Source organism: Nicotiana sylvestris, chromosome 1 (genome assembly GCF_000393655.2).
Source record: "Nicotiana sylvestris chromosome 1, ASM39365v2, whole genome shotgun sequence".
NCBI classification, from domain to species: domain Eukaryota; kingdom Viridiplantae; phylum Streptophyta; class Magnoliopsida; order Solanales; family Solanaceae; genus Nicotiana; species Nicotiana sylvestris.
Window position 1 is genome coordinate 144,285,053 of NC_091057.1, and position 71,498 is coordinate 144,356,550.

Below are 71,498 nucleotides of genomic sequence, written 5' to 3' on the forward strand. Positions count from 1 at the left end.
AGTTCTTCTTCAAATTCGACTTTTGGCTCTTCATTTTCAATTTCAGAATCAGTTATAATCCTTCTAGCCACTTCATTTTCTGAGATTTCTTCTAACTCAACTATTTCGGATATCTGTTTGCTGGTGCTGGTTGGTTCTACTTCAAGCTTGTCCTTGTACATCACATTTAATCGTGACATTCCTGTGTCTTAGGATCTTTCTATTCTGATCATCCCAAAACCGATAACCAAAATTATCATCACCATAGCCAATAAAGAAACATTTCTTGGCTTTAGGATCAAGCTTATCTCTATCATTAGAGTTTACATGCACATAAGCAACACAAACAAAAAAAATTAGATGTGAGAGAGTTACCTCCTTTCCTGTCCATACCTCCTCAAGAATTTCAAAATTCAGCGGTAAAGAGGGTCCCCTATTTATGAGGTAAGCTACCGTGTTAACAGCCTTGGCCCAAAATACTTCAGCAATCCAGAATGTATTCTCATACTTCTGGCTCGTTCATTCATGGTTATGTTCATCCTCTCAGCAATACCATTTTGTTCCGGTGTTCCAGGAACTGTCTTGATCATTCTGATCCCATTCTCCGAGCAAAATGCTTTGAACTCTTGGCTATCATACTCTCCTCTATTGTCAAACTTTAGACATTTTAGCTTTAGACTTGTCTGATTTTCAACTTCAACTTCCATCTTTTAAAGGTAACAAACATATCAGATTTATTTTTCAGAAAATAAACCCATACCTTTCTTGTGGAATCATCAATGAAGGTGACATAATAGCGTGACCCTCCTAGAGAAGTTACAAGAGCTAGTCCCCACACATCTGTATGCACTAGTTCCAGCTTCTCTTTCTTTGGCGTCCTTCCCACCTTTGAGAAACGAACTCTCTTTTGTTTCCCATAAATGCAATCTTCGCACAAACTTAATTCAATATGTTTTAGGTTTGGCAACCTTTTTTGGATACCAAAAGCTTCATTCCCTTCTCACTCATATGCCTGAGCCTCTAGTGCCACAATGTCGTATCACGACCATGATCAACTGTTGCTATAGTATCTCTTTGTATTGCAGTTGCATGCAGTGTTCCCCTTTTGAAGCCTCGTGCCACAACCAAATTCCCTTTGGTTATCTTCCACGATCCATTGTTGAATGTTGTTGTATATCCTTCACCGTCAATCTGACCCATAGATATCAAATTTTTCTTGAGGCCAGGAACATGTCATACATTTTGCAATTTCCATAGCGTGCCTTGTGAAGTCTTTATATGAACTTCACTTTTTCCGGCAATGTCGAGAGGTTCGCCGTCTGCTAAATAAACTTTCCCAAATTTTCCAGCAATATAATTATGCAATAATTCTTTGCATGATGTAGAGTGAAAGGATGCACCTGAGTCCAGAATCCAAGGTCCAACTGGACTGTCTGCATAAGAAATTAGTGCATCACCAACTTGTTCAGCAATTACATTTGCTGAATTTTCTTACTTCTTCTTCTTTGGTTCTCTACACTGGCTACTGTAGTGACTTTTATCGCAATTCCAACAAGTAATGTCCTTGCAATTTTGGATTGACCTTTTCTCCTTGACTTTGATCTGCCACGACCATAACTCTGTCCTCTTTGGTTGATTCTCCCCCTGCTTTCAGTACTAAAAGCAGATCCTGGGGAATCACTTGATTCTCTTCGGCGAATATTTTCACTTAGAACCAAGTCTCTAATATCATTCAATTTGAGTTTGGTACTTCCTGATGAACTGCTAACTGCAGTTACTGTTGCAGACCAACTCTCCGGTAGAGATGATAGTAGAATCAACGCCCTGATTTCATCATCAATTGTTATATTAACAGAACTCAACTAAGTTAATATTATATTAAACTCATTGATATGTTCCGTGACTGATCCACCTTCTGTCATCTTTAAGTTAAACAATCGATGCATCAAATAGACTTTATTTGAAGCAAATGGCTTCTCGTACATATTTGATAACGTCTTCATCAGGCCTGCAGTGGTCTTCTCGTTAATGATGTTAAACGCCACATTTCGTGTTAGCGTCAAACGAATCACACCAAGAGCTTGGCGATCTAATAGATCTCAATCCGCTTTGGCCATAGTCTCCAGTTTCACCTCGGTCAGAGGTAAGTGTAATTTTTTTTGGTACAAATATTCTCTATTTGTATTTTCCAGAATCCAAAATCTTTGCCATTGAACTTGTCAATCTTAACCTTCCCTTCTTCCGATGCCATTTTTCACAAAAAGAATTTATGTGAATAGTGCTTGTGATAGTAACGATGATCAATAGTGTCGCATTATTCTTGTGAATAGTACCTGCACCAATACTGTACTTTTTTACTAGAAATACACTGTCAGTGCTCTGATACCAGTTGTTAGGAAGCTTGTCAAGCTAATAGAAGGAAAAAAAAATATTTAAGAGAGAAAAACAATAAATTGCACAAGACAAGACAAGGCAAGATTTACGTGGTTCGACAATTTTTGTCTACTCCACGGCCACACAAAGAATAGCTCTTTCTTATTTGAAGAGAGAAAGAAGAAGTTTTGGGATGATCTACAAATAAAAATGTAGACCCCTATTTATAGGCATTTGAATGCCCTGCCGAGGTAAGCACTTACATCATAAGAATGCCGATGTAAGCACTTACATCATAAGAATGCCGAGGTTAGCGCTTACATCACAAGAATGTCGATGCAATAAGCGCTTACATCATATTTTCATCTCTTTTTGATTTTTCTTTCTTTTGTTTTGTCTATTTTCACATATAATAATAGGTTTGCTCCTATCAGAGGGGTCACTTGACCCAGCCGCAAAAAATTTTATATTTAAGTTTATATATGTTAAAAATAATCATATATTTTGCTTGGAAGCTTTAAGAACAAAAGTTGGATGGGGTAGTTTGCTTATGTGCCCCACCACTTTCAAAACCTAGTTCTGCCTATGCTTTCAGTCAATGTGATCTACGTCCGGCCTCCTTTTACACTAGATCAATTTTGTTTTTCTCGAGCACAAACAATATCACCAATGTGTGATTTTTTTTGGTTCGATCACCACCACTAAGCCATACTGGAGCCGTGTATGGTCCAATTATGTATATCACATGCTGCCAAGAAAGTAGCTTTTTTGACTTGTCTTATCCTCTTTGTCATGCTCCCTTAAATTAAACTATGTCCTTACGTTTTTAACAATACTAAGTTACTCTTTTGTTATATAATGCGAGTAGAACCAAGTTTTTCAGATAACAGCAATCTAGTAGAAATTAGCAGCAGCTACAGTCTTATATGGAATCATCAAGAATCACTCTCCGTCCATATAGATCATCAGATGTTGATGATCTACTATTATGGGGAGGAGATGATCGAGTAACCAAGTCAATCCATTTCACTACTTTGACTTCACAAGAAGATGCATTGACCTTCATTGAAAAATCTACCATTCCTTGGCGTCGATCCATATGCATCGATGACCGTTCGATTGGAATCGTGGTGGCGCGCCCTGGATCTGGTGATGACAGATGTCGAGCCGAGATAGGATATGCTTTGGCAGCTGAGTATTGGGGACAAGGGATCACTCCTAAGGCTGTGAAGATGGCAATCCCTCTGATTTTCAATGACTTTCCTGAAATAGTAAGGTTGCAAGCATTATCTGATGCTAACAATAAAGCATCCCATAGGGTGTTGGAGAAGGCTGGATTTGTTAAGGAGGGCATGTTCAGAAAATATTTTTACTTTAAAGGGGAAATTAAGGATGTTGTACTTTACAGTTTACTTTCCACTGATCCTATACCTTCAGATCCATAAAATTGCAAGATCATCTTCTTGAACCCCTTGTGGTCCGGCTTTTTCCAGAACTCTATGCATAACAGAAGCTTAATGCATCGGGCTGATCTTCTTGAGCCCCTTTCTTTTGTTCTCTTCATGAACAAGTCTGTTGTAATTTTTTCTTATTTTTTTTTATACAAGACTTTGAATAGTGTAATAGTGACTATAGGTGCCAATGAAAAAGAAAAGATGAAAATTAAATGGAAAGACCCCTATCAAATGTTATCTGTGATTATCTTGAAATGAAATTATTGTGTTGATGTGGTATTAATGTGATCTTCTCCTGTTGCATTGATTTATATTATTTTATTTTTTTTGAGAAACTGGAAATTTTATTTGAAGTATGCTAAATTTGTTCCATACTATTACATGCCACTGATGCCTCCTAAAGCATATTATGATTGACAAGCTCGACTAACTTCCTACGAGCATAGTGTACAACGAGCTTTAAAGAAGAGGCTCATCTTTGTCCGCCAGCATCCTGGTCTCAACAAGAGGAGGAGGAACTGCCAGATAGACTGGTTGATTCATGTTGAACTGGTTGATTGCTTTCCTAGCCAAAAAGTGCACCTATATGAATTAGTTTGGATCAACGATACCCTATACTATACGACCAGGAGCATATTTGCTCTCGTACATGTGAAATAGGGGGTATGGTAAAAGAGGGGGGTGGGGGAGTGGTGGGGTATGAAGAAAGATTTTTTTCCTTTTCCAAAACCAATCAACCCTTAGTTTCAAAGTATCACATCAAATATCTAAAAGCATAACCAGCCGAGTAAGGTGGATTAATAAGAATGAGGGTACTGGGTATTAACAATATATAGTTTTAAACATTAGATTACAAAATTAATTCTCGCAATAGTAAATATATCTTTTTAAGGTAAATAAATATTTATAAATACACTGTATACTTATTTTTAATACATCCAACCAAGCATCCAATAAAATATAATAATCAATACATTACACAATTTGCATTATGAATACATACATATTAATTTATTACTAATCCCTATGTTAACTTATCTCTAAACCAAAAGACAGAGACTCTAATGTTGAGCCACGTGAAAGAGACAGAATGCAGCGTCTAATAAGGACTTTGTAAAATACTTTTCATATAGAGATTCCTCTTGGGAGGCATCTTTTCTGTTTACTTCCTTTTTGCTCTTTATATGTAATAATATATCATCCAGAATAGGATATACATTGAAGATTGAAGATGAAGACACAACCAAAATTTGTTACCGAGAGAAAATTGAAGATGTGGAATTTTGCCAAGGTGGAGATTTGTTGAATTATGTCAAATTTCCATCCCACATCGGTGGGTTAAGGAGTTGGTGGGAAACTTTTCCCCTATAAAAGAAGGCTTAATGTTTAGGATTTAAATACACCTCTCATTTGCCTTCTCATCTGTTTAAGGCATTTGTATCTTCTCTCTTTAGTATTATTTCACTTGTATTTTTGGAGTGAAATAAAATATTGGTTGTGTCCGAGGAGTAGGCAAAATTAGCCGAACCTCGTAAATTCTGGTGTTCCCTTTATTGTTGTTTTATTGTCTTATTTATTATTTGGTGGCTGTCATAATTTTTGGTATAGTAGTTGTGACTTATTCACACTATATACATTTGGCTTCCGCAACAATTGGTATCAGAGCCAAGGTACTGTCTAAGTATGCTCTGTGGTTGCAGCATAGTCTGATCTTCCACATCAGAAAAGATTTATCTTGGTAACTGAGTCAAGGTTCTGTCTGAGTATGCTCTGTAGTTGCAGCTTAGTCTGATCTTCTACATCAGAAAGGAAATAATCTTGATTTGTGTCGTCAGCTATTAAATAATATTTGTGTCAAATATGGGAGACAATAAACAAGAAGAATCTACATCAAGTGTCAACAATACGTCATCATTGGCATCTTCGCTTATGACAAGAATTGTGTCAAATGCGAAATTTGCGGTAGAAATTTTTGACGGGTCCGGACATTTTGGGATGTGGCAAGGCGAGGTTCTAGATGTCCTTTTTCAACAAGGGCTAGATCTGGCCATTGAAGAAAAGAAACCAGATGTTATTGGAGAAGAAGATTGGAGAATTATCAACCGTGTTGCTTGCGGTACCATTCGATCCTACCTTGCTAGAGAGCAGAAATATCCATACACAAAGGAAACTTCTGCAAGTAAATTATGGAAAGCACTGGAGGATAAATTTTTGAAGAAAAATAGTCAAAATAAATTGTACATGAAGAAGAGACTGTTTCACTTCACCTATGTTCCTGGTACCACGATGAATGAACATATCACCAGTTTCAATAAGTTGGTCACAGATTTGCAAAATATGGATACAACTTATGATGATGGTGACTTGGCCTTGATGTTGTTGGCGTCACTTCCTGATGAGTACGAGCACCTTGAAACTACTCTACTCCATGGAAATGACGAAGTTTCTCTTAGAGAAGTTTGTTCGGCTTTGTACAGCTATGAACAAAGAAAGCGAGAAAAACAGAAGGGCGGAGAAGGAGAAGCACTATTTGTGAGGGGTCGTCCTCAAAGTCAAACGAGGACAAAGAAGGGAAGATCCAAGTCAAGATCCAGACCCAGCAAAGATGAATGTGCCTTTTGTCGAGAAAAAGGGCACTGGAAGAAAGACTGTCCGAAGTTGAAGAATAAGGCCAAACATAACAATGGAAAGGCCATTATGGATTCAAATGTAGCTGATTGTGATGATTCAGATTTCTCATTAGTTACAACAGAGTCATCAACATCATCAGACATATGGTTGATGGACTCGGCTTGTAGCTATCATATGTGTCCCAACAGGGACTGGTTCGTGGAATTTCAAGAAGGAGAATATGGAGTCGTCCACACAGCGGATAACAGCCCTCTTACCTCATATGGCATTGGTTCAATACGATTAAGGAACCATGATGGAATGATCAGAACATTAACAGATGTTCGATATGTACCGGATTTGAAGAAGAATCTCATCTCTGTGGGAGCCCTGGAATCAAAAGGGTTTAAAATCATTGCAGAAAATGGAGTGATGAGAGTATGTTCCGGTGCACTAGTGGTAATGAAGGCTAATCGGAAGAATAATAATATGTACCGCTATTGTGGCAGTACAGTTATTGGGACAGCGACAGTAACATCCAGTGACGACAAAGAGGCAGAAGCAACCAAGCTATGGCACATGCGCTTGGGACATGCTGGAGGAAAATCCTTGAAAACTCTATCAGATCAAGGATTGTTAAAAGGAGTCAAGGCTTGCAACTTGGAGTTTTGTGAGCATTGTGTTAAAGGGAAACAGACAAGGGTTAAATTTGGTACAGCGATCCATAATACTAAAGGCATTTTGGATTATGTACACTCTGATGTTTGGGGTCCTTCCAAAACACCTTCATTGGGTGGGAAGCACTATTTTGTAACCTTTGTTGATGATTTTTCCCGAAGAGTATGGGTGTATACAATGAAGAGCAAAGATGAAGTGTTGGGAATTTTTCTCAAATGGAAGACGATGGTGGAGAATCAGACAGGCAGGAGAATCAAGTGTATTCGCACAGACAATGGAGGTGAATACAAAAATGATCATTTCAATAAGGTCTGTGAAAATGATGGCATCGTCCGACACTTCACTGTTAGACATACACCACAACAGAATGGAGTGGCAGAACGTATGAACCGGACCTTGCTGGAGAAGGTACGGTGTATGTTGTCCAATGCTGGCTTGGGCAAAGAATTTTGGGCTGAGGCAATTACATATGCATGCCACCTCATTAATCGTCTACCATCTGCTGCTATTGATGGCAAGACACCATTTGAAAAATGGTACGGAAAACCTGCTGTAGATTATAACTCTTTGCACGTGTTTGGCTCAACTGCATATTATCATGTGACGGAGTCAAAATTGGATCCAAGGGCAAAGAAGGCTATTTTTATGGGAATTACTTCTGGAGTCAAAGGATATCGCTTATGGTGTCCTATGACAAAGAAAGTAATATTCAGCAGAGATGTTACCTTTGATGAATCTGCTATGGTAAATAAGGTAACAAAAGACACCAAACAAAATAAAGGTGCTTCTAAGCAGGTGGAGTTTGAGGGAAAATTTATTTTTCCTACACAAGAAGCAGATGAGGAAACAAATGAAGATTACCCTCTGGAAGGAGAGCCAGTAGAGGAGATTCCAACTCAGGAACCTCAACAACAACTTGAATCAATAGCAACCAGCAGGCCAAAAAGAACAATAACGAAACCTGTTCGTCTCATAGAGACGGTTGCTTGTGCAACCTCAATTGTAGCTGATGATGTTCCTACTACTTATAAAGACGCTGTCCAAAGTTCAGAAGAAGATAAGTGGAGGATTGCCATGAATGATGAAATACAGTCCCTTCATCAGAATCATACATGGAGATTGGCCAATCTCCCGAAGGGAAAGAAAGCAATTGGGTGCAAATGGGTATTTGCAAAGAAGGAAGGATTTCCTAACCAAGTAGATGTTCGCTACAAAGCAAGATTGGTGGCCAAAGGATATGCTCAAAAGGAGGGAATTGATTACAATGAAGTGTTTTCTCCAGTTGTAAAACATTCCTCCATTAGAATTATGTTGGCTTTGGTAGCACAATTGGATTTGGAACTAGTTCAGATGGATGTAAAAACTGCGTTTTTACATGGAAACTTGGAGGAGGAAATCTACATGACTCAGCCAGAAGGATTCAAAGTTGCTGGAAAAGAAAATATGGTGTGCAAACTTGAAAAATCGTTGTACGGATTGAAACAATCTTCTAGACAATGGTACAAGCGATTTGACGAGTTTATGTTGCGGCAAGGGTACAAGAGAAGCAAATACGATCATTGTGTGTATTTGCACAAGCTTAAAGATGGTTCCTTTGTATATCTTCTCCTATATGTTGATGATATGTTGATAGCTTCCAAGAATTTGGAAGAAATTGATAAGTTGAAGATTCAACTGAAGAAGGAGTTCGAGATGAAGGATTTGGGTGAGGCAAAGAAAATTCTTGGCATGGAGATAATTAGAGATAGACGTTCAAAGAAACTCTGTTTATCTCAAAAGGAATATTTGAAGAGAGTACTTCAACGTTTTGGCATAGATGACAAGACTAAGCCAGTTAGTACTCCACTTGCTTCCCATTTTAAGCTAAGTACTACTATGTCGCCAATGGATGAAGTTGAACGAAAGTATATGTCAAAGGTACCATACGCAAATGCTGTTGGTAGCTTGATGTATGCAATGGTTTGCACAAGGCCTGACATTTCACAAGCTGTTGGAGTTATTAGCAGATATATGCACAATCCAGGGAAGGAGCATTGGCAAGCTGTGAAGTGGATTCTACGGTATATTCATAATACTGTAGATGTCGGGTTAGTTTTTGAGCAGGAAGACAATCAGTCTGTAGTTGGATATTGTGACTCAGATTTTGCGGGTGATCTGGACAAACGAAGATCAACTACTGGTTATGTGTTTACTTTTGCAAAGGCACCAGTTAGTTGGAAGTCTACTTTGCAGTCAACAGTTGCTTTGTCTACAACAGAGGCAGAGTACATGGCTATTACAGAGGCTGTGAAGGAGGCAATTTGGCTTCAAGGATTGCTAAAGGAGCTTGGTGTTGAACAAAAAGGTATCACAATTTTTTGTGATAGTCAAAGTGCTATTCAATTAGCGAAGAACCAAGTTTATCATGCAAGGACGAAGCACATTGATGTTCGGTATCATTTTGTACGAGAAATCATAGAAGAAGGTGGAGTCACGATGAAGAAAATTCATACTACGGAGAATCCTGCTGATATGCTGACAAAGGTGGTGACTGCGGTCAAGTTTCAACATTGTTTGGATTTGATCAACATTGTTGAACACTGAAGATTGAAGATGAAGACACAACCAAAATTTGTTACCGAGAGAAAATTGAAGATGTGGAATTTTGCCAAGGTGGAGATTTGTTGAATTATGTCAAATTTCCATCCCACATCGGTGGGTTAAGGAGTTGGTGGGAAACTTTTCCCCTATAAAAGAAGGCTTAATGTTTAGGATTTAAATACACCTCTCATTTGCCTTCTCATCTGTTTAAGGCATTTGTATCTTCTCTCTTTAGTATTATTTCACTTGTATTTTTGGAGTGAAATAAAATATTGGTTGTGTCCGAGGAGTAGGCAAAATTAGCCGAACCTCGTAAATTCTGGTGTTCCCTTTATTGTTGTTTTATTGTCTTATTTATTATTTGGTGGCTGTCATAATTTTTGGTATAGTAGTTGTGACTTATTCACACTATATACATTTGGCTTCCGCAACAGTTGCTTACTAACACAGTCCCGAAAACAAGGATCTCTCCATTTATATATGCCTAGTTACATTTATTAGTGCACTAAAGCTCCAAATTAAGCTTTTTAATTAGGAATATATAGTTGAAGCATCATGTCAATGAAATGTTGCTACTTGCCTCTTTTTGTATCGTAAACCGTCTCCCTACATTCACAAAATAGAGGTAAGGTCTGCGTACATACTATCCTCCTCAGATCTTACTTGTGGAATTACACTAGGTTTGTTGTCGTTGTCGTATCATGTCAATGGAGTACTCTTCAAGAATTAGTTTGCGTCCATTCAGCGCGACGGATGTTGATGATGTGATGATATGGGGTAGTGATGATCGAGTAACTCGTACCACTCGATGGAAGACTTTGACCTCAAAAGAAGAAGCCTTGAGTTTCATTAAGGAAGTGTGTATCCCTTACCCTTGGCGTGTATCGATATGTATAGATGATCGATCGATTGGATTCTTATGGGTGATAAATCCAGGAAGATCAGGTGTCGATGGCAACAAGAATGAAGGTGTTGCAGATATAGGATATGCTATAGCAGCTGAGTATTGGGGAAAGGGGATTGCGACAAAGGCACTCAAAATGGCAATACCTCAAGTGTTCAATCACTTTCCTGAAATAGTAAAGCTTCAAGCATTTGTTCTTTTGGAAAACAAGGCTTCTCATAGGGTATTGGAGAAGGCTGGATTTGTCTACCAAGGATCAATAACACATCAAGTCCAGATCAATGGAAATGAAATTGTGGTGGTTGATGCTGTTTACACTTTTTTATCCACAGATAACATCCCTCCAAGCCCATGAATTTCAAGTACTTTTTAACTCTATCTTCAGGTAGTGAAAACCGCCCCTTGCAGAAATGCAGGGTAAGGCTGCGTACGATAGAACCTTGTGGTCCGGCCCTTCCCCGGACCTCGCGTGCAATGGGAGCTTCGTGCACTGGTCTGCCCTTTCTTTCTTTTACTCTTGTATTTTTTAAACCTATTATGATAATATTTTTCCTGGGCTGAGTAGGGTCTATCTGAAACAACCTCTCTATCTCACACAAGGTACGAGTAAGGTATGCGTATGCCCCATCCTCCCCGGACGCTACATGTGTGATCGCACTGAGTATGTTATTGTTGTTGTTGTTGTTATTGTTGTTGATGCGCAAGTAAAGTGTTTCCTTCACTTTTTCATTTATCTTAGTCATGGTACATTGGTGCCGCTTGATCAAGACCCGAAGTTGTTTTTTTGGTGGAAAGTTCGAATTTTGAGACGTGAGTACATTCTTGTATTTTTCTAATCTTCTTAATTAGAATTCCTGGCTCTACCCCTACTTTTGAAGTTTTAGAATGCAGCTTTTGGATCACCCTTTCAATTATGCAACCTATGATTTTCTAGTAGAATTCACTGCGACTTGTTGGCTAACGAGTATAAGGTTCTAGGAATAGCAACAGATCAATCTTAAAAATGTCATTATTAGGTCGTCTTTTGACTTTCTCCCCTCTTACTCTTCTGCATTTAGATAAACCCAGAGAGGATAGCTATAGAGTAACTCTTAACTACTGTATATCCTGGGAAACATATACCATAAATTGGAATAATGTTGCTACGTTGTATTTATCAATTAAACTGAATATAAACAGACGAAAGTGCCCTTGAACTTCAAAAATACTGTTCCACCCAATTCATTTTATGTGAACCTATTTCACAAAACTTAAGAAGGAGAAAGATTTTTAAAATTTGTGGTATTAAATATCTCATGATAAGAATCTTTGAAAGTATCACCGCAAAAAATACATATTCCCTCCATTCACTTTTAGCTATCCACGTTGGACTTTTCACCCCCTTAAGAAACAATAAATAAAATATACATTTTACAATTTTACCTGTAATAATGATAGTAATTTCACAAGTCTTGAAAAATGATTTAGAGAATAAGTAATTAATGATAAGGATAAAATATATTTTTTCTTGATTTAGTACAATGGACAAGTAAAAGTGAAAATACATTTTTATATAGTGGATAAGTAAAAGTGAAAGGGCGCGGTAGATAGTGAAATAAGGCCCTTGATTTCACATGCAAAAACAAATGATGTCCCACTACCCATTGCCACATTTTAAAACCCCTACTCTTTGACTAACAATTCGTAAAGGTAGGTACTACTCCATTTATGTTGAGCAACCAAGAATCCATAAAAGCTCCAATTATTGTTACTGAGAGATCTGCTATACTGGAAAATAGATATGGACTCCTCAAGAATTAGTCTGCGTCCATTTAAGTTAACAGACGTTGATGATATGATGTTATGGGCAGGCGACGATCGAGTAACTCGGACCATCCGATGGAAGACTTTGACCTCGAAAGAAGAGGCATTGACCTTCATCAAGGAAGTGTGTATACCTCACCCCTGGCGTCGATCAATATGCATCGATGACCGCTCGATCGGGTTTGTATCAGTATTTCCTGGATCAGGTGAACTTATTTTTTCCTTCTTATTTATGCATTCAGTATCCGAAATTCACTGGCCCAACTAATTCCGATTCCCTGAATCAGGTGATGATAGAAGCCGAGGTGACATAGGATATGCTATTGCAGTTGAATATTGGGGGCAGGGGATTGCTACAAATGCTATCAAAATGACAATCCCTCAAGTGTACAATGACTTTCCTGAAATAGTAAGGCTTCAGGCATTAGCTGATGTTGAGAATAAGGCATCCCAAAGGGTGTTGGAGAAGGCTGGGTTCATAAAAGAGGGCATATTGAGAAAATATGGCTACCACAAGGGGAAAATAGTGGATCTGGTGATGTACAGTCTCTTATCCACTGAGTTTGACATGTAATTGTCTTGTTCTTGCTCTTACTATGTAGAAATCTTTGTGTTGACTAGAACTCAGCAGAGTTTTACTCTAGAAAAAGGTCATTCAGGTTTTATGTTTTACATAGTATCAACTAAGTCAAATGTGATCAGGTAATGTAGTTCAGAATGGGTACTGAATGTTTGTTTGATTTTATTTTTGACAAATAAATTTGACGCCACAGAATATGATAAAATTGTTTAACGCTCGGCAAAATACATAGTTTACCCATCAATCTTGCAGCGAAATTCCTGGTACACACCTCTCCTCTATGGGAACCTTCTACGCAATCAACCTTTCAAAAGTGTCTAAGACATACTACAACTTTTGGCCAGATATCACTTGCGTAAACACACACAAAAAAAAGCACATGAAACTCGTAAAAAATCTCATTTTTTGTCTCCCCTCCCCACAGGAACCCCTCTGCCTCCCTTTGGTCTTCTTCTTCAGATCACCCTCTCCCTTATCTTCTTTCCCAAATAGAATTTTTGAAAGAACATAAAATTTTAGATCTAAATTTGAGCGGGTTTTGTTGGTTTTATTGTCTAAATATTGTGAAAACTATTTATTTGTGGTAGATTTAAAAGCTTTAACAGTAGTATTGAAGGTTTGGTGAAAAAAATCTAGAATCCACCATTGTTGGAATAATGAAAAAAGTTTGAAAATTCAATTAAGTCTTGTTGATTATTGGGTTGTTGAACTCAATTTATTGCTCGATTATTTTCGGCTAGTTGTTTAGATAGTGTGGTTGAATTTTGATATTGTTGGAAACTTTCTCACAAACAACCATGGTGACAGCGACAATGATGCTTAAGATAGAAAATGGGAAGATGGGTTTTAATCGTAATTTCTAATAATTTTTTCCTTTTTAAAGTCAATGACACGTGTCACGAGCCTATTAGGGTGACTTTGAAAAATTGGTAATGCACAAAAGTGATGTTTTAGCCACACTTTTGAAAAGTTGAGTGTGTAAAAGATTTTCCGTGAACGAGACGTATGTAACAGGAATTTCGTTGCAAGGTCGATGGGTAAACTATGTATTTTGCTTTTAATGCTCTTAGCTAAATTCATTTAATTAGGTGTAATGAAACAGAAAATGCTGTGAAATATAAGGGATTAGGAAAAAAAACATTTGGGCCAGAAAAAGTTGTTTCATTGAATTAGGTGTAATGAAATAGATAAAGGAAATATTGAGTAAAGTACTCAACCTGTAAGTTTGAATACCTCTGTGAATCATAAAACATTTATAATGTCATGCATATGCATGTAAATGTGATATCATGCATAGGTATACGCGTACATAACATAATCAAGCCTCTGAGGGCATCCTATCATATCATCCCGGCCTCTGTGGGCAAAATCATCAATGTATACCAACTGATCGGGTGGTGGTGTGTATATAACGACATAACCTTTCCCTATACCCCATATACACATAATATACGCGTATATAACGTCATCTGGTCACGGGTCAATGTGCATGTATAAATGAATGCAATGCATACTGAAGTAAGTCAATAAGATCTCTCGGAATGTCATAAGATCATTATGCCTTCGATGAATATTATGATAAACTTTATCAACTTATATATTTCTGAGACACATGAATAAATAATATAATAATATGACACATGGGGAATCAAGAACATAGGCAACCCTAGTAATTCTATGAATAAAATCATTTATGAAAGTTGCACATTTGCTCGTTTCGCTTATATCATATAGATCATGACTAAAGGAAAGAAGGGATAGCCTTAACATACCTCAAGTCGTCAATGCAACACAATAACAAGCTTATGACAACTAGCGCACCAACCCTATAATAAAGAAATACATGTACAACTTAGATGGCACTAGTATATCACGTATCTCAAACAATAACTCGATTCTAAAATAAAACGGGCAGCATTTACCTAGTTTTATACATTCCAAAAACCACTAAGGGTCATCAACAACCCAACAACAATAACTATAACCAACAACAACAATATAATTCAATATGAGTTTCTTCGATTATTTTAACAATCATATTGAGAGGCAAGCTCGTTTTTACTCATAACAAGATATAAATTGAATCCAACTCTTATTCCATAAATTAGTTTACAACCTTCAAAATATCATATTTGTATGTACTATATTATTTCTAGTTCAAAACATCCACAAAATGCCTTTCAAAACAGCCTCATACGTCTAGCACTTTAATTTTTTTCGTCGATCACTTGTTTTTCATCTTTTCTTCTTCAATCAACTTAATTAGCACCTAGAAAAGTTTAACAATAGCAGCCAAAATATTATCAAACTATTTCTCACAAACTTCCAGCCACCACAAACTATATATTTTGCCACAAAACAGTCCAACCAAAAAGACAAATATATCCCATGTTCCTTCAAGTGTTGTCTTATGATTTTTCACTCAACCAACACAACCAACACTGATTAACCTTAGGCACAATCAAGAAGATATTATACATACCTTGGACAACAGCTACAACTCGAAACCCTATCTCAACTTAGCTCACAATAGCCCTCAATCACACCACAACATCATAGAAGCATTCTCTTGTACTCTTTAACACTTTTGATAGTGATTTGAGTTGATTTCCCTTGAGTTTGGTTCTTGGTATCTTGGGATATGTTAGGGAGGGTTTTGGAGATCTTGAGAGTGTTTTGGTGTAAGTAATCTCTGTATTTTTGACGAGATATAAGGGGATAAGACCACTTATAAGCCCACTGCCTCAATTCTCCAAGCAGGTGGATAAGCTGCCTGCTTGGCAGCTTGAGCAGTGCAACTTCGGACACTTGTATCTCTCTACTCTGATATCGTATTGATGAACGATTTTCAGTGTGAGAAACTATACAAATGGGTATTTAATTACATATAAAGATCTCCATGTAACTCTCAATAGATTGAGAGAAAACTACATCGCAACTTGGCCTATAAACCTACCAGTTTCTCCCAAGTGCGGTGACGTGACTTGGCGACCCTGCTTTAAAAATTCATATTTCTCTACCCCGATGTCATATGAATAAATAGTTTGGATCGTTGGAAATCAAGTTCCAAGACCTTCATTTTGGGTATAATATGTCCCAAAAAAAACCTCATATAACAAATGAAATATATTGCTCAAAACTTCGTTACAAGGCAAATACTTAGTCGATTTTTCTGCAACTTAAAATCTAAGTTTTCCTAAATTTTATATTTTAACATCTTATATAGTCATATCATGACTTTAAACTCATTTAAATCATGATTAACTAGTCTCTTGTTCATCTTAACTTACTTAAGACTTCGGTAAACTTTTCTTATCCTTGTAGAAGGATTTCGTCCTTTTTGAGTTTATACTAAATAATCCTATAATGAAAGTGACATCTGAAGTACGGGGTGTGACAACATTAAATCACTTTATATACTTTCAAAGAGAATCTCATTTCCGAACTTACATCAATTGGCTTACGACGTACTTTCACGTACAAAAATATGGGGTGTGACAAGGGGGCCTATTTATAGTTATTAAAAGGTTAATAACGTAATTTATCAATTATTAGGGGATGAAGGGTCTATTTTAATAAGGAGATAGGCCAAAATGGTTAAAAGTGCAAAAAATGGTCATTGCCCAACGGTCATTTTTTATTTTGACCATTGGCAACGGTCAGAATAAAAAAAAATTACAACATAAACTGCACTGGACCGGGCTGGAAGGGTTAGCAGGCTAGCCGGGTTCGGTGCACCAATAGCAAAAAAAGGCCCGACCCCGTCCGACACAACCCACGTACCCTAGTCAATCTGTCACACCACTTACCAAACCGGACCGACACAAACTAAATCGGGTCGAATGGATTGTTAATGGGTCGGGCGGGGCCGATTAACACCCTTACTTCATAATCACAAAAGATTAGAATCATTACATACGACAAATGGTCCAAAAAGAAGGCATCAAAGAGAGTAAAAATTGTGTGGGGTAGCCACTTTTTAAAGTGGTATTTATTTTTTATCCAGCATTTTCAATATTTAGCAATAGTAGTCACTAGTTTATTAAAACTAATATGAAAAGACTGTGTTACTCTTTCTTCTATCTCTTTCATGTTACAGAGAATAACTGTGCCACCGTCTATGAGACGACGACTGTCGTGGCTAACCGTGCACTTCCCCCACCCAAAGCTCAACGGTTCACTGACTCTACCACCAACACCCACAGTGCATCTTAGCATCCACACGGCAATGGGTTACGTAATTGCACGAACTGACAAATTACACAAACGAACGAAACTTAAATACGCCACTTCTGCTCTCCTCATGTCATTTTTCACCTCACAGTAAAATGTATGTATGTATACAACATTTGTGGAGAGAGAAACGCTAAATTTCACACTCTTCAGTCAATTTCAGTGTACATGTACATTTGTGAAGTAGAAATGGTAAAATATGCACATTTCAACTACAACCTATACATACACCATTTTTGTATCTATACATTGACCTACAGATACAACTGTGTACCTCTACATTTGGATCCTAAACTTACAGTTACAAGTTCAAAAGTTAAGGACACTTGGTTTTGAACTTCGAGTTCCAAGTTCAAAAGTTAAGGACACTTGGTCCTGAACTTAGAATTACAAGTTCAAAAGTTAAGGACAATAGGTCCTGAACTTACAATTATAAGTTCAAAAGTTAAGAACAATAGGTCCTGAAGTGTTGAACTTAGACTAACAAGCTCAAAAGTTAAGGACAATAGATCCTGAACTTAAGCTAAGAAGCCCAAAAGTTAAAAACAATAGGTCCTGAACTTAGACTAAAAAGCTTAAAAGTTAAGGACACTTGGTCCTGAACTTACAGTTACAAGTTCAAAAGTTAAGGACACTTGGTCCTGAACTTAGACTAACAAGCTCAAAAATTAAGGACAAGTAATCCTTAACTTAGAGTTACAAGCACAAAAATTAAGGACATGTGGTCCTGAACTTCGAGTTCCAAGTTCAAAAGTTAAGGACATGTAGTCCTGAAATTCTGAACTTAGAGTTGCAAGTTCAAAAGTTAAGGACATGTAGTCCTGAAATTCTGAACTTAGAGTTGCAAGTTCAAAAGTTAAGGACACTTGGTCCTGAACTTTATGAGTAGAAAGGGTGTTTTCGTCCAGGCAGGTAAAGTTTATTAAAGCAGTGGCTAAAGACTAAAAACATTTTAAACAATGGCTTAAAAGAAAATTCATGTGTTATTAGTGGCTAACCGTGCACTTCCCCTCAAAGAGAAGACGAGGTAAAATATCTTAAAAAGTTCATGCTCTACGCAGACTTTCACATGCATCATCCGGAAGTAAAACATTATAACGAACAAATGTGCTAAAAGAAGACAGAGGTACCTGAACTCAGAGAAAATTTAAGGCCAAATACATAGACATTCCATTAAATTTGGCATCATTTTTTCTTTTGGCACTCTATCTCAACCTTGTTCCATTTTGGCCCTCCAACCTCATTCCTTTTGTGTCATTTTAACACAGAAATTTTATCCGATGTAAAAATGCAGCGCGTATACAAACTTGCTTCTAATGTGTAACAACCATCCAATTAGATTTGGACACCTGTTTTTGTATCCTTGTCAGCTGGGTTTAATCTAAATACTCACCTGCTATCTCCCCCCCCCCCCAAAACCCATCCCCGGAACAAAAATTATTTTTTACTTTTTTTTATAACTTCAAATTTCCGTTTTGTGCACCCCTACCCCCTCCCCCGGGGGAAAAATATTATTTTTATATATTTTCAGTTTTAGTTTTTTCATCTTTCGACTTACAGGTTCGAAATTTTACAAGTTCCAAAATTATGAGTTCAGAGGTTTATGTATTTGGAAGTTTACGAGTTTAAAAAAATATAAAGTTTACGAGTTCGAAAGTTCGCGGTTTTGAAAATTTAGCGGTTCGAAAGTTTATGAAATTTGTGGGTATTTTAGGATATGCATCCACACGTGTTTCACAAAATATAAAATTTATTTCAAAAAAATTTATTTTTTTATTTTTTACGAAACTGACCAACTTCGATCGGTTTTTTTGGCGCAAAAATATGGGAAACTGTTTTAGTGTCCCGCAAAATTTATTTTTTAAATTAAAATTCAAAAAACCAACCGAATCCGATTGGTTATTTCAGTCAGTCATTTTTAAAAAATCGATCGACTTAGGTCGGTAATTTTATGAAATAAACCCACACAAAAAAATAATCAGAATAAATAAACGAACAATAAAATTGCAAATTTTGAAGTTTTCTAGATGGCCATGCATGAAATTGGCAGATGAAAGTTTTGGAACTTTCAGAACGAAGATGGGGCAACAGTGAATGGGGAAGGAAATAATGAAGATGAAATATGGGGGAAGGAAGTTGGGGGATTAAAAATGGGGCCAACAATTATTTTATTACTGTTGGAGAAGGAATTTTGCCAAAAATAATCTGCCTCACGCGCCTACCAGGTGAGTAAATTCACACTATATGACTAGTCAACTTTCGTGTTAAAATGAAACATAAGAAATAGAGTTGGAGGGCAAAAATGGAACAAGGTTGAGATAGAGTGCTAGAATGAAAAATGGAGCCAAGTTCAATGGGTTGTATATATATTTTGCCTAACTTAAAAGAACCACACACCCTCTATAACATTCCTCAAATCTACAAAAGTTTCAAGACACACTCAAAATAGATTTTTTTTTTTTAAATTTTACCTTGAGTGCATAAAAATTATACTTCTATTACGGATTTAAAATCCTTATGATTGATTTTTGAGTTACGTTTCTATTTATAAATAGTGTGATATACAAGCAGGGGAATATAAATAATTTTAAATTACTAATTATTAAAAGTGAGTATCATTAAATAAAGGGGGGAGGGGGGAGGCGGCTAAATCCCATAAAGGGCTGTTGGAACTTGGAAGGCAAAAGCCTTAAAAAGCCTAATACGAAAATTTGCTCACGAAACAGAGGCAACCACGAGACAGACCCAGGTATATATCTATTGTCAATTATTCTAGGTAAGAATTAAATTGTTAATTCTCTTCTTTCTTTGTAGCAACAGTAAGTTCCATATTTAGGTGTGAAATTTTGAAATTAATTAAAATACACTAGTTGTTGTAGAATCGATTGTTTGATGGGTATAAATTGGATTGGGGCCTACGTATTGGCGAGAGTAGTTTTGAGGTGAGTTGATATAACCCTTTACTAAAGTGGTTTAACTCACAAAAGCACGCATATAAGGTGTTTGATGAATTGCTTAAAAGAGTTAATATGTACTTAATTGGAGCGAGTGAGTACCTATTAACTTAGAATTGTCCTAACTAAAATTTAAATGATTTATTATGATATATGTGCATAAATTTTCAAATTTTTGTGTTATTATTATATGGAATTTTCATGTTGAAAATTTAGAAATACTTTTGAATGTTTATTTCATGCTTTTGCCATGCAACATTAAGGATACTAGTATATGTATGTATAGGTTGTTCCAGAATAGATTTAGACTTGAATGGTAAAGAAAATTGAGAAGTTGATTTAGATCCTAGCGAGGTCACACAGAATAATTTATTATTAAAGTATTTTTGGGAGTATCCTCTATTCTAAGAAGGGGTTATCATCCAGACCGAGGGTCCTGATCAAGGCGATGACTTCCTAACACTACTTGTGTCAAAGTAGGGAGCACACGAGTCGAGGGTCTCGTTGCTGAGAATTACCTTGTCAGGCTAAGGTATGATACATGAGCGTTGAGAATAATGAAGCGAGTGACACCTCATGGATTGAGCCTATTAGATCTGGTTGGGATCAAACCCATGCCGATCACATGGTGACTAAGACAGAAATAAGTCAGGATCGTTGGAATTCCCGAATCATAAAGTGAAGTATTTTTTTAGATAGGAAAGAAAAAGAAAAAAAATTGTTTTAGAATATTCATAAATTGATGTTATGCTATTATTTTAGAATTATTCTTAGAAGATTTATATTTTCCATGCATTTAGAATCTTTGCTTGTAATGTATATTTTATTAAAGTTCTGTCCCCTGCCGTTGAGACTCACTGAGTACAGTGGATGGTACTGACGTTCTCTTTTGGGAACCTGCGTTGGTCTGCGATACAACGTGGGAACCAGTTTTGCAAGCGAGTAGACTACAGGTTAGGACTTCCCTCACTTCGTGTGCTATTGGTGAGTCTCGCTTTTGTTCGTGGAGTATTTATTTGAGTCGTCATTATTTAGCTATTTCTTTGTTTACTTTGAGAACTGGCCAGGAAATCTCATGTCCTGAGCAGTGCGTCAGTTTATCAGTAGAGCTGTAGAGGCTTCATAGACACAATCGGTGGGTTAAGATTCCGGTGTTTTTGATAATAACTTTGTATATTTCAATAGTTACTGCGAATAAAGTTTTGGAATTGGTTTATTTTAGATATTTATTAATTAAAAGTATTCGATCAAAGTATTGCCTTGTTGCATATAAAGTTTAAAGTTATAATAGTTTTGATAAGCGCAGATGATTTGCTCGATCAAATTTAGCAACAAAGTGTCGGTCATGGCTTATTCAGAAAATGGGTCGTCTCAAAGTTGCTACACTTGCAGAGAGGTTGGTCACATTACGAGGTTTTGCCCTCGTGACACTCTCTCTGAATGAAATACAAATTCAACCAAGAATAGAACACAACGCAGTCAAAGGACTCAAAGAGGGAAAACCAACTAACTAACATTAGAACTTAGGTGATTGTTACTTGTATTGGCTGTTAACTAAGGATGGCAAACGGGTGGGTCAGGTCGGATATGATCGGGGTCAAAAATAGATAATTCAGAAACGGATAAATTATCCGACTCAATATATGATGAATACGGATAAAAAAACGGGTTATCCGGCATATAATATGGATATATGTATTATCCATGGCTTCTTGAATATGATTACTTTTGGGAGAACTCCTAGTCTCCCAAACTTGAAGAATCCTCAATTTGAGACTTTATAAATGTAAAAGTTAAACCCATTAATTATCCATCGACTATCCATTTTCTAAGTAAATAATATGATTCTTATCCATATTCGACCCGTTTTTTAAAAAGTTCATTATCTAATTCATTTTTTAATGGATAATATGAGTAAATAACTATTTTCTTTTAACCATTTTGTCACATTTAGCTGTTAAGGGTTTGCCAAGAGTCTTTCTAGTCTTCTGTCATAGTAAAGACATATACCACATTGTTAAATTGATATGTAAGCAAGATCCGACAAAATAACCAAATCATAACACTTTATCAAACAAGAAGATGATCACACGAGCAGGCTACCTGAAGATATTTATCTTTCTTTGCTTTTCAAGTATCGAAACAGTGCAGACTTGCCAAAGGGACCAATAATATATTCGCGATAACTGGCAACTTAGCCAAGCCACTGTTGTATAGACTATACAGGGATCATGCGATAAGTGATTACGGGCACCACCCCATTATTTCGAGGGGGCCTCAACCAAGGAATTTATGTCATTAAGAATATACAACTCAAAAGGGCAACCGCTCCCTTCGGGATCAACTTATACACAACCACTATACAAGAAGATTAAAACGTAAACGACACATTTCAACAGCAGTATAGCACTACCAAGGTCGCTTTTACTTTTTCTTCCCAAAGCACCTCTCTGAGGAACAAGCACCATCTACTCCTTTGCCCAAAAGACAGTCTCCGTTCTTTCGTCTTGCATAGGGACGAAACGAAAACCAAAACCTTGCTTTTCCCAGATATAAAATGACCGACCGACATTAGCACCTAGGGAACTGGAAAATTTACGGAGTAGAATTTACTGAAATTTCCTGCGGCAAATGGGAGCTGGGCTGATCCACATACGAAGGAATGATAAGACGTTGCAATGGTGCTAAAGCCACTGTTAGCTGAGCAAATGAAGGACGCAAGTTTGGATCACTGGGAAAAAAACATGTACAAGATAATTTAGCATTTTGTGTCTTGAAGGAAATAAACAAAATTATAAAAGAACATAACAGGTGCATGTCACTCTCACGTTTGCCAACATTGCCATATTATTCTTGCTACAACAGGATCAAGTTCCTTTGGAATCTCGAGACGTTTATTCTGGAAGCCAACAGCTCCCACCACTTGCATAGGGTTCATCCCGCTCCAAGGTAATCTTAAGGTAGCAAGTTCCCATAGAATGACACCAAAACTGTAGATATCACACCTGTCAAGTGACCAAAATATCAAGCCGATGATAGCATAGAACTCAGCAAGTACAAAACCTGATGTAAAATAGATGCAGGTTGCAAGCTTTGCCATCTATGAGCTCATTTCTTTTTTGGAGAAGGATATACGAGATCACTTCCTTTCTATGGGACCAATAACTCCCATGAAAAGAGTTCATTTTCCATATTTGCAGAGATGGTGCGGCACAGCGGCAGTCCAGCTCCATGGGCATTAATACTATTCTAAAACTCAATTTTCAGCCAAGTACGAATAGTATTTAATGAAAAACTTTCCCCTTTTTTGGATCGTATCCAATGTACTATAGGTCGTTAGATTGCTCCACATTGACAGAGTGAAAGGGATGTGTTTCTTTTATGATCTTGGGAATCCTCATCCTTGAACTTGCTTTGGACTTGAGTTACCTAAGGTCCATTTCCTTAAGTGCTATCATATATTGTCCATGCTCAAAATATACCGCCCTGGGCATGTGACGAGGTATTAGATTGTCTTACATTAGTCGAGGCAATGAGTTATTCTCTCCTTTTATGGTCTCGGGCAATCCTCACTAATGAGCTAGCTTTTGGGGCTTAGGTTGATTCCAAAATCTATTTTCTTTACAAAGCTTACAAGCAGTAACAACAAGACGAACGCTGACAAGCATGCTAAACATGAAGATTGACAAAAAAACAAAAGGCTCCAATTTGTAAAGAAAATAGAACTACAAGAATATCTAGCACAAGCTATGAGCGAGAACATGGAGTTAGTAAAGTAAATCTTAACTCACTTCTCATTTGAAGGTTCATTGCGAAGAACTTCTGGCGCCATCCACTCAGGCTATGGAAAAAAAAAACTAGGTTAGGAAATAAGAAAGGAAGTGAAGAAATAAGATAATTAGTATCCAAACTTAATGGTAAGGGTAACACATCTAAATAATTGAAGATATATAGTTCTCACCGTTCCAGCTGTTGATTTGGATGACAAAAATGTGTTGTGCTTCAAGCGAGACAAGCCAAAATCACATACCTGCATTTCAAGATTCAGAGTCACATCCCTCCCGAGACATCCCATAATCAAATAATCAAATAAACTCCCTTTTCATTTTTCTGACCTAAATTGTAGAGCTGAAAAAGAAAAGAAAGAGGGCCTATAGCTGTTTGCTCAAAGATTAACGCAGTTTGTGAGCATTTCACTGAAGCAATACAGGTTTACAACCAGCTCAACAAAACAAAAAAGATCAATTTTTTTTATAACCAAAAATTCCTTGGGGGCCAGCTGGCACACAATTCAAAACTCATCGGATAATGGGTCCATCCCTCCCCTTTTCTCCACTTAAATACCCGACTATTTAGTCCCGCGGGGGTTCAAACTCGTGACGTGCGCTTATCCACACATCATGCATTGCGCTCTTACTATTGAACTAAACACCAAGGGCAAAAATAATAAATTTTGCTCACTCGCCAATGACATAAGCTCATGAAAGGTAAAAAGAAGGAAGATTCAAACATCTGAAAGCGAATTACCTTAACAGTCCAGTTCTTATCAACCAAGAGATTAGGTGACTTCAGATCACGGTGAACAATTGTAGGGTTGCTTGTATGTAAGCAATCCATACCCTTTGCCTGCACAAGAGGAACCTCGAGATGAACATAAGCAAAAGAAATGCTGATCAATTGGTCCGAAGCACCAAGCAATATTGATCAAGTAAAGATGCTGCTGGATCATACCACATCAAGAGCCATTTTGATTCTCCTCCTTTCATCAATTTGACAATGAGGACGATGAATTATCCGATATAAGCTACCTCTGAAAAGCATGATTTTTTAGATGAGTAATTCCTCTTTCACAAGAAAATTTTCAAAAAGCACTAACTGCTTGCCAAAATTAGATATTATTTGATGACTAATGCTTGGCTGAAAGAGACTTTAACACTTACTTAGCACTTGTAGAACCACATATCAAACACAAATCACGATAGAATATATCATTCATCTTTGTAGTTTTCATGTCATACTAGAAAGGGCTCTCAAAAAATACATCAGACGGAAACAATTATATGGTGAACTAACCAAAGGTTTATTCTGAATAAAAATTAATCCAAATGGTAAACCTGCTTTTCATTGATTTACCATCCACAAAATGCTAATAAAGACACCTAAAAGAAAATTCATGTTATGGCTTAGTGGACATGAGACTTAGGCAGTAAGCCTCGCTTATTTCAATTTAATGAAGATCTGGATCATTCAATTCTCGGCTCATTAAGTGCATTGTCCCCCCACCCCCACCCCCACCCCCCTTTACAAACACTTACTAGGTTTTAATAGGTTTGATTCATTCAAAGTTAGTACATAGTTTAAAATCATTAAGATGTTCATTCAAAAATTCATCTGAAAGTGATGTTTTGTGTAGTAAAGAATTTGCATCGAGTGCTTGGGCTTGCGCCATATATTTTCAACAAAAGTACACCAAAGGAGAGACGTCCATGTAGCACAGATTCAATAAGTTGATTGTGATAATAGCCAAAAACTTACTAATTATGGCAAAATTTGAAGGAAAAAGGGAAGGCGAATCAAAATACAAACATACCGTGGCAGGAACTCAGTGATAATAGAAAGGTGGGGTGGCCGAGTTATAGCACCCATAAAACGAACAACATTTGGATGCCGTAACCTACGCATGATACGCACCTGCCAGTAAATACCATTTACATTAAATTAATGATGCATTTCAACAAGAAGAAAGTTAAGCAGCAAACAAAAGAAAAAGGAGAAGTGCAAACATTAAGTCTGAGGAATATCTCTTCAAAAGTACAGTTTAATTTAACAGAACTATGAGAAGATAAAAAAAAACATTGATTAGTATCTAACCTAAAAAATCAGACTTAGGATTCTCATCAAACTTACCAAAATGATGAAACTTACAAACTAAAGTTGACACAAGAAAGGAAAATACACAAGCTTATTCTTAATGAAAAATATTTATACATACTCCTATTTAGGCATAAAAGACAATGAAGATGCTCAATGAAAGTAATTTTCACATCTAAATAGAATGGTAGTCTTTGGATAAAGAGAATGGAGGAAATTATCCTCAAAGTACTTCATTCCAATTTATAGCACACCCTTTTTCTTTTTCTTTTTTTGGTACTATACAAAATCTCTGACACCATTCCCTTAATAGTATTATTTTAAACAATTTTCGAGAATTCAAATTCTTTTATCTACTAAAATTTTAAACTTTGATTTAATGTTTTCTCTGTCAAACTAACTTTTCAACCACAATTCTAATATTTTCTTCGTATTTCTACTATTTTTGGCATAATAAAATTTTGGTTTTCATGAGAGCATCCTCGGGCCAGATTCAATCTCAAGGTCAATAAAGCCCAACTCATTCAAACGATTACGAAAATTTCTGACAGTCAGACCATTTGAGAGTCTTACAAGACTTCTGAAAGTTAGTGACAGGATAAAACTGAAAATGATTGAGAGAATCGATTACGACTACAACAACAACAACAACAAATCCAGTATAATCCCACGAGTGGGGTCTGGGGAGGGTAGTGTGTACGCTGACCTTACCCCTACCTTAAGAATAGAGAGGTTGTTTCCGATAGACCCCCGGCTCAAGGAAAGAAAAAGAAAGCAGCGACAACAAGCAATACCATCAACAAGATAATAAGAAAACAAGCAGTAACAATAACAAGATAATAAGAGAACAAGCAGTATCAACAACAATATAATAAGAAAACATGCAGTAATTTTCATATATCAAAGCACAAAGGTTGTGCAAAAGCAATATATGGAAATTGTCGTAATCGATTACGACTATTTCCATATATTGCTTTTGCACAGCCTTTGTGCTATGATATATGGAAATTGTTACCATTCTCAAAATAATTTTAAAAAAAAAGGAATTGACTATGACTGTTAGAGATTCATGTTGGTACTAATATAACATATAAGTCATATTAACATCGTAACTCTGTCTTCAGACAGATTTATGTTCACACTAATATAACTTGTAGCCAAACAATTCAAGACTCTTGAAAACAGACAAAGGGTAATACAGCTACAACGGACTCCAACAAAAAGAACACGAATGTTATAAAAGAGGTTATGCCAGCATACTCCCTGTAAATGCAAACATAACAGAGCTACTTAATCTTCCCTGTGTTTAACCAGGTTTGTAGATTCATCCTAAAGGACCAGGTTAACCAGGTTTGTAGATTCATCCTAAAGGACCAGGTAGGCAGGTAATATTATTTCCCTTTCTATGGAAGCATTTATGTTATATTAACAAGAAGGTCTAAGTCTACCTCGATGGGAAGGGGGAAAAACTCAACAAGAACATGTTTCTAGTGCTCTTTTGATTAAACTTCAATGCAGGCATCAAATAGTACATAAGTATAAAAGTGCAGAGTCCAGACCTCTCTCTTAAACTCGGCCAAAGCTGCACCTGAGAAATCCTGATCGAGGAACTTCTTTACAGCAACCTCCTATTTCAGATAGATTCACAAGCAAAAGAATTCAATGATCAATAAACTCAAGCAATTACATAAATACCAAAGCTATTTCAATAAGGAACATCAATACCAAAGCTTTCACTTATTGATAGAAAAAAGTTTCTACAGAACCTAGATATTATTCCAAGGGGACTGATGATGACAACACTTAGCAGCCGAAAGTGAGGGCACCATTAGAACATTGGAATGTGATGAAATGTGAGGCAAGCTATAGAGGAAATATAAAAAAGAGCACACTGACAACTCAGAACTTGAAGCCACTTGTAGTAACATGGCTAGTAACAATTTATGAATAGGAAGATGAAACAAAATGCTCCTAGGAATATTTTAAATAAAATCACTTACAGTGCCATTCCAATCTGCATGGTAAACCTCCCCGTATGAACCTGAAAATGGGACCAGAAAACTTCAGTATGAAGAAGACATACTAAGAGTAAAACCACAATTTTACCTAATAGCATTCTGACTACTACCATCCATTTTTGTGGATATCATGCAGCATATTTTTAAAAATAAATAAGAACAGAATATCTGAATTATGACTGGCTTCCAGAGAAATATCCCAATAGAAAATCTAGATGTATAAACAAATAATTAAGTGGATAAAGCATGATTGCATCCTTTAGATGGAGAAGCGAAAGTATGTTGAGGCCCTTTGCTTTTCACTTTTATTAACCAAGCAACTAAGTATCTCCAACAAAATACTAAACCTAAATTAAGTAATTTACAGACATGCACTCTATTCACTCCTCCATGACAAACATTAGATAGAAATTTCCAAAATGTTTCAAAATTTATTATTCACTTCTCAATCCAATGTATGGAAGGGAATGGAGTACAGAGGTAGAAATGTATATGGTACATTAAATGTTTTTATTGGCCCCACACAAACACACGGAAGTATAAATCTTAATGAAACTTCAGGCTGAGACGTAGTTGTTGCATAAATATAAAGGAATGAGGTTTAAATGCATTTGCACAATAGCATCCAGCATTATCATTGCAAGATATTTCAGACAGGGCAAACAAAGGCTTACCAAGACCAATCCTCTCGCCAATGACAAGATCTTCCCATGGAATTTCGCAATCACCAACATCATCAAAAACAGGATCAACCTGATTTCGACCTGCATCGCCTGAAGAAGTTGGATATTCTGGCTCCTTCAATTTTATATTTGTTCCTATTGACTGAGCTTGCAAATTTCTTATGTGGTCACTTTCCAGGATAATAGCTTGTCCGTGTGCCTGTGTCCTATTTAACTCATCAGTCTGCAAAATGTGCCCCTCCCATTGACTTGTTTCTCTATTATTGTTTTGACTGTCCTGAACAGACAACCTTCTAAATTCATGTTCAGCTACTAATTTGGAGCTGGTATCCTGGGTGGAAGTAACCCCTTCATTTCCTCTATAGGCAGGATGTGAGTTTCCTTGTAACCTGGAGGTATCAGGGGAAGATTTCTGTGGTATGTTTGAGCTGGTAGATGCTATTGATGATGTATTATAGCCACTTGATCCACAGTTCTTCTTTGGAAAAAGTGCCTCAGAATCAGAATCGTTTTTCCAGGGGACCTCATTGTGTGCATACCGATTTTTCCACATCATAGGGGCAGGAGGTCGTCCAGTGACCAAAGTATTTTTCGGCTGTTGCAATTCACTGACTTTGTTTCTTGCAGGGTTTTTCTGCATCACTGTATTGCCAGAGCCTTTTACTTGAAACGGATTAAGATCAGCAAAAAGATTTTTTGGGTCCTCCGGGTTATTCTGATCGTAAGGAACCACATTTACATTCAACCTCAAGCCATCACCAGCCGCATTGGGTCCACGGCCCCCTTTGTACAAAGAAGTTCCAATTGCTAATGGCGAAGTCCAATCGACCTGATTTGAAGAAGATGGTCTTTTACTGATTGCTGAAGAACCAGGGGTGGAGCTACCACCTGCATCTGAGATTGAATGAACTGATTCTATCTTCTCAGGCTTAGACCTATTAGAGAAATCATCTCCTAATCCAGAAATTTGACCAGATAACAAGTTCAGCCTCGGGTAAGAAACTCCAGAATCATTATTGGACGAAAAACTTGGAATCTTGTTCAATTTTGGACCATATGATTTAAAAGAAGCATCCTTTGCACTCAGAACATCAGCTGGTATAAGTGTGCCAGGTGCTCCCATGAGATCAACCAAAAACTCGCTGAAGGCAAAGAATTGATTTAGAGGCTGAAAATGTAGAGAGATGTGCGACAAAAGCAATTAATCACAATGGTTGCAATACATACATGTGTATGCAATTATGCAATTGAAGCAACTAAAGCTTCGGGCAGTAAGAGTAACAATTTGAAGCTGCAGATGAAGAAAGATCATGTGTCTCATGGGATTGCATAGATGACTACTGCTCGGAACACTTAGCACAATTGACTTTGGATACAGTCTAACGTACTATACCATCCCTTTAATTGATGGTATTAATCCACGTTTTAGACTTCATGCTTAGAGGAGAAGTTGTAGTGAGAAGAGTAAACATTGTCCTACATGATTTACTAGATTATAGAAAATGCATTTAATCTATATTTCAAGGATAAAAATTACCGTTTTGGGACGAAATAGAAAGGAAACAAATAGTGGGACGGAGGAGCAACATTAGAAACCATATGACTTTATGTGGAACCTTTACTACTTGTATCAAAATATGATTCTTCTCTATTGTGTACTTTCAACTAAAAAATATTATTAGGTGACAACAAATGGTTAACAAATACGAACGTTGGTGTTCATGGAGAGTTGGTAAATCCATCAAAAATATTTGGGTAATGATACCTGCTGCTATCTTTTGGTGCATTTGGAATGAAAAGAACCGTAGATGTTTTGATGGGATCTCAACTCCGACTCATGTAGTAAAAACAAAATGCTTATTGAATTTGTTCAGTTGGCTAAATCAGGCACCTGTAACTAGTTGTGTTCAGTTTTTTGATTGTGTCTGCTCCTTAGTGATAGAATAGTTTTTTTTTTGTGTGCGTGTATACGAGCAGACACCATCTCTCTTAATTGTAATCTTTTGCCTGCATCCACTGGATGCTTTTAATAAAATTCTCCTTCATCAAAAAAATGGTTAACAAATACACATTCTCATCTCTCCTTGTAATAATCATAAAAATCAGATGTTGCCATTCATTTGAGACAAGGAGTATTTGAAAAGTTCAAACTATTAATTAGGAGTTCAGACTAGAAGAAGCACTACTCAGTATTCTCTTCTTTCTCTCTAGCTACAGAAAGAAACTTTGGCAACCATGAAGGGGATTAGTCAATATTTTCAGACGTAAAGCTCCAGTATCGAGAATTTAACAACATAAGGTAAACAAATTTTCACAAAGATAATATTCTACCCTGATACAGAAAAGCAAATTTTGACTTGACCTTTCAAATACATTGGGAGGGTCCACCCATATTACGTAAATAGACAACACAGCGAAAAACAGAATTTGACATAAAGTAGTGTTAACAACTCCACAAAAATACACTGAAAGAGGAGATCGAGACCTGCCGACTTTATAAAAATTAAGACAAAAATGCTTTAAGAAACTTAAATTAAAGGCACAGAAATAAAGTTCCAAAAAATAGATAGTCAAATACCAATGGACTAAATAATATTGAGAAACAGTTTATGTAAAACATAAAAAGGAACATAAAAAGGACCCATAAGTACTTTTAAATTTCACGAATGTTAAGAAATGGAACTTGGTCTAATTCAATCACAAAAGCTAGCTCATAATGTGAAGATTGTCCAAAACTATGCAAGGAAAAAACTCGTTTCCGCAAATAATATGAGACTCTCACGCAACAACTTCGACAGCAAAAAGAATTGTAAACAGAATCAACCATGGTCAAACATGCACAATACTTTCTGCAACATGTCAAATTAGGATATAATTGTTCCCTCCTAATTATATTTAAGAGAAGATATGGAACTTCGAAATTCACCTATCATTTGGTAACTTTACAATGTTGACAGCATCGTCTTCAACGCCAGTATAGTGACTCCCTTTAACAAGTCTACAGGGTATTCCAACATGGTCAGCTAGTACCTGTCTCCAGTAAAACAATAGCAATGATGACGATACAAATCTTAATATATAAAAAAGTAAACACTCAAATGCTACAAGAGCATAACGTCAACAAACTTGAATATTAAAGTTCCCACTATTTCAGACTTATATCTGATTAAAGTAATAAGAATTGCCCACACCCTTCCCAAATAGCACCTTTACAAAGTTCAATGAGTCAAAAGCCAGCTAAATGAGGTCACAAGTACAGAAGACTATGGCCATGGTTTGAGTTGCAATTGTACTGGTTAAAATAAACGTAACAAAAGCTTTGTAGATCAATGATGCAAAGTAAATTCGGGAGATAAGGCCCATCTCTAGGTAGATTTACAACGCTCTTAAAAAGACATAACATTTCATTATGATAATCACCTTAAAAAGCAATGCACGGTGACGTGAAAGCCCAACTTTTAGGGATCCAATTGGCAGCACACTGGTGTGAAGTGATGTCCTCAACTCGTTGCTTATTTCCATCCATTTGGCCAATATGATATTTGCATCCTTTACTGGCCCACCTAAATGCTCAGTTACAAGTTCCGAAAGCCTCAGTACTAACAGATTAATCTCACTGGCAGGGCAGTCCAATGTAATACAATGTGCAATCTGCATCAACTCTTCCAAGGAGGGGTCAATTCTCCGATTAATTATCACGCCTTCAAAGTCAGAACTCCCAGGAATTGTTTCAAGTTCAGTAAGAGATGGCATTTTCCCACGACTTGCTGGATCTGTGAAGAGAGTATATACGTCATAGAAACCATCAACAACTTTCTCCTCATAGTCCAGCACACCATAATCCTGATACGAGGGTAAAGTAAGTGAGAAAAAAGTAGAAACCAAATTATGAGAACCAAACTGAAAATCATCTTCAATAGAGAACATATCCCAAGAACTAGCAAAGTATACAAATTATTAAGCTTTTGGAGTGGAGGCAGAAAAAAGAAAAACATCATCGATAAAGTATCGTGAGGAACAGAACCTATTCAAACCTTCAAGGTTAAGCATAAGACAGATAACAAATAAAATCCTAAAAGAAACTCATGTGTCTTTCAAATTAAAAATAGCATGACAGTTTTGCTTGAAAACCCGTAATGTCAACTACAAATCTAAATCTTGGTCTTCCATGAGCATCCAAATCATGTAATGCTTTTTCTTTTTTTGATAAGGTAAATTGTATTAATCAAAAGGGAGAAAACTCCCGTATACAAGAAGTATACCAAAAAGTAGAGAATTTACATCGAACATGATTCTCTACAAATAACGCCCAATCTTCTATACAAGTAGGGGTTATATGAGTGCACCAAAAAGCGATCAAAGATAAAAGACTATTCTTAAGATGTGAAAAAGGAGACTCAATCCCCTCAAAAGCTCTCCTATTTCTCTCCCCCCAAACTATCCACATGAGAGCTAACGGGGCGAACTTCCACGCCATTTGCTTTCTTCTTCTACGGAAACCAGCCCAGCTATATAACATTTCCTTTACAGTGCTTGGCATCACCCATTGAACACCAAAAAGATTCAGGATCGCCCTCCACAAACCCGAGGACACAGGGCAATGCAACAAAGATGATCAACTTCTTCCCCTGAGCTTTTACACATGTAGCACCAACTAACAAGTGTAATTCCTCTCTTTCGCAGATTTTCAGCAGTCAAGATCACTCCATGCAAAAAAGAACACCTTCATGGACGCCTTAGGGATCCAAATCGAGGAGTATGGAAAAGTGGCCTCCTCTCTCACTAACATACTCTGGTAAAAGGACTTTACGGTGAACAAACCATCGCCACGCAACCCCCATCTCCAAGAATCACAAGATTGGTTGGGGCATGTCTTGCCCATATAGCAATGCCAACAAATCTTAGAGCTCCGCAATCTCCCAATCTTGCATGTTCCTTCTAAATGAGAGGTCTCATACCAACCCCCCCCCCTTTTTGCTTTCTTCTTCTACGAAAATCGGCCCAACTATATAACATTTCCTTTACAGTGCTTAGCATCACCCATTGAACACCAAAAAGATTCAGGATTGCCCTCCACAAACCCGAGGACACAGGGCAATGCAACAAAAGATGATCAACTTCTTCCCCTGAGCTTTTACACATGTAGCACCAACTAACAAGTGTAATTCCTCTTTTTCGTAGATTTTCAACAGTGAAGATCACTCCCTTCAAACCTAGCCATGCAAAAAAGAACACCTTCATGGGCGCCTTAGGAATCCAAATCGAGGAGTATGGAAAAGTGGTCTCCTCTCTCACTAACATACTCTGGTAAAAGGACTTTACGGTGAACAAACCATCGCCACGCAACCCCCATCTCCAAGAATCACAAGATTGGTTGGCGCCTGTCTTGCCCATATAGCAGTGCCAACAAATCTTGGAGCTCCGCAATCTCCCAATCTTGCATGTTCCTTCTAAATGAGAGGTCTCATACTACCCCGCCTCCCCTTCATGCTCCTTGCGAATCTGTTGAACCATCAATTCCTTCTGGTTTGAAACTCTGTAAGACGTGGGGAAAGAGACCCTCAGAGTATCCTCTCCACACCACCTATGATTCCAAAAGCTGATTCTACTTCCATCTCCCACCCTGTAAGTGATGTTGCCATTGAAAGCTTCCCAATTCTTCATGATGCTCCCTCCACAGAGCATTCTACCCCGAATCTCCACAGCCACTTCCCCAACAAAGCTCTGTTGAATACCCTAAGATCTTTTACTCCAAGTCCACCCCACCTCTTTGGGGAAGTGATTGTCTGCCAATTCACTAGATAAAACTTTCTAGTTCCATCCGCCGCATCCCAAAGAAAATTCCTTTGAAACCGCTCCAGTTTTTCTATGATGCTCACAGGAGCTTGCAACATGGACAAGTAATAGGTAGACATACTCGATAAGGTGCTTTTAATAAGCACTTCCTTATCACCTTTTGACAAGTACCGTTTCTGCCAGCGTGCTAATCTTTTTTCAACCCTTTCGATCACTGAATTCCAAGCCATAGTATCCTTATGCGAAGCGCCCAATGGGAAACCCAGGTAAGTAGTGGGAAGAAAGTCCACCTTACATCTGAGAACATAAGAAAAAGCATCGATGTTAGCAACTTCAACCGCCGGGAAAATCTCATACTTGCCGAGGTTGATTTTGAGTCCTCATACTATCTGAAACCACTGCAGGACCTGCTTCAGGTAGGTCAACTGATCCATATCGGCAACACAGAAAACCAGAGTGTCATCCGCAAAAAGCAAATGAGAGACTCTTCAGGCACTGAGCGCCCCGATCGGAGCTGAGAATCCTCTCAAGAAGCCTCTGCCAGCCGCACGATCCATCATTTTACTCAGAGCATCCATCACTAGAATGAATAGCATGGGGGATAGAGGATCACCTTGCCTGAAACCCCTGGAGCTGCCAAAGAAACCACATAGGCTACCATTAATCACGACAGAGAATCTGACTGAGAAAATGTAGAACTTGATCCATCCCCTCCATCTTACCCCAAACCCCATCCATATCATAATGAAATCCAGGAACTCCCAATTGATGTGGTCGAAAGCCTTCTCAAGGTCCAACTTGCATAATAAGTCGGCTTCTCTATTTTTCCTTCTGGAGTCTACAAGTTCATTTGCCACCAAAGCAGCGTCCAGGATCTGCCTACCTTCCACAAACGCATTCTGGGAGGACGAAATAGACACGTCAAGAACCTTCTTGAGTCTATTGGATAGCACTTTAGAAATAATCTTGTAAATGCTCCCCACGAGACTAATAGGCCTGTAGTATCTGATACAAGATGCACTTTCTTTCTTATGCACAATGGAAATAAAAGAAGCATTGATACTTCTCTCGAAAACACCATTCACGTGGAAGTATTCAATGGCTTCCATCAACTCCCCCTTAATAGTGTTCCAACAGAGCTGGAAGAAGGCCAAGGAGAAACCATCAGGCCCGAGGGCCTTATCACCAGCACAACTCGACACAATCTCGTGCACCTCCTCCTCCTCCTCGAAAGCCCTCTCTAGCCACTCACTGTCTCCCTCCCCTATGTGGTTGAATTTTATCCCCCCCCCCTCCAAAGTAGGCCTCCAACTAACTTCCTCTTTGTATAAGTTCTCATAAAACCCCACTATCACCTCTTTTACCTCCTCTCCCTCAATCCTCACCCCATCCACAACTAAAGACTCTATGAAGTTTCTCCTTCGATTTGCAACCGCAACCCTGTGAAAAACTTGGTATTCAAATCCCCTTCCTTTAACCAGAGCGCCCTCAATTTTTGCCGCCAACTAGTCTCATGAGCTATTGCTAACTCGACTATTTCCCTCTTAACCTCCCCTAGTCTCACTTTCTCATATTCTAACTCCCTCGCCCTTTCCCCTCTCTCTAATTCCCAATTCATGCATAAGCTCGCTCATTTTAATCTCTACCCTACCAAAAACCTCCTTATTCAACTTAATAATATCTCCCTTGAGCAATTTAAGTTTCTTAGAAAGGCGGAATGAAGGTGTCCCTGATACCCCGTAGCTTGTCCACCATTCTTTCACTTTGTCACCAAATCCTGGCACTTTCAATCACATGTTCTCGAATTGAAAAGGAGCACGCACCCCCTCCCTCTGCATCCATCTAGCACGATAGGCAAATGATCCAAAGTCAGCCTAGGTAAAGGAATCTACAGCACATTCGACACCAGCTCATCCCAGGAGGGCGATATCAGAAATCTATCAAGCCTAGACCTTGAGTTAGAATCCTCCGCCCTGGCCCAAGTAAACCTTTCCCCTGACAGAGGAAGATCAATGAGAAAATGATCATTGATGAAGTCAAAAAACTCCTCCATGGCCCACGAAATCAGGCTACACCATAATCTCTCCTCTGGGAATCTAATAGTATTAAAGTCTCCCCCTATAACCCATGGAATGTCCCATTCCCCCATAACATTGGCTAGTTCCTCCCAGAAAAACACCTTGGACCTTTCTCCTACCGGTCCGTACACTCCCCCAAAACCCCAATCCACCCCACTCACTCTATCTTTAACAAGAACTGCTAAAGAAAAAACTCCCTTCTTAATCTCCTTTACCTCCAAGCTTCTATCATCCCACATACGAAGAATGCCCCCGGCACTTCCCGCTGTTGGGACCCAGTCATATTTCACCCAACTACCTCCCCGAACAATCCTCACAATCGCATCCTACAAAACTTCCATTTTTGTCTCCTGAAAACAAACTAGGTTGGCATCCCACTCTCTAACTCTCACTTTGATAATGGCCCTTTTGTTTGGGTCATTCATCCCCCTCACATTCCATGAAAGAATCTTAATTTCCATAAGTAACAATATCCCCTTTCCCCCCCCCCCAGCCAAGCTCTCTTCCTCCCTATCACACATTCGGCCCCTTCTCTGGTACACCACTACATCCCCTAAATTATTTTGCTTAACACATTGACCCAACTCCCTCCTTGCACCATCATAAAAAGACTGTTGCTCAATCCCTCTCAATAGTTCTAACACCCTATCTTCCTCCATTCAAAAGAAACACCTAAATATTTTTCGAAGTTTAATAGTTTATCCTCCATCTAGAAGGACATATCCCCTCCTCCAATCCGTGACGAAATTGGACAGGCGTCTTTTATATGTACTTTTTCCTTGCTCATACCGGAGGAATACAAGACCATAGTATTGCTAGCAATAGGAACTTTAGGTGCCAGAAGGATCTCACCATTTCCTTGAGAGGCACCAACCTTTAAGATTAACACCCCGCTGATATAGGAATGTCCAGAAATGCCAGCAGTGTAGCGGGAAGGAAGAGAGCATGGAACCCGCGGTGGCATATTAACTGGAATTGCTGGTTGGGCACTAACATCAATTGGGGCATGCGCAACGATCTCCCCAGAAGAAGGAGCTTGAAGTGTAACCTCTGCACAACTAAGCACAGGAGAAGATGAGGGGGCGATGGAGCTGGGTCCTTCAGAGGCGGGAGGCCATGGAATAACACCACCAGCATTAGCCGGTGTTGCCCCTGAAGCAACGGCCGTCGAAGAGGGGCGCAAGACACTAGAGCTCGGAGAAGAAATATCACTGTGTGAAGCACCATTGACAGAAGAAGAAGGAGTGATTGTTCACATATGCTTAGGAGCCTTATCAGACGCAACTTGAAATAATTTGGGCCCCTTAGAATTAATTCTAATAGAATTGGGAAAAGTTGTTGGGCTCATATGTGGAGGCTCAGGCCTATACTTGTTGAAAACTTGTCCGACCCTATGATAACTAAAAGAGGACCGGCCTATTCTGCCTTTCCAGCCCGCATCACTAACCCAGGGGCATTTACGTCTTTTCTTCCTGATAAAATTTTGTCTTCTTCTCCCAAATTCAAACCCTCCGTCTCTTCTCGATCTAACTTCTGATTCCTGCTTAGCCCACTAATCCGGTGAGCCGTCCCCTCCTTTCAAAGACTTATTTCCCCTCCTCTCTCTTCTATTTGACCTACCCTTTTCTTCCGCCACTATCAATAGGCATAAAGATAGGGCGAAATTCAGGGCTCAACCAAACCCTATAACTCAAGTAGCCATCTTCCACTTCTTAAGTTTCTAAAATTTGTATAGGGATTTCTCTGTTTCCAAACTTAATTTTCTTAAGTTTCTAAATTGTTGTTGTTTATCAATATTCATTAACTTCACTTAAATAAAGGCTACCCTTCTTCACAATTCAAATTAGTTATCTAATCTAATCTTTTCTGAAAGTTACATTGTTTGCAAAGTTTACAGCTCAAAACGTTGTACTACCATGACACTGCAAAAGGGCATAGAAAAGGAAAATATGGGATTCTCTCACTTGACTTCAACTAATAAGATCATAAGCTAAATTAGCAAATGCGAAAATAATGGAAGCAAATTCAATAACAATGAGAACTCAAAGTTTACCCAATACTGCCTCGATAATAAGTCCGCAGCGGCATCCTCCCTATCACGTGCCAAATCAGCAGCGGTTCGCCCTCCGCCGAGTATTTGACCGTTGCTTGAGTTAACATCGCACGGGAAAGAATCCTGAGCCTGCGAGGATGACACACTCAACGCTAGGGCAAGCTGCACCTGGTACTCTTCCTCCGAAGTATAATAATCCTGCTGCCGATTGATCGTCGAAATATTCCCTCCTCCGCCACCAGCACTAGCCGGAGCAGTGGCCGCCGTGGAGGCACTCGACGTAGTGGAAGGAGTCGACGGTGATTGAGCAACAGAACTCGAATTCCGGTGATCGGTAGCACATGACGCCGATGACGACGATGATACCGCCGCCGGCGAAGATGAGGATACTGCCGATGAAGTAGGTTGAGCGTCGTTGGATCGATTTGGATGGTGAAGCTTCTTGAAAATGTTTTTCATCGTTCGTTGAGTTTCTCTCTCTATATCATACGGCACTTTTCCTTTCTCTCTCTATATTTGTATATATGTATGTACAACTACTGTTAGTCTTCACACTCTCTTTTTCTCTCTCTATAAAGTCCACCTTCCTATTGACTGTAAAAAGACAGGCATAGAGAAAGGGGAGGAGGGAAACTTAAGGGGGTGGATATGGGGCTACCTAAAAAGGGCATGGAGTTGAGTGAATTTACAGCAAACGGCATCAGTGATTCAACACGGTCTTTTTACTGAGATTTCGTTTTTGCCCCAAAAGTAACAGAAATGGAACATTTTGCCCTAGTACAACTACTTATTTCCTAAAGTCAGATTGATGTACAATGTACAAGACAAGCATGAAGAATATCTATACACAAGGATAATTACGGGCTGTATATCTCCATTTAAGTTTATTTCAAGTCATTTTATTCACACAAAATATTCTTTGTATTTTCTACTAGTATAAAAACCTCTAGTAGGGCGGGATGTTGTTTACAATTATAAATCGCTTAATCAAATGAGTTATAAATGCTCAATTATCAACTGATGATTTTTAAATAAATGTAAGGCGTCTAGTGTTGATAAGCAGACACTGCTTCTTGACTATGAATTTTTGAACTTACATTTTGAAAGCCATGTGTTTTAGATTTACATACAAAGAGCATACTATAAATTGAATAAAATACGTAAAAGAATCGTGTAAAGCTCTATAACTTAAAGGAAAGTGGTAAATAAGATGAAACAGGGGCGTACGCAATAATTTTATAAGCGGTGTCAAAATTTATTAAAAAAACGAGAATAATAACTTTAATTATCATATTTTTAAACGAAAAATAGCCTCAATATGTTAGTTTTGTTGAGTTTTAAGCTAGAAAAAGTTCCGGGTTCAATTCTACTTCATTATAATTTTTAACTACAAAGGCTCTCTCAAATATTTACAAAAAAAATGTAATAGTTAAGCTCCAAACATTTGACCTCTTAGAGCAAAATCAAACACATAACAAACATGTCAAAAGACAATTATTGTCAAATGATGTTATTTTATCGTACTTATCCGTTTGCTCACAGTATTAATATATATACTTAGTAAAAAAATTCAGTGAAGCAGTGCAAGTGACACTGCTTCGCTAAAGGTGCATCCGCCCGTGACATGAAATGAATTAAATTGATATGAAATTCAGTAATGCTCTATCTACAAAATGTCTAACTTATAGCCTTCCTGTTGTACTTCCAATTTCTTTAAATTCGATATATCCTACCTGGATCATGGAAATTAACCCCAAAAAAATGTGATATGTAATGAAATTGTACTTGAGATATCTTGGGTATAATAAATATTTTGTTTTTGGTTGTTGAGGCAAAGGCATCAATCAGAATGACATCACTAATTCTAACTCCCAATTTTCCAGATAAAACTGAATATTGAAGTAGGATAAGTATACTTTATCCCCAACCATCTTAGGATGTTGTCACTTGTCTGCAATCTGCCGGAGCCGCTAGACAAATGGCATTACATCTATATACTGAGATGCCTAAGAATGAATCATTCAGCATTAGGACCTTTGCCATCACCATCCGGTTGAATTTACCTAGTTTATCAATCAATTCTCAAACAACAGAGTGACTACTTTCTTTAGCTAGCACAAGTATTGAATTTTGATCTGTCCATTGACCGGCTATGTAACATACTTGTGTGCGACAAGAAACCTTAACTCGCATCATGAATTAAAACAAACATGACATAAAAACACATACATAAACGTTGACAAAGCATAAAGACTTAACTAATCTGCAATTTCCAAAATGCTCCAATCTATAAAAACATATCCAAATTACCAAGGCCAAAAGTACTCATGAACAAAAATTTATACATCAGTAGTTACTGGTAAATATAGTACTTTAACCAGTATGATTCTAATTCAAGCCAAAGATTTCAAACGCCGGTTGATCCAAAGCCTCCAGAGCCTCTAACTGTCGAGTCTAGATCATCAACCTCCTCAACATCTGGCACTATGATTTTCTCTATGATCAATTGAGCAATTCTGTCACCAATTTTCACTTCAAAATCAACATCAGAATGGTTGAAAAGAATAACACCAACTGGTCCCCTATAGTCTGCATCAATCACACCTGCCCCAACATCTATTGAATGCTTCCAGGCCAATCCTGATCTTGGAGCTATAAAAGAAAAAATCACGAACTAATAAGCCCCTAATCCTCTAGAAAATTTAGCATGAAATATCAAAATATCCAGCCTATAATAGAAATCGAGATTTTACCCTGATTAACTTCTTACTACAACTAATGGATTATCAAACTAAATCATTTTGCCACTCACATTTATTCAAGAATGTTGAATACAACCTTATGTGTTCTCGTTTGCCCCATTTTTTTTCTTTTATACTATTATTATTATTATTATTATTATTATTATTATTATTATTATTATTATTATTATTATTATTATTATTATTATTATTATTATACAAGTCTTGTATCAATCATCTTTTCTATTTTCTATTTATGTGTTTGGTATTGATGGAAATGAAAGAGAAAAAAAACAAGAATATACCTATACGGGCATAGGTTCCTTCAGGAACGGCAATACTAAGATCTGTGGGTACTAGAGCCTTTCCCCTTTTAGGCACTTTTGTCTCCGTTGCACTGCACCAGAAGTAGGGAAAAATGGAGTAAATAAAAATAAATTAGGAAAAAGTTACAAATTCCCAAAATTGATTATACACCAAATTGAGGAAAAGGTCTAGTTTTGTGAGATAGGTACATTAAATTCGTCAAAAAAAAAAAGGGGGAAACCTGGAGAGATCGTAGCCAGCAGAAAGAGAGGAGCCTCTGGAGGGTAAAACGGCATTATCTGAGAGCTTTTTGACGCGAAAGAAGGAATTGATGCCATTTGCAGCCATTTTTAGACGTGGAAATGGAAAAGCTCGAGAGGAAGGAAAAATTGCAACTGTGGTTTAATTTGCGGAAGAAGACTGGATGTTTAGGTTTATTAAAGGGGTGTTTTGGTTAGGAAATGTGGAATAGCGCCAAAAGTTCCCGCCATTGCGACACACGTATCGATTAAAAAGGAGAAAAAAAAGTAAATTCTAAATGGTGATAGTGTGATTTATTTTATGTTACGAATAATGCAATGTAGCATGTTATTATTTTTAGTAGGTATGTAATTAATATTTATTGTAGAAATTTATTTATAATTAATTAGAACTTAATTCACAAAAGGAAAAAAAATAAACATAATATTTGTATGGATGAAAAAAATAAACCCTCTATCCTTAAAAGAATGATACTTTTTAGATTTTAAAAGTCAAACTTTTTAACTCTTACCATGATTTCAAATACAAAATCTGTAAGTTTTTTGAAATAAAATATTTGTATTTGAAAACTATATAAAAAATATTATAACTCGCAAAACTTAACAATTTAAACTATCTAAAAGGTATATAAAAAATCGTAATCAAATAACAATTTATATGAGTCTCGAAATCCAAAAAGAATAAATCTTTCTAGGACAAGGGGACTAATATGTTTACAAGAAAATAATACTTCGTATTAACTCATTTCTATCAAATTTGTAGGGCCATTTGTTAAAATTATACTCCTTCTGTCCTAATTTACATGATACTTTCCTCTTCTTTTTTTTGTCCAAAAAAGAATGAGACATTTTTATATTTAATAATGATTTAATTTTTAAATACCCGCTTTATTCTTAATGAGATGATATATAGCCACAAAATATATATGATTTACTTTAGAACACAAGTTTCAATAATCTTTTTTAAATTCTGTATACAATCAAACACCTTCACATAAACTGAGACGGAGTGAGTAACCAATTGTAAGAGATCAATTTTTTACATGATAAAACACCAAAGTTGTATCAAATAACTATAGTTTTCGATCGCATATAGAGTGACAAGTAAACATAAATATCATGGTCACATCACATTTAAAAAACATTTCCTCTTCAAATTCTTGATCCAAATTCAATATACAAGCACATCCAAAAGAAAAAGTCACAAAAAGTTTTTTTTCAAATACATAAGTTTAGGGCCTCCCATCTCCACCAAAATAGCTCTTTTCCTGTCCTAACAATATTAATCCATATAACACAAAATCACCCACCACGTGTTTACCTTTTACACTTTCCTCTTTTGTCGACGCTTCTTATGCATAGAAACTATCTTTTCCATGCGTATTTTACGCTATATCAACCTTACTTCCTTCTCTTATACTATACTAAACGTTAACACCATTTACATACAAGAGGTGTTACATATTTCCTCAAAAAACACCTACTTAAGTAATTCTTGAATTAAGATCATTAGAAAATGAGCCAAGAACAGCCAAGGAGGCCAGAAGAAACCGTCAAAAATGAGGATCTTGTGGTAGATATTCAAGGAGCGCTTGCTCGGAAGAAAGCTGTTGCTGAGTCAATTGGTGGACAGGTTAATTCTAAACTAACATGTTTCTCACCTTTTTTGTTATACTTTTTCACCTATGTTTCATTTAATTTTTTTCTCACTATTCTTGAGCCGAGAGTCTACCGAAAATAAGGCCTCTACCTCTCTAAAGTAGGGGTAAGGTCTAACTACACATTACCCTCCCCAAACTCCATTTATGGGATTCCATTGGATATGGTGTTATTGTTGTTGTTTCATTTAATTTTTAAGAGTGGTGATCGGATATTTGATCATAGCTATGTTCATAGCATAGCTAGTACACACACATCAATGTTCTATATGCTAGTGATCAGTGGCAGAGGTAGAAGCCAAATGATGCCGCTGAACCTAGTAACTTTTGCTCAAATGATGTATTTGTGTTAACATATTCATCAAATATGTAGACAATTTAAATTTAAAATCCAATTATTTGTACTTGAAATTTCCGTTCTAAAATTCAGAATTTGAAGGTTGAAATATTAGTCTCGCCTCTGCTAGCGATCAAATTGATGTTGATAGTGATGATTTATTTTTCCTGCTCTTTTGGATGGTGTTCATCAAAAAGTCTCAATGCAAGGGACGTTTGAATTAATATTTCAATAATTATGCAAGTTAGTAGGGACAATTTATTGCTTAATTTTCTTTCTTTCTTCAAAGAGGTATTACAAATTTTATTTACTGGAACAATTGCATTCACGAACTAGTATGTGATTTTGTAATAAGGAACTTCTGTTTTTGTTCGGTATATGATCTATCATCTTAATTATTTGGGAAATCCAGGAGTAATTAAGCATAGAGCGTGACACTAAATCAATATTTTTCTTACCTTTTTTTTTTGTAATGTGACCCGTATTTTAAAGGTACTTGGGCAAGACAAAAAGGCTCCACTTAGCTCAGAATCAGTATCATCAGGAAAAACAAACATTACCATAGGTGAAGCCCTTGAAGCCACTGCTCTCACCGCCGGAAACAGGCCGGTGGATTACAGCGACGCAGCGGCGATACAGGCCGCAGAAGTGAGAGCCACCGGACGTACCAACATTATCCCTGGTGGAGTTGCTGCTGCAGCTCAATCAGCAGCTACTCGCAATGCTCGTGTTACCAAAGAGGAAGAGAAAACAAAACTGGCTGAAATCCTCGCTGTAAGAATTCTTTAAAGTGTCACCATCTATAAGTTAAATCCTATTTTCCATAGTCGTTTTCACCATATGAAAATTATGGTGTGGATTCATTCCCATTCATCACCCCTCATGCCGAGATTCGAACATTCTTTATCTCGGGTTCCACTGTTCGGTCTGGAACGTGCACGATCATGGACCGACGGTATTTCCACCCCCTTCAATTGGCCCAGGGCCCACATCGGCCAAGGGCCTGACTCTGATACCATGTTAAAATAAGCTTTGGGCCTAACTCACACCCCCAAAAGATAGCTCCAAGGGAGGATTGCCCAAGCCTTATTAGGGGTGAGCATCGATCGGTTCGGTTCGGTTATGAATATTATCGGTTTACAAATTTGATATACCGATAACCGAACCGATAAGATATCGGTTATCGATCATTATCGGTTCGGTTATCGGTTTACCCGATAAGATAACTCAATCTAAAGTTAAGCAAAAAAGAGAAGACAATTCATTGGAGTTAAGCAAAAAGAAGAAGAATTCACATAGAGTATACTACCCATTTTTGCGTTCTGTCCAGTGGCCACAACTAGAATTGTACTAATTCCTCAACAACTCTTGTCCAAATACATTAATAATAATATAAAGTAGTAGCAATTTCACCTTAAAATTAACAAGTTCAAACATATAGTATTAACAGTTCAAATTCAAGTTAACAAGACAACAACTACACAATCCTTATAGGCTTCACCAAAAGATCAGTGGATAAATATTTATCAAACTGTAACAATTCCCACAAAATGTTCCAAGGCATTAGCTGCCTCCTCCGATATGATAACAACAATAGTTGATTTAAAATTTTTATTTCATACAATACCTGCACTTCCACAAGCATTGAAGCCCTCAAACGGTCCAAGATAAACTGGATGTTATTTGTCAAATGTCTAACCTGAAAAAAGAAACAATAGAGCAAGCCCTATATGAGGATGAATTTTGTTATAGAAATTAAAAGTCTAATGTATAAGACTAAAGACTTATGGTAGGAGTAACTAGTAAGGTCTATGAAAAATAAAGATAAAGCAACTGAAGAGTGCGGCTGAGAAAGAATAGGAGAGAATGAACTGAAGCCCTGGCATATATATACTTAAGGGTAAAGTCGTAATTTTATTAATTCTTATTGGGTTATGGGTAACCCATTAACAAAATTGGCAAACCGAGGCCCGAACCGATAACCCAATAATGAAAAAATTCTAAACCGTTACCGAACCGTTAACCCAATAACCCGATACCGATAATCCAATAAACAATTAACGGTTCGCGTTATTGGTTTTACCAGATATATGCACAGCCCTAAGCCTTATAAGAAGACCAGCGGTCTCATCCCGGTCCGATGTGAGATTCCTCCATTCATCAAATTGTTTTTAACTGTGAGTGACAATGTAAAGAACTTTTATATTAGTAATGCATTTTCACTTGTTGTAACATGTAAACTGCCTTATTTTTCAAGTTACTAATCTGCTCGTTTTATATTTGGCAGGACGCGAGTGCAAAATTACCAGCAGATAAGCTAGTGACACGAAAAGATGCAGAGGGAGTGATAGGTGCTGAACTGAGGAATGATCCAAACTTGTGCACTCGTCCTGGTGGTGTGGCTGCTTCTATTGCTGCTGCTGCAAGGCTCAACCAAAGTCACACCACAACCAGCACCAATAATCAAAACAGCAACAATCTCAAACAAAAACTAAACTAGAATGACCAAGTACACTACTGTAATATCTAATCCTGCATTTTCTTCTCCATTTTGACATTTTCTCCGGTGCCTTCTTTCCAGACTTTAAATCTTTCTTTTCTTTTCTCTTTTAAAAGTATAACCCCATTTGGTGTTTTCTCCTGCCTTTTTGGTCAAGGAACTATTACAAGCCCTCATTGAGGCTTAGCTTACAGGATTGTAATTTTGTAGTGAATAATACTTGGAGAATCTGTCTAGTCAGTTTCTCTTCCCTTCCCTCTGTGCAAGGGTTCAAGAGTATTTGAAGTTTTTTTTTTTGAAGAGCATGTACTTTTTCGCTTCTGACTCTTGTGCATGTCCAGGGAGTTGGTGATGTTTTGTCATTAGTCACAAATGTATGCTTTACACTGTACAGGAGTAATTATCTAGTTCCAAGCAGTTTGCTGGAAAGCTTTCACTTTCCCTTACAATCTGAAAAGTGTTTCATTCGTTATTAAAATAGCAACTCTTTCTTTCTTTCTTTTTTCGGTGACAAGTGTTGCGCAATACTTGCAAGAAATTATTTGTGTCCCTGCCTTATGTTGGAATATATACCACAGCGGAAGCAATAACAGAATCTTATTCACGTGTAATCTAACAATTAGCACGTATGGAGATTTTAGGATTACCTCTTGAAGCGTAAACACAATAAATCTATGTCGTTCTCCAGTTCCTCAGTTGAAAATACACTAGCAGATTTCCACAGTCTTCTACTGTATTACCCAAACAATAACTGAAAATAAAGAATTTTGGGTGGGCAAAATTCTAGGAGAAAACGCAGTCAGAATCATGTAAAAAACGTCCAGCCCTTATATCCACATATATAGCTGCGTTTTTTAGGTCAAAACCGTTTTCAAAACCTGTTAGGTTTCCTTCTCCCACTAAGGGACGGTTTCCACGTTTTCTTTCCCACTAAGTAACAGTTTCCACTATTTTCTATTATTTAGGCACAGTAGGGACCACAGAATTTAATTAACAAGGCTTCCTATTATGATATTAATTTCGAAATTCTGAAACTAATTTCCATCATAATAAATTACGAATTATTCCACTAAAAATTCGTAATTGCACTCCTTAGTTCAATTTCGAAATTCTTCCATAAAACCTTATTTAACTCCCCATGTTAAGATTCAGATACTAATCAATCAAATTAAATTACTGACTATTTAATTTATTGATTACTTCCTTTAGACTTACACTTAACTTATTTCATGTGTCGGATACAAAATCCACCGGCCGGGTTTACACATGAAAACTTATAAGCTTTCATAAAGGAGTATCATCAATCTCAAAATCGAGACATGGATTCCATCAACTAATTATTACTTCGCCAATGTATATCATTGTTATCCAATTTACCAGGCTTATTGACTCGCGAAAGAATCTCGCCTTTTAATAAATCAAAACAACAAGTGACATACACAGCTAATAATAATTATATCAGGATTAAGAGTATAAGTACATTAAATGGACTAGAGAAATTATTTTATAAAGTCAGTATAAAATACTCATCTCTACTTGATCCGTTCAATACATACAAAATGTACTAGCACAAGAAGTTGGAATTAAACCATTCCCATAATCAAGATAAATTATATTTAATCTTGTGCTACAATCATTCCGATGATTTGTCCAATTCCATCATTAGATTGTGAACATTAACTTTTATGTCTTACAAGAACCGATGATTTAATCTTCCGTGTATAAGCTAAACTCTATACACTAAATCATCTACTATGTAAGCAATGGACGCACAAACCAACACATGATCTATTTAAAATGAAACTTTATTGAATTTAAACAAGTAAATAAATAATTGTTCATAAAGAATACTATAACAATACGCATGGCTTATAGTATATTCTAACAATCTCCCACTTAGACTAATAACCATGCGTCTACAATTTTGACACCCATTCCTTCTACATGCTTATCAAAAGTCTTCTGTGGTAAGCTCTTAGTAAACGGATCTGCCAAGTTGTTCTCTGACGCAATCTTGGTGACCACTACATCCCCTCTCTGCACTATATCACGAATTAAATGATATTTACGCTCAATATGCTTTGCCCTCTTATGGCTTCGTGGCTCCTTTGAATTTGCAACCACACCACTATTATCACAGTAAAGCGTAATTGGCGCTTGAATCGAAGGAACTACACCCAACTCTCTCAGGAAGTTACCGAGCCAAACTGTCTCTTTAGCTGCTTCAGAGGCTGCCACATATTCGGCTTCCATGGTGGAATCAGCAACACAAGTTTGCTTGATACTCCTCCAACTTATGGCTCCACCTCCAAGAGTAAACACATTACCTGAGGTAGACTTTCTAGAATCTCTGTCTGATTGGAAATCCGAATCAGTATACCCAATAGGTACCAGGTCATCCGATTGGTAGATCAACATGTAATCCCTAGTCCTTTTCAGGTACTTGATTATATGTTTAACCGCCGTCCAATGCTCTTTCCCAGGATTAGACTGAAATCTGCTAACAACGCCAACGGCAAAGCAGATATCAGGCCTAGTGCATAACATAGCATACATGAGGCTCCCCACAGCTGATGCATAAGGGACCGCCTTCATCTTTTCTATCTCTTCATCAGTCTTAGGAGACTGATCTTTAGATAGAGAAATTCCATGTCTGAAAGGAAGGAATCCTTTCTTGGAATCATGCATGCTAAACCTGGAGAGTATTGTATCAATATAAAGACCTTGGGACAAGCCTAATATCCTTTTCTTGCGATCTCGCAAGAGTTTGATCCCAAGGATATGAGCCGCTTCTCCCAAATCTTTCATATCAAAATGTGTGGACAACCACTGCTTAACTGAATTCAACATGCCCACATTATTTCCTATGAGCAGTATGTCATCTACATATAAGATCAAAAATGCCACTTTGTCCCCATCCCACTTTTTGTATACACAAGATTCGTTAAGACACTGATCAAAACCAAAAGTTTTAATCGCCTTATCAAAACAAGTGTTCCATGCCCTAGATGCCTGTTTTAGTCCATAAATGGACCTTTTAAGCTTACACAACATGTGCTCTTTGCCACTTTCCATAAAACCGTCTGGTTGCATCATATAGATGCACTCATCAAGACTTCCATTAAGGAAAGCTGTCTTGACATCCATTTGCCAAATCTCATAATCATAATGAGCAGCAATGGATAAGAGAATCCTTATAGACTTAAGCATGGCTACCGGCGAGAAGGTTTCCTCATAGTCAATCCCTTCTTTCTGAGTAAACCCTTTCGCTACAAGCCTTGCTTTAAAAGTTTGTACTTTTCCGTCTACACCTCTCTTTTTCTTATAGATCCATTTGCATCCAATGGGTTTAACCCCATCAGTTGGTTCTACAAGATCCCAAACCTGATTAGAGTACATAGACTCCATCTCTGATTTCATAGCAGCAACCCACTTATCGGCATCCTTATCATGTAGTGCTTGGTCGTAATTGACAGGTTCGGAGGTAGGCTCCTCAGGGATCCTATCATATGATTCTCCCAAGAGCGTGTAACGAACTGGCTGTCTTATTTCTCTCCCACTACGACTACGCACTACATCAGTTGCAACTACATCACGTTGATTTTGTGGTTGAACCACAACATCATCAGGAACCTGAGTCTCCATGCTATCCACAGGGATATCAACGACTTCTTCCTGTTGTGCAGTCTGCTCAACATGACTCCCACTACTTTGTGGTAGTATGACTGCGGGCACTTGTTCTTGTGGTACATTAAGTCTATTGACATTTCTCCCACTACTAAAGTGCAATGGTATGTCAAAATTCGACTTCCGGGGTTTGGATATGGTCGTTTTGATTTTCAGATGACTGAGTTTCCATTCCTTTGCTAAGTTCCTGTAAAACGAGTTTACTTCTAGGAACATGGTTCATCAAATAGTCCTCTTCTAGAAACTTGGCATTTGTGCTAACAATTACCTTTTTCTCTTTAGGACAATAGAATAAACCACCTTTCGTCCCTTTTGGATAACCTATAAACACGCATACATCCGTTCTTGCCTCCAATTTATCCGTTTTCCCCTTTAGCACATGTGCCGGACAACCCCAAACTCGAATATGCCGCAGACTAGGCTTGCGCCCAGTCCACAATTCTGTAGGGGTCAAGGGTACTGACTTTGAAGGAACTAAGTTCAGAACATAATTCGCCGTTTCTAAGGCATGTCCCCAAAAAGACGAAGGCAAATCGGAATAACTCATCATTGATCTAACCATTTCCATAAGAGTCCTATTTCTTCTTTCAGCTACACCATTTTGTTGTGGAGTTCCAGGTGCAGATAATTGAGATGTAATTCCACATTCTGATAAATAACCAATGAAGTCCGTAGAGAGGTACTCCCCACCACGATCAGATCGTAGTGTCTTGATATGTTTATTATGTCATTTTTCAGTCTCAGTCTTGAATTCTTTGAACTTTTCAAAACATTCAGACTTTCGACGCAACAAATAAATATATTCATATTTTGAGTAATCTTCTGTGAAAGTCACAAAATACTCAAAACCAACTCTTGCTTGGACATTCATTGGACCACACAAATCAGAATGAATTAATTCTAATTTATCACTTGCCCGATTTCCTTTTGAGGGGAAATTTCATTTTGTCATTTTCCCTTCTAAACAAGATTCACAAGTTGGTAGTGCCTCCACTTTCAATGAACTTAAAGGTCCATCCTTGACCAACCTGGAAATTCTGTTCAGATTTATATGAACCAAACGCAAGTGCCATAAATATGTTTCACTCAATTCAGAAGAACGTTTTCTCTTCCTTGGTAAATCAACATTATTCAATTCTTTAGATGGTAACGGTTTAGGAATAGAGTCAACAACAAAAAGACCATTAATCAATGTAGCCAAAGAGAGATAACGCTTATTATGAGTAATAACACATTTATCAACGTCATGACAATTAAAATCATAACCATCTCTCATAGCGCTAGAAACCGAAATTAAATTCCTTCTAACGGAAGGTACATATAATGTGTCTTTTAAAGCTAAAACTCTACCACTACCAAACGAAATACTAATATTTCCTAATGCTAAAGCTGGGGCTGCTGAACCGTCTGCTTGATAAACATTGATTTCTCCTTTACTTAGCCGCCGCGTTACCTGAAACCCCTGCAAATAAGTGCAGATATGATTAGTGGCTCCCGAATCTACACACCATGACATGGTAGAAACAGCCGCTAAAAATGTTTCAACGACAAGTAGATGTAAATCACCTGGTTTATTTTTCAGCTTGGCCAGATAAGTTGGACACTGCTTCTTATGATGCCCGGGCTGCTTGCAGTGATAACACTTGCCCTTAGCCTTTTTCACACCAGCAGTCGCGCCACCAACAGAGGGTTTTTGAGCCTTTTTCTTTTTCTGCCCGCCTCTCGGCTTAGAAGAAGAACCTGCCTCAAAATTCAATGCCACGGGAGGAGCTTGGGACTTGATAATAGTCTCTGCCGACTGCAGCTCATTCAACAATTTCGCAAGGGACAAATCCATTTTGTTCATGTTATAATTCAGGCGAAATTGCTGAAAACTGTCAGGCAAAGTCTGCAGGATCATTTCAACCTGCGTGTCCTTATCAATGTTAGCTCCAAGGACCTCCAGTTCATTCAGAAGACTCATCATCTTCAGAACATGGTCCCTGACCGATGAACCTTCAACCATTTTGGTATTCAGAAGGGCTTTCATGGCAGTCTGCTTAGCCGCACGATTCTGATCTCCGAACATTTCTTTGAGATTTTCCAGAATGTCATAAGCAGACTCCATCGACTGATGCTGATGTTGCAGAACATTCGACATGGATGCCAAAATGTAACACCGCGCCATCTCATCAGCCTTAATCCATTTCTGGTAAGCCTTCTGTTCATCATCTGTGGCATCATCTCCAGGTTTTTCTGGACACACCTCATCGAGCACAAATTTGTACTCTTCAGCAATTAGAACAATATCCAAATTTCGTTTCCAATCAACATAATTTGGACCCTCAAGTTTGTTTTGGGTAAGAATGGCAGTAAGGGGATTAAAAGCAGTCATTGTTAATCTGGGAGACATTAAATATTTAAATAGATCAAATCAGTTTGTATTATGAACATTAAAATTCAAAACACATTATATATATACAATCTATGCACCTTGAACAACAAATTTCGATGGGAAAGAAGCTATTCTTGCAATATACATATATAATGACAGATTTTCACTCCATAAACTTAAACATGTCATACTCAGATGGAGAGTAAACTGTTAATTTAAGCCAAGTGAATATCAACATTCAACATATATTAGTCCCATTGAACCAACATGCATACTCAGATGGAGAGTAAATACAAATAATCAATGACTAGTATAACATAGTGATTATTCATAATATTTTCATCCGATATGGAAGAAGACCTACGTCAACGTGTAAAAATATTATATCACTATTTTTTAAGCCCGGGGACCAAGGGAATTGATCCCCACAATTACTGGAATTAAAAACAACTAAAAAAATTTTTCAGAATTTTAGAAAAACAGCAAAAACACCATCTAAACGACCCCGAACGCCCAAAAAACGACTTCAATCATGATAAAATCCATGAGTATTGCTCACTGGGCCATTTCGCATGGACCTGCCAAGTTTCAGGTCAATCGGAGTCCGTCAACTTTTTGACCTCCGATTTTCTGCCCTAATTCAGCAAAACGTGTTTTTCCGTTTTACATGATAAAATTCAATTTTCAGATTATTCTAACTCAACATCACTAATATTAAAAGGATACATCAAGTTTTCAGAATAATCAACACAACCCATAACAGATAATCACACCAAAAAGCAGTGCAGGTTTTCAGAAAAAACAAACTTTGCATGTAATTCAAAACTTGCATATAGAACATGATATTAATCCTTATGGTTTATCCTAATTATTTAATTAGATGTGAGTAAGCTCTGATACCAATTGTTGGAATATATACCACAGCGGAAGCAATAACAGAATCTTATTCACGTGTAATCTAAACAACTAGCACGTATAGAGATTTTAGGATTACCTCTTGAAGCGTAAACACAACAAATCTATGTCGTTCTCCAGTTCCTCAGTTGAAAACACACTAGCAGATTTCCACAATCTTCTACTGTGTTACCCAAACAATAACCGAAAATAGAGAAATTTGGGTGGGCAAAATTCTAGTAGAAACCGCAGTCAGAATCATGTAAAAAACGTCCAGCCCTTATATCCATATATATAGCTGCGTTTTTTAGGTCAAAACCGTTTTCAAAACCTGTTAGGTTTCCTTCTCCCACTAAGGGACGGTTTCCACGTTTTCTTTCCCACTAAGTAACAGTTTCCACTATTTTCTATTATTTAGGCACAGTAGGGACCACAGAATTTAATTAACAAGGCTTCCTATTATGATATTAATTTCGAAATTCTGAAACTAATTTCCATCATAATAAATTACGAATTATTCCACTAAAAATTCGTAATTGCACTCCTTAGTTCAATTTTGAAATTCTTCCATAAAACCTTATTTAACTCCCCATGTTAAGATTCAGATACTAATCAATCAAATTAAATTACTGACTATTTAATTTATTGATTACTTCCTTTAGACTTACACTTAACTTATTTCATGTGTCGGATACAAAATCACCGGCCGGGTTTACACATGAAAACTTATAAGCTTTCATAAAGGAGTATCATCAATCTCAAAATCGAGACATGGATTCCATCAACTAATTATTACTTCGCCAATGTATATCATTGTTATCCAATTTACCAGGCTTATTGACTCGCGAAAGAATCTCGCCTTTTAATAAATCAAAACAACAAGTGACATACACAGCTAATAATAATTATATCAGGATTAAGAGTATAAGTACATTAAATGGACTAGAGAAATTATTTTATAAAGTCAGTATAAAATACTCATCTCTACTTGATCCGTTCAATACATACAAAATGTACTAGCACAAGAAGTTGGAATTAAACCATTCCCATAATCAAGATAAATTATATTTAATCTTGTGCTACAATCATTCCGATGATTTGTCCAATTCCATCATTAGATTGTGAACATTAACTTTTATGTCTTACAAGAACCGATGATTTAATCTTCCGTGTATAAGCTAAACTCTATACACTAAATCATCTACTATGTAAGCAATGGACGCACAAACCAACACACGATCTATTTAAAATAAAACTTTATTGAATTTAAACAAGTAAATAAATAATTGTTCATAAAGAATACTATAACAATACGCATGACTTATAGTATATTCTAACACCTTAATCTGTTACATAGTTCCAATAAGCAATGTTGCAAATTTATGTTCCGTTAAAGAATTTGTAATGTTAAGCTGGTAGATTTTCAAAAACTAAGGAAGTTAAATACCCGCAAAAGATAGTTTGAGGGGGAAATGTAACTGAAAGCAAAAACAAGAGGTTAAAAGGAGTAGTAATTGTCATGTAAATTACAAAGAAGACAAGCAAAGCTTAGACTGATGATTGATGAAGTCCAGCCTCAGGAATAGCCTCAGCTGGTTGCCCAGCCCAAGAGCTACTGCTGAGCCCATAGAGACTGGAGCCACGCCTGGAAGGGCGAACCAAGGAACTCAGAACAAACCAACTGTATAGCTCAAGAGAGGTTGATAGCCGTACACGAAGAAATAGTTATTCTTTATACCTTTCGCATGGTAAGACAATTTGTATTTGTGAACAATAGTTCACCTACTTAGGAGGAAACCCTTAGTTGTATTTTCTATTTAACCACTAGTTACAACATGTAACTTCCTTCAGTTCCCTATCACTCAAGTCCAAAGAAGCATAAAGTTACTCAAACGTCATGTTAGCCACCTCTTCTCGGATAGAATCAAACAGCACGGTGGAGAGATAACGCTCCCCAAAACTAGGGAAGATAACCTGCATATAGAATTAAAATACAATGCTTAGCTGCAAGCACCTTTGTATGATGCGTTTCCATGCTTCTAGTGGCACATGTCATATACGGGAATTTGAAGTCAGATCAAGTTAGTATCACCGGTTGGCCTCTGTTTTGCAAACTCGGATGCGGATTCTAAAAATTCCATCATATATAAGAAGAGCCTGAATAATGCTTAAGCACAGATTCGTATGACAGTAAAAAATAATACTTACCCATTCTTATCTAGTAAATGTTTACAGCAACATGTATCTAAGCATACAATATGACTTCCTATCATCTTCTTCGTGTTAAAATATTCAGCTGCTTCTTTCTTCTATAAGAGGTGTCTATTCAATTTTCAAGCATTCTAGTTCAGCTAAAATAGATTTTTCCTAGGTATAGATCATACTCCTATCCAACAGGTAAAAGTTACTCTCCTTTTTTTTAATTAAGGATAGCGGAACAATTACTAGAAAATTCCAGCATTAACCTTCATGCCGAGTACTACGTCGCATATGGAATGAACCAGAGGGAGTACAAAGTAAAATACTCCTGCTTAGAGTAGAACAGTCCATGAATGAATAACTGTATAGGAAAGAGAGGAAAAACGGAAAAGAAAAGAAAACAGAACCAACTAATACACATTCATCCCATTAAATGAATAATTAGACAGTGAGAAGTTTCAAGGAAACACAGAAAGAGTGATATCAGCTTACTGAAATAGATCCAACTTACCGTAATGAGTTTCCCAGCGTTTTCTGGCTTTTTTGCTACTTTTATCGCTGCAGCAGCTGCAGCCCCCGAGGATATTCCTACCTGAAAATATTCCAGGAGGAAACTGAAGTATAGTTGTGATCATATCAGAATGCACATGGTAAATGAAACAAAGGACAATGTGTGGACTCAGAAGGATCCTTATGGACTGGTGAACCTACCAGCAAACCTTCTTTTAATGCAAGAAGCTTTGTCATTTCAATAGCTTCATCACTAGATACCTGAATACAAATAAAAGCAGTAGCTGTCATCATACCAGGAACTATAGCAAGTAACCCCGGTGGAAGCCAAACGAATTTACTTTGGCGGGATGCTTTGTGACTGGGCTGCCCTTTTTTTTAGAGAATGGATATTTTTCAGAGATAGAGCTAGCTGGAAACTTTTTATATTGAAAATTCGCGAAATACTTTATCCTAAATATATATCTGGCTTATGTTCCCATACATTATATCTATGCTTATGTGAGTCGCAAATGCATTAGTTTTAGTTCAACCAAATTGATATTGTCAGTCGGATCATAGCAGATTCATCATCTGATTACAGAGTTATCTGTAAGATACAGAGGCTTGATAGAATAATCTTGTACACATTGAGCAGAAATTTAAATTTTATAAAATTGGATTGCTATTTATATGGTTTACCGCCTTACTTGAAGAACTTCATCCAGGATGCTGAGATCAAGAACGGCTGGGACAAAACCAGCACCAATTCCTTGGATTTTATGTGGCCCTTTAACGATAACACATTTAATTACACGGATCAGTCTATGACAAATAATAATTCACAGAAGTAGAGATGAAAACAGACTGCAATGCAAAGCAGTTTATTCAATGAGGGTATAGAACTAAACTAATGACTTTCTATATTTAGCTGGCTATTCTGGAAGACAATGAAAGAGGGAAATTTTCGCAGCAGAAAAGTTTGGATGAAAATATGCAGTACTTGGTCCTTAACAAAATAGCTTTATTAAGCAGAGGAATAGTCCAATTAGTGCCAGAATACAGTGCATGCCGGAGATACCTAGATAATAAATATAAGAGGGTAGTGCAAATATTCAAACGACGTGAATGAGGTAGCGTTTGGTGTAAAAATTATACTTAAGTAAAATAGTACAAATATGATATAAGGTATCTTTATCAGGAGATAGTGAGATGTGCTAGTGTTTCGTGTTCACGGAAAGATGTATCTTTAAGAAAGAACAAAGAGATTTTGTGCTCAATTCCTCAACTAGTATCTGCAATTATGAAAATTATAGCACAGCTCCAATCAATTTGATGCGACAACTCGTATGGGCAAGACAATTGACTGACCTTTTTGTCCTCCATTTAGAACTGCATTTTCGGCTGGTTCTATACCATATACCTGGTTTGCACGCAAGACAAAGGAAGGAAAGAAAATGAGAAATCAAGACAAAAAGGAAAAAGAACATTACCACTTTTCCTCCCTCTTTTGTCAACCCTCTCGATACCACTTTTGTTTTCCATCGCTCCACTCACAAAAAACCTAACCTTTATTTCTGGATTCTTCTCCTTAAGGAACCTTCCAGCTCCCGTCACTGTGCCTCCAGTTCCAATCCCGGCAATAAAAATATCAACTTTCCCTCCTGTGCCTTTCCATATTTCTGGTCCAGTTGTTTCATAATGGATCTAAACATGGATGCTTGATAAGCATGATGTTTCTATAACAAATGAACAAGTTATCTGTAAAGGAGATACCTTTGGATTGGCAGGATTCTCAAACTGACGAAAGAAATGACAGTTTGGCGTCCTATCTAGTATTTCTTCAGCCTTCTGAAGCACACCATCTATACCTTTGGCTGGATCTGTGATGTATAACTCAGAACCCAAAGCCTTAAGAACAATCCTTCTCTCGAGACTGTATGATGCTGGCATCACTGTCACGAGTTTGTAGCCACGAGCTGCGGCAATAAATGCAAGACCAATGCCGGTATTACCACTGGTTACCTCAAGGAGGACTGTCTTCAGCCGCCATTATTTCAACATTTGAAAAAACAAGGAAGTCATTAAGTTCAGCCTTACAGGCAAATAATCTTTAAAAGCACAGGGAATCAGAAGTAAAAGTTTCCATCTCTCTTAAGACAGGAATTTGAATAACCTGGTATTAAGAGAAATGGGCATACATGAAAAATTACGTTGAGCCTATTTTAATCATCACATCAGTTTTTGTGAAGAAGTATTTGGGAATCATATAAAAACTCTTCAAGCTGTTACTATTTCCTCCTAATAGGTATTCTAACACGAATTTCACCAACCTTTCCAGGAGTAATCAGGCCCTTATCTTCTGCGTCTTTGATCATACTGTATGCCATCCTACATATCAGTAACTGAGGTGAAAATTTCTGTAGATTTTTCAAATTCAGATAAGAACAATGTACACACTAGAAACAGGAAGAAAGATAAGTTCCTAAGAAGAAACTGGATCAGGCGGTTGAAAGATAACCTGTCTTTGACACTTGAGCACGGTTCCATTGACTCCAACTTGGCTGCAATTTGGGCAACACAACCTTCCACGATTTTGTTGAGATATACCATAGGGGTGTTTCCAATAAGCTACATCGCGAGACAAAAAAATGAGATGATTTGATACTTAAAAAAAGATGTAGAGAGTACCAAGAAAAATCTCAGAAAGGGAACTACTTCTGTGACATCCTTCGCAATATCACTCTTCTCTTCCATATTTTCTGGCTTGACTTGCTGCAACGAGAAACAAGAGCTAGCTAAGGTAAGAGCTACACACAGTTAAAGATAGGAAGAAGAGAACAACTTATAATGGTCGATGACCCACCGAAGTTGACGTAGATGATGAGAGATCTGACAAGTCAAACAGTTTTTTCAAAATTATATTCTAAATTCATTTATATACTTAAGTATGATTTCCTGAAGCGTCAAAATATTTAGTACCGATTGGTTTCTTGAGAGTATTAAAAAGTAAGGTATTATTTAAAAGCTTACACATAAACATATGTACATGTTAAGGTTATCCCTTGACATTTAACAAAATGTAGGGCTTGACCAGTGAACCACTAAGTACTTAACATAATGTGGTGTCACTTTAAAATAAATATACGTAAAATTATTATTTTTCCATATTGCACCTACGCGAATTTTGTAAAATTTTCCGGGGAAGCGCAGGGGCATAACCTAAATCCGCCCCTGGACACAAATGGCAAGTAACTTTGACAACAGACGAGAAATCACAAATGTTTACTCGAAATCAAATGCCATGAATTAACTTTTGTGGAGACCAAATGATATATCAGAGTAGAATACAACCCATTACAACGAAGGACACAATTAGTTCTGTTAATTGAAATGAAAACCATAAACTCCTCAAGACTGATAACAACAAATGAATATTATGAACAAAACGTGATACTAAATATCAGCTAACATAAAATTAACATCAAATGCAACTAAGGTAGCATGCAACTGAGGAGGAACCCAGATATTTTCCACAAGAATTAGCATAAAATTAAGATAAATTACATTAGGAGCTGAAAACGGCCAAAAATGAAAACCCCAAAGTAATTTGAAGTTATAAAAAGAAAACAGCAAAGAAATGACTTGGAATGGAACTGAATTAGCAGACACCCACTTACATAAACCAATAAAGCAGGGCCTTTTCTGAAGAATTCAACTAGTTAAGCAGAAATTTAGAAAGTTAAGAAATAATTCAAGAACCCAATTTGGTTCTTTAATTTTGTGGTTATGGGGAGAAAAAACATTACCTTGTGGATGCTTTGAAGTAAGCTAGCTTCCTTATCTTGTGATTCTGCAAAAACACATATGAACAAAAGACCAAAATGGGTGTATTAATACATTATTATGTAATGTGCATGCCGGGGCGATCTACCACAAAAGCTATCCACCTGATTAGGAGGTTGGTGGAACAGTATAGGGATAGGAAGAAGGACCTTCACATGGTATTTATTGATCTGGAGAAAGCGTACGATAGGGTTCCTAGGGAGGTCTTATGGAGCTGCTTAGAGGATAAAGGGGTCCCGATTGACTATATTAGGGTGATTAAAGACATGTATGATGGAGTTAAGACTCGGGTTAGGACAGTAGGAGGTGACTCTGAACATTTTCCAGTTACTACGGGGTTGCACCAAGGGTCTGCGCTCAGCCCATTCCTATTTGCCCTGGTGATGGATGCACTGACTCATCATATTCAAGGGGAGGTGTCATGGTGCATGCTATTTTCTGATGACATTATTCTAATTGACGAGACACGAGGCGGCGTCAACGAGAGACTAGAGATTTGGAGACATGCTCTTGAGTCTAAAGGTTTCAAGTTGAGCAAGACGAAGACGGAATACCTCGAGTGCAAATTTGGAGTTGAGCCGACGGAAGCGGGAGTTGAAGTGAGGCTTGACTCTCAAGTCATTCCCAAGAGGGGTAGTTTCAAGTACCTTAGATCGGTTATCTCGGGGAGATTGACGAGGATGTCACACATCGTATAGGGGTGGGGTGGATGAAGTGGAGGTTAGCGTCGGGAGTCTTGTGTGACAAGAAAGTGCCACCGTTACTAAAAGGTAAGTTTTATAGAGCAGTGGTTAGGTCTGCCATGTTATATGGAACTGAATGTTGGCCGGTAAAGAACTCACACATCCAGAAGATGAAAGTAGCAGAGATGAGGATGTTGAGGTGGATGTGCGGGCATACAAGAATGGATAAGATTAGGAATGAAGATATTCGAGAGAAGGTGTGTGTGGCCCCCATGGAGGACAAGATGCGGGAAGCAAGACTCAGATGGTTCGGGCACATTCAGAGGAGGAGCACTGATGCACCGGTGAGGAGGTGTGAGCGACTGGCTGTAGTGGGCATGCAGAGAGGTAGAGGACGACCTAAGAAGTATTGGGGAGAGGTGATCAGACAGGACATGGCGCGACTTAGGATTACTGAGGACATGGCCCTTGACAGGGAATTATGGAGGTCGAGTATTAAGGTTGTAGGTTAGGGGAGAGTTGTGAATATTTCTATAGCACAATAGAGTGAGAGTAGCCAGTTAAGAGTTGGACTAAGAATGTCATTGGTCGTCTATTGATGCAGGGCTTTACCTGCTAGTTTTACTATACCAGCCATCTTTTTCGTATTTCGTATTCTGTATTTCATATCTATTGTATTGCTGTTATTTTATTATGCATTTTTATTATGCATTTTTATTATGCATTTTTATGGTACTAATATATCGGCTTCTGTTGCTTTTGAGCCGAGGGTCTCCTGGAAACAGTCTCTCTACCCTTCGGGGTAAGGGTAAGGTCTGCGTACATATTACCCTCCCCAAACCCCACTTGTGAGATTATACTGGATTGTTGTTATTGTTATTGTATTATGTAATGTGCAAGTTGTCCAAAATATACTCATATTTTAAAGTGGAGAGGGCTCAGTATATAGTTTATTCAATTTTCAATTGAATGAGTCCTCTTTGAGACTTTGACTAACATCGTATCATAAATAAAAATGGCGGGTAACAAACAACAACAAAAAAATTTTGTTCAAAAGATAAACATATATTGCAATTAAATTAAGCATACAGAGAGTTGATGCATAGACTGCATCCTACTAGAATACACTCTATTAGATACTTTCTCCGGTCCAAAATAAGTGATTTTTTGGATGTTTTCACACAGATTAAGAAATCCGCCTTTTAGCATTAATTAGCAATAGAATTGACCATATTAACCTTTACTATCTCACATAAACACTCCTAACACATATTCCAACACTGTTTACTCCAAGGACAATATAGGAAAAAAATAATTAATTCATTCTTGAAATCTGGAAAAATCACTTATTTTGGACCACAAGAAAAAGGTCAAAAAATCACTTATTTTGAACCGAAGGGAGTAATACACAACTACTAGATAATGTGTCATTACACAAACCCCTAGTATTACTATTATCATCTACATCTAACTTGCATCCTTTGGCAAGAATAAAATCCACTTGTTTTATTAAAAAAAGTAGAATTAGACTTTTCGAACATTTAATCCCTAGGTATCATTTTATATGATACTTTTACTATTTGGGAGTTAAATAAATTTTTTTCTTAATTACGTTTTTGTCACTTAGATTTAGATGTAATTACAAATAATAATGACTTATGGTACTTCTAAATGTGTAGCTTTTATTTTGAAATGGATTAAGAAATAACTTATTTTTTTTCATGTTCTTCTAATTATGTAACTCTTTTCATTATTATTATTATCGTCGTCGCCGCCGTCATTTATTATTATTATTATTATTATTATTATTATTATTATTATTATTATTATTATTATTATTATTATTATTATCCATTTAGTTCTTTCTGGTTATGGGGAAGAAAACAGAACCTCGTGGATGCTTTCACGTTTGTTAGGTTTATAATCTTTTGATTCGACAAAAAAAAAAACCCCATAAAAAGAAGTTCAGTTATGTTAAGATCGAAATAATCAAGTGTCATGCAGAAATTAGCAAAATAAATCTTGAACAGCGATAAATCAGAATAAAAGAGAAATATACGAAAAAGAAATACAAACATTTAGCGTAATTCAGTTAATGTGACGTACCAAAAAGAGACGCAAACAGGAATAGGGATTAGCCAAATATGTGAGATTTATAATTTCTTTCTACAGAAAAACTCAATTATGATAAATATATTACTCTTTCCTTCAAAATATAGAAAAACTAAATACGGTAAGAAAATAACGAACATATAAAATAAAAATATAGAAAAATATGCAGCAAACGCAAGCAATTACGTATTATGCATGTGCAAATGTCAATATATTAATATATTGAAGTGGTAACTCATTCCTTTTTAATGCAAAAGTACTTTATTCAGAGTAATCCTAAGTCCTCTTTGACTAATCATAAATTATAAATGGCGGGAGGAAACTACAAACAATTCAATAAACGGTGTGGTGATTCTAATAAGAGGATAGATTTTCCTTTCGCGTATTTATTTAACTAGTAGAATCACCCGCGCTTCGCCCGACATATTAGTGAATTTACAAAGAGACCAACAGATTAAATAATAAAGTTATATCATTGTGATGACCTTTTCACTTGTTTTAGAATTAAATTTTGTGTTTTGGGGCCTTAAAACCTCCTTTTTGTCTCATCTCGATGTGCGTGCACAGTCCGGACGTATATCTGGAAAGCCATTATGTGAAAATCTGTGAAAAATGGTGAATTTTGCTTTTAAAATAAATTTAGGTTGACTTCTGTCTACATTTTGGGTAAACGGACCCGGACCCATGATTTGATGGTCCCGGAGGGTCCGTAGGAAAATATGGGACTTTGGCGTATGCCCGGAATCGAATTCCGAGGCCCCAAGCCCGAGAAATGAATTTTTAAAGAAAATTATTTTCGGGAATATATATGAGTTTTTGGAAATGAAATATGTTTAAAATTGATGGTATTGGACCCGTATTTTGGTTCCGGAGCCCGGTACATGTCTTATATGTGATTTAAGTTGAGCCTATAAAATTTGGTAAGTAACAGAGGTCATATGACGTGATTCGGAACCTTAGTTGTAAAATTTAAAACTTTGAAAGTTCTTGAGATTTTCTTTGATTTTGATGCTAAATTCATAGTTATTGATGTTGTTTTGATGGTTTGATCGCACGAGCAAGTTCGTATGATGTTTTTGGACTTGCGTGCATGTTTGGACTTGCGTGCATGTTTTTGGATAGGCCACGGAGTGAAATTTGGACTTAGAAAATTGATGTTATGTTGCAGGTATGCAGGCTTCGCAAATGCGAAAGTCGACCTGGGCTGCTTTGGTCGCAAGTGCGACGTTTGTATCGCAAATGCGATATCGCATTTACAAAGGGTCCTTCGCAAATGCGAAGGTGACCGGAATTGCACATGGTTGCAAATGCGACAAAATCTTCGCATTTGCGAAGTCAACCGGTTTTGAAGGGGTTCGCAATTGCGAACCCTGGTCACAATTGTGACATCTGCGACCTGCAAATTCATAACTTAGCCGAAAATATTTCATTTTTCAAATTCTTTCAAAACATAAACTCTCTTGGGCGATTTTCCAAAGAAAAATTCTTCTCCAAATCTATTGTAAGTCATTTCTAACTCGTTTTCTTCGATCTTTAACATCTTTTCGCATGATTTCAACCCAAAATCAAGAGTTTTCATAGGGGAAATTTGGTATTTTGGGTAGAACCTAGGTTTTTTCAATTTTTGAGGATTTGAATCTCGATTTGAGGTCCGATTTCAAAATAAATTATATATTTTGGGTTCGTGGGTGAATGGGTAATCGGGTTTTGGTTCGAATATGGGGTTTTGACCATGTGGGTCCGGGGTCAATTTTTGACTTTTGGGGGAAAATATTGAAAAACTTATTTTCATGCATTAGATCTGATTCATTTAGCATTTATTGATATAATTAAGTAACTTATGGCTAGATACAAGCAAATTGGCGGTGGAAACGAGAGGTAAAGCGATAGTTGAGGCTTGAATTGTGTTTGTGGTATCGAGGTAAGTGTTTGGTCTAACCTTAGCTTGAGGAATTAGAAGTTGTGTCTTATTTGCTATGCGTTAATTGTGGAGTACGACGTATAGGCATGGTGACGAGTATCTATACATTGGTGTCAAGCATGTCGGTGGGTCTAGTGTTGTAATTGTTGTGACTCCGTTGAGATTTATTCATGTTTAATATGTTGATTATCATTGTTGGTTCCCTTGCCGGATGTTATTGTTTATGATATTGTCTCCCTTGCCGGGATGTTATTGTTATGACATTGTCTCCATTGCCGGGATGTTATTGTTTACGATATTATTTCCCTTGCCAGGATGTTGTTGTTATACTCTTGTTCCCTTGCCGGGATTTTATGTGATTGATGTTGATTTGTAGATGGGATCGGGTGGCACGCCGCCACGGAAATATATGAAATGGGAGCGGATTACACGCCTGCAACGAGATATATAGCATGGGAGCGCGTTGCACGCCTGCAACGAAATATATGAAATGGGAGCGGGTTGCACGCCTGCAACGAAATATATGAAATGGGAGCGGGTTGCACGCCTGCAACGAGATGTATGAAATGGGAGCGGGTTGCACGCCTGCAACGAGATGTATGAAATGGGAGCGGGTTGCACGCCTGCAATGAGATATATGAAATGGGATCGGGTTGCACGCCTGCAACAAGAAAGAAATGAAAGTAATGTTGTGTTTGTTTTTCTCATTATTGTTGGCAATTAAATTATGGTTTCTTTACATTCCTCTTTGGTACTTTGTTGTTATCTGATACTTCCCGTAGCATGTTTTCCCCTCCCCATCTTTAACTGTGAATATCTGCTTTTATTTTTCGCTGTATATGATTTAACTGCACAAGTTTATTTGGTAGTCTTGTAATGGATATAAATTATTCTTATATTTTAATAAAAAATATAATATTTTAGATATAAAACTTGACCAATTTATATCCTATTCTCGCACTTTTCTAACAATTCTTGCAGGAAAAGGAATACATGGAAAAATAGAAAAAGAAAGAACCTACAGTTCAAGGAAGAAGGATACATCCGTGGCAACTTCATCTAAGTCTACACAAAGTCAAGAGATACAAAGTTATGGCAAATTCTTCCAAAATTTCATGACAAATTGCCATGTCAATTTCTCGTCAAGACCATATGATATATTGATATTATCTTGCAAATTCTCACCAAGGTCTTGTAGAAAGTTTCCTATAAATAGACATATATTTGTAGAAGAAAGATCATCCCACTTTGTACCCAATTTTCTATCTAGTTTTTTCTAAGTTTCTAAAGAGAAAGAGAAGAGTAATATTAGTCTCTTCCTCTAGTCTTTCTCTTTGTAGTAAAAATATTCTTAGTCTTTTGAAAGTATTTTTTAGCTTTTCTTACTTCTTAATGGAGTAATTTCTTTTTGTTGGGATAGTCGATGAAGCTTGATATAATTATAATACTATCTCCTTTCAATACATTCTTGGCCCGAAACTCTATTTACATTTCATATTTTGATGGAATGATGATTTTTTAATCATTATTATCACATCTACATATTTTATATCTTAGTTATTCTTATATTAATTTTGTAACTCTCACGGAGCAAAATTAATATATAGTAACTTATGAATAGAATATTAGAGTGAAAGTAATTTTTAGTAAGATTATTATTTCAAGTATGTAATCTTGCTTTCCTCGGTTTTAATTCTCACGGAGAAATTATTGAAGGAAAGATTATTGATTTTCTAGTAAAAATATTCTCACGAAGTTTTTACTACACTTGAGCACATAATATTAGAGTCAAAGCAATTTTTAGTAAGATTATTGTTTCAAGTCTGTAATCTTGCTTTCCTCGGCTTTAATTCTCACGGAGAAATTGTTGAAGGCAAGATTATTGATTTTCCAGTAAAAATATTCTCACGAAGTTTTTACTACACTTGAGCACAATTCAGACAAGATATTTCAGTTTAATCGTCACTAGCTTTAAATCAATTAATTGACATAACCTCACAGAGTGTTAATTATTTATTTATTTCTTAGTGTAAAAATATAATTGTATTAGCAATAAGCAATTATTCTTTAGAGAAATACATATGAAATCGAGATTTTATTGTAATGTTATATTAAGTAAATTCAACGATTCCCAACTCTTTTTATATATAAATTTTTCGGAAGAAATTTGTCTTAATTTACAATTTCAAACACACCTTTCATCAATTTGGTTCTCTTAAATAGTAGTCAAAATATTCCAAGTCTGTAGCTTAGATTGTCCAATCTCTGTGGGACGATATCATAAACTATACTAGAATTTGACAGAGTACGAGCAGAAAATCCTATACACACAAGCTTCGTCATCTTGTCCTAGCCTCGTCACTACTTCGCCGAGGTTAGGCTAGGCATTTACCCATCACATGGGGTCGATTGTGCTGATACTACACTTTGCACTGTGTGCAGATCCCGATGCAGCAGCTTTTGGACCGTAGTGAGGGTGTTGTCTTCAGTCCATTCAGGCAACCCGAGATAGCCTTACAGGCGTCCGCAGGCTTTGACATCCCCTTCTATCTTTCTATATTGTTTTCTCTATGTATTTCTGAAATAGTTTGTATTTATCTTTCGGACATTTATTTGTAATACTCTTAGACAGTCTGTGAAATTGTGACACCAAATTTTGGGTAGAGTTGTATTTAAACTTTCGCAGTTTGTATTAAGTTAAATTATCAGATTTCGTCCTCCGCTTTGTTATTGATATTATTATTTCAGGTGTTTTGATATGTTGTTTTGAAATATAAGGACTTAAAGACTTGAAAAGGGTAATTAAATTGGAATAGTTGGCTTGCTTAGCTTTCACTAGTAGGCTCCATCACAACTCCTGAGGGTGGGAAATCCTTGTTGTGGGTATCAGAGCTCTAGGTTACTTAAGTCTCACAATTCACGGACAAGCTTAGTAGAGTCTGAGAGATCAGTACGGAGACGTCTGTATTTATCCCCCAGAAGCTATAGAGTTAGGAAAAACTTCACATCTATTCTTTCCTGTCGTGCGGTGTGGTTTCTCAATGCTAAACTGAAACCTCTACTCTTGTCCTTTCGCGAATGGGGAAGTTATGTACCGCTTCTCCAGCCGAGCAGCAGCACAGACCGATGATAGATCAGCTACATCTTCGGAGGCTTTGTGGAGGTTGGATAGGTTTCACCAAGCTCTTCACTACCACTTTCAGCGATGCATCTTCTGAGGATCCCCAGAATTATTAAGACGACTGTCATGAGGTTCTCAAGAACATGGGGATAGTGGAGACCAATGGGGTCGACTTTGCTACTTTTCGCTTGTCTGGATCCACCAAGACTTGGTAGAGAGATTATTGTGTGGCTAGACCGGTTGGGTCACCAGCTTTGACTAGGGATCAGTTTTCTCAGCTATTTTTGGAGAAGTTTCTTCCTATCACTCAGAGGGAGAGCTATCGGAGGCAGTTTGAGCGTCTCCAATAGGGTTCTATGACTGTTACTCAGTACGAGACCAGATTTATTGACTTGGCCCGTCATGCTCTTTTTATACTTCTCACTGAGAGAGAGAGAGAGAGAGAGAGAGAGAAGGTACATTGAGGGATCATTCAGCCTATTCGACTTCAGATGGCCAAGAAGACAGGGAGCGAGATTTCCTTTCAGGATGTGGCCAATGTGGCCAGAAGCATTGAGATGGTTCTATGACAGGGGGTGGTCAGGGGTTTGACAAGAGGCCTCGTCATTCAGGCAGATTCAGTAGCGCCTCGTCTGGAGGCAGGGATTCATATGGTAGAGGTCATCCTCCTAGGCCTTTTCAGTCAGCACTTCAGGTTTCTCACAGTGCTTCAGGTGGCTGTGGTACTCATATACAGTATTCTGATCAATAGTCCTACAGTGTACCGCCACCTCCTATCATTGCACCTCTACTTTAGAGTTTTTAGGGTCGTCAGCCTCAGCAGCTAAAGGCTTGTTTTACTTGTGGTAACACGAGGCATATTACTAGATTTGCCCTCGAGCACCGAGCAGTTCTTAGCACCAGGGTTCCCGTGCCATGGTTCAGGCACCGAGTGTTTCACCGCCCGCTCAACCAGCCAGAGGTGGAGGTAGAGGTGCAAGAGGTAGAGATAGAGGTATTAGAGGTGGAGGCCAGCCAGTAGGAGGCCATCCCAAAGATGTAGTTCAGAGTGGTTGGGCCCAACCCCGATGTTATGCTCTTCCAGCCAGGCCTGAGTCTGAGGCTTTCGAAGTTCCGATGCAGTTTTCACAGGTACTGTTCTGGTTCATAATAGAGATGCTTCAGTTCTATTTGATCCAGGGTCTACATACTCCTATGTGTCATCTTATTTTGCACTGTATCTGGTCATGCCTAGTGATTCTTTAAGTGCTTCTGTATATGTGTCTACACCGGTGGGTGACTTTATTGTGGTAGATCGTGTCCATCATTCATGTATAGTTGTGATTGGGGGTCTTGGGACTCGAGTATATTTGTTACTTTTGGAAATAGTTGATTTTGATGTCATATTGGGGATGGACTGGTTATCACCTTACCACGCTATCTTTGACTGTCATGCCAATATTGTGACCTTAGCCTTGCCGGGTTTGCCTCGTTTATAATAGAGAGGGACTCCTGGTCATTCTACTCGTAGTGTTATCTCATAAATGAAGAGTCGGCGTATGGTCGAGAATGAGTGTTTGGCCTATTTGGCATATGTTCGTAATTTTAGTGCTGAGGTTCCTTCTATGGATTATGTGCCTGTGGTAAGCGAGTTTCCTTAGGTATTTCCTTTAGACCTGTCGGGTGTCAACTTATGCATTGATTTGGCTCAGGGCACTCATCCATTTTTATTCTGTCGTATCGTATGGCCCCGCCTGAGTTGAAAGAATTGAAGGGGAAATTGCAAAACTTGCTTGATAAAGGCTTTATTAGACCTAGTGTCTCGCCTTGGGGTGCACCAGTGTTGTTTGTTAAGAAAAAGGACAGATCTATGAGGATGTGTATAGATTACCGGCAGTTGAACAAGGTTACAATCAAGAATAAGTATCCATTGCCGAGGATTGATGATTTGTTTGATTAGCTTCAGGGTGCCAAGGTATTTTTGAAGATTGACTTGAGATCGGGCTACCATCAGTTGAGCATTAGGGCATCCTATGTTCCTAATACAGCTTTCCGCACTCGGTACAGGCATTATGAGTTCTTGGTGATGTCATTCGGGTTGACAAGTACCCCAGCAGCTTTTATGGATTTGATAAACCGACTGTTCAACCCTTATTTGGATTCATTCGTGATAGTCTTTATTGATGACATTTTGATTTATTCCCCTAGCCGGGAGGAGCATAAGCAGCATCTGAGAGTTGTTCTTCAGACTTTGAGAGATAGTCAACTGTATGCTAAGTTTTTGAAGTGTGAGTTCTGGTTGATTTCAGTTGCATTCTTGGGTCATATCGTATTAGTAGAGGGTATTCAGGTGGATCCGAAGAAGATAGAGGCAGTCAAGAACTGGCCTAGACCCGCATCAGCTATAGAGTTCCGGAGCTTCTTGGGTTTGGCAAGCTATTATCGTCGGTTTGTGAAGGGGTTTTCATCTATTGTAGCCCCGATGACCAGGTTGACCTAGAAGGGTGCCCATTTCAGGTGGTCGGACGAGTGTGAGGCGAGCTTTCAGAAGCTCAAGACAGCTTTGACTATGGCGCCGATGTTGGTTTTGCCCATAGGTTCAGGGCCATATACAGTTTATTGTGATGCATCTCGTATTGGACTTGGTGCAGTGTTGATGTAGGATGACAAGGTCATTGCTTATGTGTCGCGTTAGCTGAAGATTCATGAAAAGAACGATCTGGTCCATGATTTGGAGTTAGCAGCCATTATTCACGCGTTGAAGATTTGGAGGCATTATTTGTATGGCGTGGCATGTGAGGTGTTCACCGATCACAAGAGTCTTTAGTATTTCTTCAAGCAGAAGGAGTTAAATTTGAGGCAGAGAAGGTGGTTGGAGCTATTGAAAGACTATGATATCACCATTTTTATCATTCGGGGAAGGCTAATGTAGTGGCCGATGCTTTGAGTAGGAAGTCAGCTAGTATGGGCAGTCTTGCATAAATTTCGGTCGTGAGAGATCGCTCGTTTTGGATGTTCAGGCTTTGACCAACCAGTTCGTGAGGTTTAGCTTGCAAAGTTGCTCGTTCTTCTTTATTGGAGCGTATCTGAGATCGGCGGTATGATGATTCTTATTTGTGTGTCCTTAGGGACACGGTGCAGCACGGAGGTGCCAAGCAGGTTACATTAGGAGATGATGGAGTTTTGAGGCTGCAGGGTCGAGTTTGTGTGCCTAATATAGATGGGCTTCGAGAGTTGATTTTAGAGGAGGCCCATAGTTCCTGGTATTCTATTCATCTTGGTGCCGCTAAGATGTATCACGATTTGCGGCAACATTATTAGTGAAGGAGAATGAAGAAGGATATTGTTGCATATGTGGCTCAGTGTTTGAATTGTCAGCAGGTAAAGTACGAGCATCAGAGACCTGGTGGTTTGTTCCAGAAGATTGAGATTCCTGAGTAGAAGTTGGAGCGTATCACTATGGACTTCCACGTACTCAGAGGGAGTTCGATGCAGCGTGGGTTATTGTTGATAGGATGACCAAGTCAGGACATTTCATTCCGGTAGCAGTCTTCTATTCTTCCAAGAGGTTAGCTGAGATCTATATCCGGGAGATTGTTCATCTTCATGGTGTGCTCGTGTCTATCATTTCGAACTGAGGTATGTTGTTTACCTCACATTTTTGGAGAGCAGTTCAATGGGAGTTGGGCACCCAGGTTGAGTTGAGCACAATATTTCATTCTCAGACAGACGGGCAGTCCGAGC

At 37.6% G+C, this 71,498-nt stretch overlaps 7 protein-coding genes and 1 long non-coding RNA gene across 12 annotated transcripts; 5 read left to right on the forward strand and 3 right to left on the reverse strand.

Annotated features, from left to right (window-relative positions):
• Positions 1–3,278: 3,278 nt before the first annotated feature.
• On the forward strand, positions 3,279–3,797 carry LOC104219858 (uncharacterized). Its single transcript, XM_009770607.2, has one exon. The coding sequence runs from the start codon at positions 3,279–3,281 to the stop codon at positions 3,795–3,797; it is 519 nt and encodes a 172-aa protein (XP_009768909.1).
• A 6,584-nt stretch (positions 3,798–10,381) lies between these two features.
• On the forward strand, positions 10,382–10,933 carry LOC104224338 (uncharacterized). Its single transcript, XM_070154482.1, has one exon. The coding sequence runs from the start codon at positions 10,382–10,384 to the stop codon at positions 10,931–10,933; it is 552 nt and encodes a 183-aa protein (XP_070010583.1).
• Positions 10,934–12,310: 1,377 nt separating this feature from the next.
• Positions 12,311–13,166, forward strand: LOC104224348 (uncharacterized; the record flags this gene model as incomplete). The annotated part of the gene is made up of 2 exons (XM_009775975.2): positions 12,311–12,587; positions 12,669–13,166. Coding segments are annotated over 2 exons (564 nt in total), but the record flags the coding sequence as incomplete, so codon positions are not given.
• Positions 13,167–19,850: 6,684 nt separating this feature from the next.
• On the forward strand, positions 19,851–20,943 carry LOC104224354 (uncharacterized). The gene is made up of 2 exons (XR_710333.2): positions 19,851–19,943; positions 20,575–20,943. It is a non-coding gene; the product is annotated as an uncharacterized lncRNA (long non-coding RNA).
• A 1,305-nt stretch (positions 20,944–22,248) lies between these two features.
• On the reverse strand, positions 22,249–39,253 carry LOC104224358 (serine/threonine-protein kinase EDR1). The gene is made up of 13 exons (XM_009775992.2): positions 38,648–39,253; positions 32,141–32,563; positions 31,647–31,750; positions 28,712–29,862; positions 28,020–28,060; positions 27,579–27,647; positions 25,739–25,839; positions 24,880–24,958; positions 24,676–24,774; positions 24,110–24,178; positions 23,940–23,989; positions 22,977–23,153; positions 22,249–22,879 (listed from the first exon to the last, which is right to left on the reverse strand). The coding sequence occupies exons 1-13, from the start codon at positions 39,104–39,106 to the stop codon at positions 22,744–22,746; spliced, it is 2,958 nt and encodes a 985-aa protein (XP_009774294.1). The 5' UTR covers positions 39,107–39,253; the 3' UTR covers positions 22,249–22,743.
• A 1,630-nt stretch (positions 39,254–40,883) lies between these two features.
• Positions 40,884–42,118, reverse strand: LOC104224369 (deoxyuridine 5'-triphosphate nucleotidohydrolase-like). Its single transcript, XM_009776003.2, has 3 exons — positions 41,936–42,118; positions 41,694–41,785; positions 40,884–41,299 (listed from the first exon to the last, which is right to left on the reverse strand). The coding sequence occupies exons 1-3, from the start codon at positions 42,040–42,042 to the stop codon at positions 41,055–41,057; spliced, it is 444 nt and encodes a 147-aa protein (XP_009774305.1). The 5' UTR covers positions 42,043–42,118; the 3' UTR covers positions 40,884–41,054.
• Positions 42,119–43,392: 1,274 nt separating this feature from the next.
• On the forward strand, positions 43,393–46,585 carry LOC104224378 (late embryogenesis abundant protein 47). Its single transcript, XM_009776010.2, has 3 exons — positions 43,393–43,587; positions 44,442–44,723; positions 46,237–46,585. Exons 1-3 carry the CDS (start codon positions 43,471–43,473, stop codon positions 46,447–46,449), a joined length of 612 nt encoding a protein of 203 aa, XP_009774312.1. The 5' UTR covers positions 43,393–43,470; the 3' UTR covers positions 46,450–46,585.
• An 8,529-nt stretch (positions 46,586–55,114) lies between these two features.
• On the reverse strand, positions 55,115–60,066 carry LOC104224385 (cysteine synthase-like). 5 transcript variants are annotated; one of them, XM_009776020.2, is made up of 11 exons: positions 59,902–60,066; positions 58,811–58,867; positions 58,614–58,723; positions 58,426–58,483; positions 57,869–58,132; positions 57,662–57,799; positions 57,464–57,515; positions 56,803–56,882; positions 56,315–56,374; positions 56,115–56,195; positions 55,115–55,378 (listed from the first exon to the last, which is right to left on the reverse strand). In XM_009776020.2, exons 2-11 carry the CDS (start codon positions 58,847–58,849, stop codon positions 55,289–55,291), a joined length of 972 nt encoding a protein of 323 aa, XP_009774322.1. In that variant the 5' UTR covers positions 58,850–58,867; positions 59,902–60,066; the 3' UTR covers positions 55,115–55,288. The 5 variants fall into 5 exon arrangements, with proteins under 5 accessions (XP_009774322.1, XP_070024753.1, XP_070024756.1 ...); XM_070168652.1 differs by having other exon boundaries at positions 56,115–56,191; positions 56,311–56,374; positions 59,902–60,008; XM_070168655.1 differs by lacking the exon at positions 59,902–60,066 and adding an exon at positions 59,773–59,859 and having other exon boundaries at positions 56,115–56,191; positions 56,311–56,374.
• Between the last annotated feature and the right edge of the window lie 11,432 nt (positions 60,067–71,498).

Bases quoted from the DNA above. Each gene is read 5' to 3' on its own strand.
- LOC104224385 (XM_009776020.2), bottom strand. From the start codon at position 58,849: ATGGAAGAGAAGAGTGATATTGCGAAGGATGTCACAGAA. The intron at 58,133-58,425 runs GTTGGTGAAATT...TGGCGGCTGAAG, and splicing joins GCCTGATTACTCCTGGAAAG to ACAGTCCTCCTTGAGGTAAC. The intron at 57,800-57,868 runs GTATCTCCTTTA...ATCCATGTTTAG, and splicing joins AGAATCCTGCCAATCCAAAG to ATCCATTATGAAACAACTGG.
- LOC104224369 (XM_009776003.2), bottom strand. From the start codon at position 42,042: ATGGCTGCAAATGGCATCAATTCCTTCTTTCGCGTCAAAAAGCTCTCA. The intron at 41,786-41,935 runs GTTTCCCCCTTT...CTTCTGGTGCAG, and splicing joins GCTGGCTACGATCTCTCCAG to TGCAACGGAGACAAAAGTGC. The intron at 41,300-41,693 runs GTATATTCTTGT...TTTCTTTTATAG, and splicing joins AGGAACCTATGCCCGTATAG to CTCCAAGATCAGGATTGGCC.
- LOC104224338 (XM_070154482.1), top strand. From the start codon at position 10,382: ATGGAGTACTCTTCAAGAATTAGTTTGCGTCCATTCAGCGCGACGGAT.
- LOC104224358 (XM_009775992.2), bottom strand. From the start codon at position 39,106: ATGAAAAACATTTTCAAGAAGCTTCACCATCCAAATCGATCCAACGAC. The intron at 23,154-23,939 runs GTGAGTTAAGAT...GTCACTTGACAG, and splicing joins AATGAACCTTCAAATGAGAA to GTGTGATATCTACAGTTTTG. The intron at 22,880-22,976 runs GTGAGAGTGACA...TTTTTTTCCCAG, and splicing joins ATATGGCAATGTTGGCAAAC to TGATCCAAACTTGCGTCCTT.
- LOC104224378 (XM_009776010.2), top strand. From the start codon at position 43,471: ATGAGCCAAGAACAGCCAAGGAGGCCAGAAGAAACCGTCAAAAATGAG. The intron at 43,588-44,441 runs GTTAATTCTAAA...CGTATTTTAAAG, and splicing joins CTGAGTCAATTGGTGGACAG to GTACTTGGGCAAGACAAAAA. The intron at 44,724-46,236 runs GTAAGAATTCTT...TATATTTGGCAG, and splicing joins AACTGGCTGAAATCCTCGCT to GACGCGAGTGCAAAATTACC.
- LOC104219858 (XM_009770607.2), top strand. From the start codon at position 3,279: ATGGAATCATCAAGAATCACTCTCCGTCCATATAGATCATCAGATGTT.